General features: G+C 41.5%; 1 protein-coding gene and 1 pseudogene across 1 annotated transcript; both read left to right on the top strand.

Annotated features, from left to right (window-relative positions):
- The first annotated feature begins 28489 nt into the window (after window positions 1–28489).
- On the top strand, window positions 28490–44865 carry LOC146643113 (immunoglobulin kappa light chain-like). The gene is made up of 4 exons (XM_085396932.1): window positions 28490–28766; window positions 28874–29201; window positions 30283–30347; window positions 44320–44865. The coding sequence occupies exons 1-4, from the start codon at window positions 28715–28717 to the stop codon at window positions 44652–44654; spliced, it is 780 nt and encodes a 259-aa protein (XP_085253058.1). The 5' UTR covers window positions 28490–28714; the 3' UTR covers window positions 44655–44865.
- An 11616-nt stretch (window positions 44866–56481) lies between these two features.
- LOC146643112 (Ig kappa-b4 chain C region pseudogene) lies at window positions 56482–67019 on the top strand (annotated as a pseudogene).
- Window positions 67020–72089: the final 5070 nt, after the last annotated feature.

Genomic DNA, 72089 nt, shown 5'->3' with positions numbered 1-72089 from the left:
TGTGTTTCAATTTAACTGTTGTTCTGTCTGAAAACCATCCTGAGGTTTCAGTAAGCATGTTTCCACAGATCAGCACATCTGTCTCTGACACACATTTATGACACTCACATGTGCTGTTTCACTTTACATCAAATTCTTGTTAATTCGGTTATTTATAAAAAGTGACGAATAACAGAGAACAATGAATTGCATCCACCAGCTTCACCCAGGTATGAGTAGTTTCTTTGTTGTAGTTTCCATCATGTATGACTGTGACGGCTTCATCTGTTGGGTTTAACAGAAACAGTAAAAGATCAGAATGAGTTTCTGTAACATGTATTTGACTAGTGATGACACACTTCCTCGCTTTCTTCAGTCAAATAAAGACTTTGGAAAAGATGAAATAAAACAGGAGATATAAACAGGATCTTACAGAGTCACCAGTGAGTGGCTCTGAAAGGCCTGGACAGCCACTGATCAACACTGGCCTCTTAACAGCTGTGAGCAGAGAGGCAGGACACATATGCAAACACACAGAGTCAGTCAGCTGCAGCTGTTTACAGCTCAGAGCTGAGAACATCACAATATTTACATTATTTACAAGTTGATATTTTGATTAGATTAACCAATGAGCTCAAGGATTAAGATGAGAGATAAAGATAAAGTCGACTAATTCATCTAATTGTATTTTTTATGTGATTGACCTTTGACCTTTGAATTTGTGTATTTATTTTAAACAATGTCAAACGTGAAGTCAGTGTTTGTGTTTTTATCTTTAGTACTGAAACCTTCTGTTGCCATGGTTCAGCAGTGATGCCTGTCTGTTGCCATAGTTACTGGGCTCAGAGTGGGAAATGAAAGATCAGCAGAGTTGAAACTTCTACTGAAATCCACAGCTGGCCAGTCCTTCTCTGAGCAGTGGTTGGAGCTGCAGCAGGTGAATGACAACATTAACACAGTAAAACAGGTCTCTTTCTTAAACAGAAGCCTGTCATGCTTAACTTTTGAGAATATAAGTAAATCTTTCTTTAAAAGAACTCTGTCCTGCTTAACTTAAAATTATATAAATTAATAGAAAACAATAGAGTGAAAAACATTCTTGTAACAGTGCACATATAGTGCATTTAGTACAATTGGCTTCAGTTGAGGTATTATTTCAGCTTTTCTAATGCTAATCAGCTGCTCCTGTTTTTAAAACCCACTTGTTCCCATGATTACGCATCATAACTCATCATCATTATTCATCTATGTATTACTTTTATGTATTAGTGATCTATTTGTTGTAATCATCTATCCTTGCAGTTGTTTATTACACAAAATAAATTATATTATCACACTTCTGGCCACATAGCGCTGATATTCAGTGCACATGCCCATATTAACCTTAACCAGAGGGTTTAAAAAAAACAAACCAGTGTTTACATACCATATCTGCAGTGTTGGGGAGTAACGGAATACATGTACCGCCGTTACGTATTTAAAATACAAAATATGAGTAACTGTATTCCGTTAAAGTTACCGTTTAAAAGGTGGTATTCAGAATACAGTTACTTTGTTGAAATAAATGGATTACACTGCAGTACTTCCCTGTTTCATTTTGTCGCGGGTCAGGACTGTTTGGGTTTTGTTTGACAGCTACGTTCTGTTGTTCCAGGCGGCAGCGTTACGGTTGCCATGGTTACCGGGCGACGCTCTCTCTCTCTCTGCGACTGTGTGTTTCCTGGGTGAGAGAGCGCCTTTTCGTTGTTGTTGTGCTAAGCTAACAGGCAGAATGCTACAAGCATAGCTCTAAAGAATGTAGCATCATGGGCAGTGTAGTCCGTGCTGCAGGGAGAATGGACTGCCATACACGTTATGGGTCTGTGAGCGCGAGGGGGGAGAAAAAGGGGAGTGGAAAGGTACGAGTTGTCATCGAGCAAAAACGGGAGCTGGAAGCATGTAAATATAATAATAACCACTGCAGCCAAGAAGAGAGCCTGACGAGCCCAGTTGTAAGTAAGCTATTAAGACTCGACTGTACACCGTGTTCGTGTTTTCCTCCGAAAACAATAAGTTCTGTTGGAGCAGCCTTTCAACGCCTCTCTCTGTCTCTCGCAAGAAAAGTTGTCCCACACAACAAAGTAAAGCTATTTTTCAGCTACGAGCCGACAGGGACCCCGCCGTATTAGTCAGAGGTCCCTTTACTACAGTTCGGAGTCGCGGACCTTCAGTAATAGTAATAAATCACACAGCAATAGTACATTCACGTTGTTGTAAAAAGCACGATAATATATTAAGTAATCTAAAGTATTCAGAATACGTTACTGTCATTGAGTAACGTAACGGAATACGTTACAGAAAACATTTTGGGGCATGTATTCTGTATTCTGTAATGGAATACATTTTAAAAGTAACCTTCCCAACACTGCATATATGCTTCTGCCGTGGCCTGGTGGACAAAAAATTGGTTAAGGGTTCCCCGAGCTTTCACACCCCTCATGTTCTTCATGTGCCCACCACTAGAAGCATGCCTATGGAAAAAGTGCGCCGGCACACAGTGCAGTGCACTTTATAGGTGTTATCGTGCATTTTCCCAGCCAGGTGTTTTCCTTTTCCCATTCCTTCCTGTACTTTTGCAGCCTTTTTTTTCCTCTTTCTCTGAGGGGAACAAACATTGCTGCTCTAATGCTGGGCTCACACTGTGCGATTTTTGGCCCATTTTGAGACGATTTTTGAGTCGTGCGACCGATTTGGTGATCGGCCCGATTTTGGCCTTCATCGTGCATCGTTTAGTATACGTGGGGTAACGAGAAGCGGCTGTGTCGTGTCACCACAGCCGCTCACACTCCTCACGCGCAAACACGTAAACGTCGGTGAAAAAGATGGAGCAGCACGGCTGTGCGGCGTGTGATCTGGACACAAGCGATGGAGGCACAACTTGTGGAACTTTGGCAAGCTCATCCGAGCCTTTTCGATGTGGCATCACAAAATTATCACGACCACAACAACCGTGAAAATAGTTGGATTTACACTGCTGCTCAATCACAGCTGCCTGATCATGTTTTTCATTAGCAATTTAGCAAAGTTGATGGTGGTGGTGTGTCTGTGTGAGTGAAAGACAGAGAGAGGGAGAGCGACAGATTTTCTGTTATAACCTTCATTTTATGGAGGCACAGTGTGAGACCCTGATCGTGACCTACCAACTTCTAACCCCTGCGAGTCAATCGTGCAGTTTGAGCAGGAGCTGAATAACGTGACTGAAAAAATCGCACAGTGTCTGCCCAGCTTTAGGTGTACTGTCGTCCGAGACTTGCACCACAGTGTCGGCGTTTGTTTTGGCCATGCTTCTTGTTGTGGTCATCTGTTGTCTTCCGGTATTTTCTCCGTAAGCTACCTTTCCTCGACCAGTGAGATGAGCGGTAATCTGAATTGTCATACTCGAATTGTCATAAGTGTGCTGTCAGCTCATTGGTCACAAAGCAGGAGAGGGGCTGGCAATTATGATTTCAAACAAAGCGTTAATTCCATAAACATTTATAGACTACTTTTGATTCTCACTGTATTACGGGACAAAGTGCGTCCCTTATTAGCTCAATACGGGACGTGTGCTTTTGTTTCTAAATACGGGACATTCCGTTTTTTAAGGAACGGTTGGCAACCCTACCTGGAAGATAGCCGTAGCGTCAATGCTAACTTCTAAAGTGTTTCTGTTTGAGTGCAGCTGTTGGTCAGAGTGAAGTCAGTCTCACACTGATGCCCACTGAAATCATCAGAAACTCCAGACTGTTGGTTTGATACATGAAGAGATTAATATATTAATAATAATAAAAAAACAACTTCCACTGTAACCTCGTGTGGTCTAAGTCATCACTGAAGAGTAAAGCTAACCCTAACTCTTCATCTTAACCCTAACACTTTTTCAGAATCTGTGACTTTTAGCAGTCAGTGAACAAAAAGAATGAACACAAATGACAAACATTAAAATATAATCCTGAGACCATCAAACATCAACTCACATCTATAAATCATTTATATAAAGGTTATGAACAGAATTGGTGAAAAGGTTCAGCCTATCAGGAATCAGTCTTCAGTAATGTGAGGAAAACTCTGAACAGCCCATCAACAGGTCTGATAGCTCATACTTCCAGCTTCTTCCCCACAGGACACTCCAGGGGACGCAGTCAAATATCTGCAAGTCCACTGAACTGAACTGCTGGGCAAACTCTCCATTCACCTTCGAGTGTCTTCAAAAGTGTAAAGAGCTGATCCTGTGATCCACAAACAGGACTAAGCACCTATTCTTCCTCATGAATCCAAACTTTGACTAACTTTGTGAGAACTAGGGATGGGTATCGTTTAGGTTTTATCCGATACCGGTGCCAAACCGGTACTTTTGAAACGGTGCCGGTGCTTAAACGGTGCTCAAACCGGTGCTTAAAGAATGGAGAACACAAAATTGGTCCAAAAAGCTCTCATGTTCAGCTGTTTTTTTGTAAAAAGATAACAATGTTAGCCTTTTCTGCAGCTATGGGGCATATATGGTATCACTCTTGACTGGAAGCAGTGCTTAAACAATGGAAAAAACACAAACTTTGTCCAAAAACCTCTCATGTTTAGCTGTTTCCCTCTTTTTCTTTGGTCATTTTAGCCTTTTTGGCCAGGGTGAAGGGAGTATCTGCCATCAAACAAGAGGACAGCCGCATGTAGCTATGATGATGTTTGCTAGTTCACCTTACATGCATTAATGTAATAACGTGGTTAGCCTACTCAACGTAAATTACACACGAACAACATTAAGCTACTCACGCAGAGAAGAACGGCTGCTGCTGCATCATCATCCTCATCATTTCTGCTACACTGGCAGGGCTAGGGGCCAGGACTCTCCTCTTCGGGTCTTTGGGGGATGTTGCTCCGGGTCCGATAACAGGCAACCCACTCGCAGTAGATGTGCTTGGTGTGAGGTCTCGCAGCAAGCTATCAAATACGGCGCATTTCTCGGTTTTTAAAAAAACGCTATGCGTCGCCAGGTGTTTCATCGGATTTGAGGTGTTACCTCCTTTGACAGTATCACAGTATCAGCTTAAAGCACTTGTTGCTGCTGAGTTTGCATCTTTTGCTGTGAAGTACAGCCAGACTTTTGACCGCTTCGACTTGGGCATTTTTAATCTGTAGCTCTGCTCTAAAAGAACGTACGTACCTGGACCCGCCTACTATCCTCGGAAACGTAAAATGATTGGCTAGAATCTAAAGTGTATCACAGCTCAGGAAAAAAAAGCACCGAAATAAAGCACCGAAATGTGCGCTGCTTTTGGGTCTGGTTACTACCGTTTATGTCTGAACCGGTCATGGCACCGGACACCGGTACCCATCCCTAGTGAGAACCCTGGTGTAGATGTTTCTAGAGAGACTGAAGAGTGTGACCACCTTAAAAGATCCTTTGTCTGTATTTATTTGTATTTATATTTTATTAAAGGAGAAGTATGACTGATTCTAAGAAATTCTATTAATGAAGTCAAAATTACTAATGAACAGATGTTAGTAGTTTAATTTAAACCTTGTGTGTGTGTGTGTGTGTGTGTGTGTGTGTGTGTGTGTGTGTGTGTGTGTGTGTGTGTGTGTGTCCTCAGTGAACTGTATCAGTCTCTGCAGTATCTTCCAGCTGCAGCAGTCACTTCAGTTTCTGTTCAGTCTGACTGAGGGAGGTTTTTGTACGACTGTTTTTCACTGTGTGAACACATGCTGGCTGTTGATAACATGAAAACTCTGACAGTAATAAACTGCTGCATCTTCAGCCTGGACTCCACTGATGGTCAGAGTGAAGTCAGAGTTTGATCCACTGCCTGTAAAACGAGCTGGAATCCCTGATTCTCGAGTGCTAGCACGATAAATGAGCAGTTTAGGAACTCCTCCATCTTTCTGTTGGTACCAGGCTAAACGGTTGGAGTTATAAACATTCTGACTGGTCGTACACTTGATGCTCACAGTTCCTCCCACAGCAGAGCTCACTGCTCCAGGCTGAGTCACTGTGATCTGTCCTCTGGACTCTGAGGACACAGAGACAAAAACATAAAGCAGCTTCATGGTTTTGTGGGCTTCATTTCAGAGGGACAGATGTTGATAGAGGAGAGGAGTTTGATTCTCTGGACTTTACCTGTGAAGCAGCAGCAGAGGAGAGTCCAGATGAGGACGCAGATCATAGTCATGTTTTTGATGAGGAGGATTTCTGTGGCTTCTGTTGTGATGAAGGACAGCTGTCAGTCATCCAGTGTTCAACTCTCAGGACTATAAACTCTCCCAGAGCACTGGAGCATGGTGCTGCTGATGCAAAGTGCCTCTCTATGGAAATGACTTACAGAGAAAAACCCAACAATCATATGACCCCCTATGAGCAAGCACTTTGGCAACAGTGGGAAGGAAAAACTCCCTTTTAACAGGAAGAAACCTCCGGCAGAACCAGGCTCAGGGAGGGGCGGGGCCATCTGCTGCGACCGGTTGGTGTGAGAGAAGGAAGACAGAATAAAAGACATGCTGTGGAAGAGAGACAGAGGTTAATAACAGATATGATTCAATGCAGAGAGGTCTGTTAATACATAGTGAGCGAGAAAGGTGACTGGAAAGGAAAAACTCAATGCATCATGGGAATCCCCCAGCAGCCTATGTCTATTGCAGCATAACTAAGGGAGGATTCAGGGTCACCTGGTCCAGCCCTAACTATATGCTTTAGCAAAAAGGAAAGTTTTAAGCCTAATCTTGAAAGTAGAGATAGTGTCTGTCTCCTGAATCCAAACTGGAAGCTGGTTCCACAGAAGAGGGGCCTGAAAACTGAAGGCTCTGCCTCCCATTCTACTTTTAAATACTCTAGGAACAACAAGTAGGCCTGCAGAGCGAGAGCGAAGTGCTCTAATAGGGTGATATGGTACTACAAGGTCATTAAGATAAGATGGGGCCTGATTATTTAAGACCTTGTATGTGAGGAGCAGAATTTTGAATTCAATTCTGGATTTAACAGGAAGCCAATGAAGGGAAGCCAAAACAGGAGAAATATGCTCTCTCTTTCTAGTCCCTGTTAGGACTCTTGCTGCATCATTTTTTTTTATTTTTTATTTATTTATTTTTTTGGATTTTTTTGGATTTTTTTGGATTTTGGATTAGCTGAAGGCTTTTCAGTGAGTTTTTTGGACATCCCGATAATAATGAATTACAGTAGTCCAGCCTGGAAGTAATAAATGCATGAACTAGTTTTTCAGCGTCACTCTGAGACAGGATATTTCTAATTTTAGAGATGTTGCGCAAATGGAAGAACGCAGTCTTACATATTTGTTTAATATGTGCATTGAAGGACATGTCCTGGTCAAAAATGACTCCAAGGTTCTTCACAGCGTTACTGGAGGCCGAGGTAATGCCATCCAAAGGAAGAATCTGGTTAGATACCATATTTCTAGGCTTTTCAGGGCCGAGTACAATAACCTCAGTTTTATCTGAATTAAGAAGCAGAAAGTTAGCGGCCATCCAGGTCTTTATGTCTTTAAGACATTCCTGCAGTTTAACTAATTGGTGTGTGTTATCTGGCTCCATGGACAGATAGAGCTGGGTGTCATCTGCATAGCAGTGAAAATGTATGCTATGTCTTCTAATGATGCTGCCTAAGGGAAGCATGTATAATGTAAACAGAATTGGTCCTAGCACTGAACCCTGTGGAACTCCATAATTAATGTATATATCAGGAACCTTAATAAGGAGTAAAGTTCATCACAGTCACTTATCGTTCAGAGTCCTCCTGTTATCGAAAGTGCAGAACATAACAGGAGCTTATGGCACACCATGAACAGCAAGTGTTAATTAATATTGACATGATCTGTGCCACTTCATGGTGTATCACTGTGAGTAATGGGATCACATGTTTTTTTTTTCCTTTCTTAAAGGATGGCCCAGTGTAAGGAAGTACTGAAGCATCTTTCTTTACTATTTAGAAAATTGAGCTTACTATTCAGCTGCAGTTCATAGAAGTACACAAATGGAGAAACTGTTCATGAAACAGGAGGATGAAGATGACAGACTTTACACTATCTTCATATCAAAACCTTGGGAAAAATCTATATGACCAATAGTATAACTCTAGCTTGGTAGTCTATGATCTAAAACACAGTGATCATCAGTACCACTACTTTAGGTCTGACAAATAATTGTACACGTACATGTCCCAAAAAAGTATTAATCCAATTAAAAGTCTTAACATTTTACTGTGAGCTTTTGTCTCAGTTTCTTCGTCACAGGTGTGACACAGTATGAGAGAACTGTATATTTTTATATATTTTATTTTATTATTTTTTACTATTTAATTTGTAAAAATGTGTATACACACACACACACACACACGTAGAAAAACATTTAGTATACACATCCAGAAATGCATACACTATTATATATTGTACATATATTTATTAGTTTCAGGTTGGCCATTCTTGTATTTTGCTCGTTTGTGTTGTTGTGTTTTGCACATCTCTGTTGCTTGTGGGGCTCGCACACAAGAATTTCACTCGCATGTGCTGTGCCAGTGTGCCTGCACATGTGATGTGACAATAAAAGTGATTTGATTTGATTTGATTTGATTTGAGAAGAACAAAATGTCACTTCTAACATGTGAAGCACTGCATGGGCACCAGTTCCAAGGAAGTGCAGGATTTTGGGAATGACCTGTGTTTTGGGATAAAGTGTATTTTTAAAGAGCCGTTTGTTACTGTAACTGTTCATTTACCTGTTGCATTTGCAGTTTGACTCATAACTATTTTAATTTTAAAAATGAAATAAAAGAGTGGGAACGTTGAACAGCAAAGATGAACAGCAACAAGGAGCAGTAGCCTCCATGGAGAAGAAGAGAAGAGGCCGAGATCAGAGGAAAGTTAGCCCACTATCGGAACTGAAGAAAGGTATGATGGACAAAGGGGTTCCTAAGAAGTACAGCAAGCTGTCCAAACCTGAGGCCTTGAAACTGCCAAGTAAACACTTACAGCCTTGGACAGCCAGTGGAAGAGAAATATACCAGAGAGACAGAAGGTGGGAGAATAAACCAGATGTTCTCCACTAACCAGCTGCTGCCAATAACCTGCTTCAGATCTCTATGGAAATGCTCTGACTCCAACAAGGACTTTGATCAATCTGATGATGCTGTTAATCAGTGAATCCATCACTTTATCGTAATATTAACCCTCCTGCCATCCTTTAAAAAACTCACACCCATCCCTAGGGACCATTCTCAGCCACGCCATAAAAAGACCATATATCCATATTTTATTCCACTTTAAATTAGCCAACCTTGTAAAACTACTTCTCCCTGAAATATTCATGTGAAGTTTTAATTATATTTTCGTTGTTTTAACCCTTCAAATCCCAGTGTTATTACATGAGCGCCCTGTGTTATAAGCCCCAAAAACCAAAAAACGAAACTAAATATTTCCACAAAAAACCAGTTGAAGTAATATGTGATTGTCATTATAAGTAGGCCTTTAGATGGACCAAAGATTGGCACCAACATACATTTTGACCTGCCATTATTTTTTTTGCATTTTTTTTGCAATTTAAAAATTAAAACTTCAAGGCCCTGAGTCTTCATTGACATCCAAGAAAAGAAGAAAAAATAAAATCATATGATGATAATTTGGGGTTGAAAAATAGCGTTTATAATGGAAGTCAATGGGCAGAAAATGGTCCCCAGGGTGATGGGTGTGGGGATTTCTGCTGCTCAGCCATTTTAGGCTGATTTAAGGAATTCACACTGGAATATTAACATTGACAGGTAAAAACTATCCTGTGGCAAGTTTGGTTATATTCCACTGAACACAGTGGAAATGGCAGCCATTTAACACATAGCAGTGGCACAAAAAGGTCCCAAGAAGGCAGGAGGGTTAAGTAGGAAACTGACAAAAAAACAAAAACAAAAAACAAACAGCACGATAAACATTCAAGTCTTCAGTTTAATGTGAAACATGACATGGAAAAATTTACTTGGTAAAAATGTGAAATATTTGGACCATAATAGAGCCACTTTTTTTCACTTTGTGCGACTTTGGCAGCTTACCAAGTGTTTTTGAGTTTTACTGAGTTTACTAAGTTTGTGTTGTGGGTGAGTGTCGAATCAAGTCAGCTGGTTTATTTCTAATGAGTTTATTTGTGGTCTTTTATTTCACTTTTGATTTTGAGTAGCGGTGGTATCGATTCATTAATCGATATCACTTTAATGAATCAATTTTTAAATATAAATTTGTTTTGCCCGAAGTGCCCCAATTTTCTGAAGCTGAAGGTTTTTTCTCTCTCTAACTAAATTTGATTGAAGCAGCAGCAAAAGAAGATCCAAACTATGCTTCACATTTCGCGTCACATAAACATCGTCATGAATTTCCTCTGACTTTTGTTGTTTTGCTTCCACCACGATAAAATCACACTTCATGCAGAGCTCTCTCTCTCTCTCTCTTTCAGTGTATTTTCAGAACAGTTTCCCATCTAAAAATCTCAGTTTTCTGCATCATTTTCTTGCTTATTACCCACCAGTCTACCATTATGTCAGCTGCTGGGTTTTTTTTATTTAACTGACTTCCGACAAGAAAGTCTCATTTCTGCTGTTCAATACTGAAGAAATTTAAACTTTTTAAAATTATGCCAAATTGCAAACTGCTTAGTTGTGTCTCTAATTAAACCTCTGTAACTTTGCTCTGCTTCACTTCAGCAGCAGCATCAGGTAATGTTATAAGTTGGTTCATGGTTTTCTTCAGTTTTTGTTCTACTGCAAAATCTCCTTCATGTTTTTCTGTGTTTTATCCTCAGTTATTTTGACACAAAGGCATCTGCTGTGGTGCTTACACCTTTGATAAAGTCTCACAAGTGTCAGCTTTATTTTTATAGATATAAAAATATCTATAAGGGGCGACCATGGCTCAGGGGGTTGGGAAGCGTATCTGTAACCGGAAGGTCGCTGGTTCTATCCCCGAGCTCTCTGTCCTGGTCGTTGTGTCCTTGGGCAAGGCACTTTACCCTACCACCTACTGGTGTTGGCCAGAGGGGCCGATGGCGCGATGTGGCAGCCTCGCTTCTGTCAGTCTGCCCCAGGGCAGCTGTGGCTACAACTGTAGCATGCCTCCTCCATGTGTGTGAATGTGAATGAATAGTGGCATTGTAAAGTGCTTTGGGTGCCTTGAAAAGTGCTATATAAATCCAATCCATTATTAATATGGATATGAAATGATAAATGTTTAGAATTATAATATTTCTGGCTTTTTAAGGCAAAATTTTGATTTGAATCGAAGAAAGAATTGAATCGTGGATCCAATCAAATCAGGACCTTGTGAATCAGAATCGAATCAATTTTAGAAATCAGTGACGATACACAGCCCTAATTTTGAGCACTGTCATGAACTGGCAGAGGCAGTTCACACAAGAAGTTTACGGAAATATAAAGTTATTTATCAAACATAACAGAACCAAGATGATGTCATGGCTGGCTGTGTGGAAGGCCGAATAGGAATCCAATGCAGGACTTGAAACACAAAGGAAGTGACTAAAGGAGGCAGCTTTTATTCGCTGTGACAAAACCAAACACTGAATTCAAGAAAACAAAAACCTAATGCTGCTGAAAAAGCAGAAACTAGGAATTGGGGAAAAAACTAGGAGGCATGAGGGATACAAGGATTACAGGACACACAGCAACATCGAGGACATGACAACGAGCAGAAGGAGGCTGAGCAAGGAGGCAGGAGTTCAACAAACATGAAGACAAAGGTGAGGAAGCACGAACCACCGGGGAGGCACACTAACCAGAAATGAAACAAATGAAACAAACGATTAAACCAGGAAACTGAACAATGCCAAATAAAGCCTAAGACAGTGGTTAACAAACTTTGGTACACGTACCACTGGTGGTACTTGGTCTCTCTCTAGTGGTACACGGGAAGTCTCCAGATTAAATAATATACCATGTCCTGAGGGATTTCTGAAAAGTTAAAATGCACAGCTGTGCTATCACTTATGAGATAAATGAAATGGTCTGTATTTGTATAGCGCTTTTACTAGTCCCTAAGGACCCCAAAGCAATTTACACAACCAGTCATCCACCCATTCACACACTGGTGATGGCAGCTACATTGTAGCCACAGCCATCCTGGGGCACACTGACAGAGGCGAGGCTGCCGGACACTGGCGCCACCGGGGCCTCTGACCACCACCAGTAGGCAACGGGTGAAGTGTCTTGCCCAAGGACACAACGACCAAGACTGTCCAAGCCGGGGCTCGAACTGGCAACCTTCCGATTACAAGGTGAACTCCCAACTCTTGAGCCACGATCGCCCCTACATGAAGACAGAAAAGAAAAAAGCAGTGATGTTTGTAGGGTTAGTGAAATTGGACTAGCAGGTCTATAATGCTGTGCTATGTCGTGGCTAGCTACACAGCTATGGTTAGCATACTATAAACACAATGAAGCTGGAGGACGAATGTTAACTTTTTTTTTAAAGTTAACATGAGCGTTTCTGATGGTTAGGGACAAATGCAATCGCACGGCAAGATGCTGTAAACAGACCAAACTTCAGTCAGGAGATAATCCATCCACAATATGAGGTTAGTCATTAATATACTGCTGCATGGGCTGGGCTGCAGTTACATTGTAGGGTTTAAAAACTGAGCTTTAAAATGAACGGTGGTAATAAAAACCGAGAGAGGCCGACAGTGATCACTGACTTTTTTTAGGGGCTTGTTCAGATTAAACAGAACAAGATACAAAGCATTAAAACATGTTAAAAACACAACAGCCCTGATAAACGCAGAGTAGTTTGTTCATACATCATCACTTAAAGACTGATATTCCACCTGCTGTGAATGTTTTAATACAGTACAGCTGGTATTATTATCACTTGTCACATCCTGTTTATGACAGTTAAAATGAATAACATTCATATAAGATTTAAAATTGTCTTGTGTAAACTGCATGTGGTGTTAAATAGGCCTATACTACTGTACTTTAATGTTGGTCATAAGGGTGGTACTTTAAGAGCCATATATTTTATGAGGTGGTACTCATTGTGAAACGTTTGAGAACAACTTGCCTAAGGGACATCGAAACACTGGGTAGCAGAGCCAGGACCATGACAGACAAAAAGATCACCAATAGCTTGATGTCAGATGGAGTGGAAGACAGAGACGGAGCAGCTCATATGGAAAATCCTCAAGCAGGTGTTGAGGTTCACTTGTTGACCTCACCGATCCTTTGATATCACAGCTGGAGAAGAAGAGTCAGATTAGGCAGATTAGGCATCAAAGCTTTATTACCAATGCGCATTGGGAGATTCCACTGCATGGAGTCACAGCAAACACCAGTGGATCTGAGGAGCACTCCTCACACACACCTTCAGTTGCGGTTTTTGATATGGGCGACATGGGCGGTTGCCCAGGGCAGCATCATGGTGGGGGCCGGCATCATGGCATCGGCAAAAGAAAAAAAAAGGTAGCTCGCACCCATGCTGCCCCGACATAGTGCCAGGCACCAATTGGTTTTCTATTGCCCATTTGCGGGGAGTAAAGGCGCCCTGTATTTGCGAGGTGTGGCTGCTGCTTGCCAAACACAGCGAGGAGAGGGGCGGGGCTGCGGGGGAATTCTCTGACTTGCTGGAGCGGCATCTAATAACAAGCTCACGTATAAAACAAACCAACAAACTAGGGCTGTGAACGTAAACGCCCTCATCATGATTAACGCGATTAAAAATTTTGACGCGATTAATCCGTTTGGAGCGCAGAATGACTCAAAATCCCAGAAATGTCTCTGTCAACGCATTTCGATTTGTGTGTGTGATGATGGCAAAGATTCCTATGTTTACTTTTATTTATAAGTGAGGAAACTGGCAGTTATTGCTGGTCAGATCAACTTGAACACATGTGAGAGGCTTCTTTAGTTTGGTTTAGTGAAAACACCTTTGACTGCTGCTGTCGCTGACCTGAGGTTTGTCAAATGTGTCAAACAGCTAATGACAGCTGGAAGCAGGGAAATATTTGATCACAACAGAGCATCTCCTGTCTCTCTTCAGCAAGTCAAAGAGATAAATACGGCCAAAAGGAACTGCTTCCTTTTTACTGCCATGCACAAGGGCTCAGCTGGTGATGTAGGGTACACTGCACACGCTTTGAGAATTAAATTAGTTGATGCATTTATTACTTCTAGGCTGGACTACTGTAATTCATTATTATCAGGCTGTCCTAAAATCTCCCTAAAAAGGCTTCAATTGAGCCAAAATTCTGTGTGTCTTTGTTCTGTCTTCCTCTCCTTCCAACCAGTCGCGACAGATCACCACCACTCTGCTGCAGGAGGGAATTTTTCCTTCCCACTGTCGCTAAGTGGTCATCTGATGTTTTCTGTTTTCCTTTAAAAAAATATTATTATAAAGTCTTTCCTATACAACATATAATGCTTTCATGATTTTTCTTTGATCTGGCACTGTATAAGTACAATTTATTCAGAAATGAATGTATGAAAATCTACAGATTTATTTGAATATTTTCTTGAATATTTTTAGATAACCTTGTTAGAAGACCTTTTTGAGTTTGTTCTAGTTATATAAGTGTATTTGACAGTTAATCTGGCAGTATCATACAAACAATAAGTCATTTTCCTGAGTTTGTTTGCTTCAGAGTCAGAAAACCGTGTATGTGGAGGGAGGTTTTTGTACGACTGCTTTTCACTGTGTGAATGAATACTGACTGTTGATATTGTGTCTGCCCTTACAGTAATAAACTGCTGCATCTTCAGCCTGGACTCCACTGATGGTCAGAGTGAAGTCTTTGTCTGATCCACTGCCTGTAAAACGACTTGAAATACTTGATGCTCGCCGGTTTGACCAATAAATGAGTAGTTTAGGAGGTTCCCTTTGTTTATGTTGGTACCATTCAACAGAGTCAGAATTAATGACAGTATGACTGATTTTATAATCCATGCTCACAGATCCTCCCACAGCAGAGCTCACTGCTCCAGGCTGAGTCACTGTGATCTGTCCTCTGGACTCTGAGGACACAGAGACAAAAACATAAAGCAGCTTCATGGTTTTATGGGCTTCATTTCAGAGGGACAGATGTTGATAGAGGAGAGGAGTTTGATTCTCTGGACTTTACCTGTGAAGCAGCAGCAGAGGAGAGTCCAGATGAGGACGCAGATCAAAGTCATGTTTTTGATGAGGAGGATTTCTGTGGCTTCTGTTGTGATGAAGGACAGCTGTCAGTCATCCAGTGTTCAACTCTCAGGACTATAAACTCTCCCAGAGCACTGGAGCATGGTGCTGCTGATGCAAAGTGCCTCTCTATGGAAATGATCTGACTGAATACAACAGCTACTTGGCTCAAATAGTTGATGCTGTTTATCAGTTAATCAGTTTTTCACAATTTCCACTGTAATTTATTTCAAAAGAATGATTTTTTTCGAAAGGAGATTTCCTCACCCCAATCCAAGTGTTGGCCAATCAGGACTGTGCAGGGTGCCAGTTTAGCTCAGTGGGTGAGCAGGTGACCACATGCCACATGTGAGGGGGCAGCAGCCTGGATTTGAGTCTAACCTGTGGCCCTTATATATTAGCAATAATATAGATATGTGAGTATATTACAGAAATGGGTCTATTATGGTATGTTATAATGTACACGGTATGAAGTATGTTGTGAATATTCTATAACTATAAGTATGTACAGGCTATGAACAGGATATAAATATGAAAAACTATACAGAATATGAAATAAATAACTTTACAGAAATAATGGGAACTATGCATTATTATAATATATTACTTATTATAATATAGTGCTGCATGGGCTGGGCTGTAGTTACATTATAAGGTTTAAAAAACTGAGCTTTAAAATGAATTGTGATGATAAAAACCGAAAGAGGCCGACAGTGATCACTGACTTTTTTAGGGGCTTGTTTAGATTAAATGGAACAAAATAAAAAGCGTTAATGTTACGGCCGAGAGGGCCAGGCGGTGTGTGTGGACTCAAACGCAGACACAGAGGTAGGCAAAACAGTGCCTAGTTTAATTACAATGCAGGAACTATAAAGGCTACGAACTGTGAACTATGAAACATGAAACTCAGACAGTGTGCTATGACTAGATGCAAGAGTTTAAGTACAGATCCTGGGGAGGGGGAAAGGGGCAGCGGCCTGGGTGGAGTTACACAGAGTCACTATAATGAGAAGAGACAGCCAGTCAGTGGCAGTCTAGTGAATCACAGCCATTTGATTAAACTATGATGGTTATGGCTTATGCATTGCAGGGGCAGGCGTCGCGCAAGGAGAGTGTCTAGGGGGTCCGGGTGAGGAGTGGTGGGGAGAGAGTCCGGAATATACTTGGAGCAACGGCCCTGGCAGGGAGGCAGATGAAGAGCCACGATGAAGGGAGTGCAACCTGATAGCAGAAACCCAGTGTCCAGACAGAGATGCATCTCTCCTGTTTGTAAAGCGTGACAGCCAGGCAGGTACTAAGACAGGGAGAAAACACTGAGTAGAAATGCAGATGTTAGGGAAAGTCTCAAGAGCTTGGCGGCCTAGAACTAACGTGGGTTAGCTGAAGATCTGGCAGAGGTCTGTTGTGAGTGCTGGTCTTAAATGCTGGTGACTTGATTGCAGTCAGGTTTGAAGGCTGATGGGAGTCTCCGCCTGAAGGTGGAGCCCAGCAGAGTGGAAAAACCCCGCACTCACCCGGACCATGACAGTTAAAACGTAAGATAAGATAAGATACCTGTATTAGTCCCACAAGGTGAAATTTCATGTTAAGGCTGCCGACCTATTGCACGCAATGGCAGCGCCATCTTACCCTCCGACCATACATACATTACCCAAAAACATCACATGGGGAAGACAGGTCAGAGAGGTATAACATGGAAAAAGTACAACATGAGGAAAGATAAGGAGAAAAAAATAACTCCCCCCAGACTGAGCTCCAACAGGGAGATCAGTTTGAGAACAGAAAAAAACACCTCTGCACATGAAAAAACTCTTAATACACCAAAGAAACACAAGAAACAGGGGAGGGTAAAGGGTGAGAGACAGCCAGTGTAGACAGTACATCTGGGCCTGCAGCATAAGCGCTGGTCTCCTTGATCCACCGTCAGCATCGGAAGGGAATCAGCGTCAAAGGCGTTTGGAGGGGGGATGAGTGCACATCTGCATGTGTATATATGTCTGTGTCTGTATGTGTGTGCGTGTCCAGAGTTCAGCTGAGACAGTGTCCTTCGCCCTGCCAGGCTAAGTAAACAGTCTTCCAGCCAACCCAGGTGGCCTTGCATGGAATGGGAAGAACAGTCTAAACACAGTCGTTATCAGGGTGTTGTTGTTCAGCTCCAGCCTTGAGACCACAGCTGGTGCCAAAGGGGTCTCCGCATGAAGTGATGGTGGTTTTTACTTTAGTGCGAACAACTCATATGAATTTCAAAGCAGTTCTAACAGTCCAACACTGGTCTCTCAGTCTCCTGTTGGAGAGCTGCGAGCTTCTCCATGATGTTATCAAACTTACTCTCTGTGATGTTGTCATTCTTGTGCTCAAAGAGCCGATTCTGAGAACTCACGACCGCAGTGAGCTTCTCCAAGATGTGATCCAGTTTGTGCTCAGAGGTCTTATTCTGAGTATTCACGGCAGCCGTAAGCTTCTCCGAGATCTTATCCGTGCTGCACTCAATGAGCCCATTTTGAGAAACTCACGCCTCGTCCCATCGTTTCAATCCCAGCGGGCAGCCTTGTGGGGGTTTGAACAGCCGGTTCCGCTTTCTTAATTCTTCGATAAGTCAGGGCCAAGCCAGCTCCGATCAGCCAGAACCCTGTTATCATGGTTCTGAATACGTAGATATCTTCAGCACTCAGGCTCACCCGAGCCCAGACTTCTCATTGAGAAAAGGGTGTCAATTGCATTCAGGGACCAGATTGATCAAATCCATAATTCCTCTTTTAGGTTTTAGAGAACAGACATGTTAAAAACACAACAGCCTTAAAAAATGCAGAATAGTTTGGATCCAGAAGCAGGGTTCATACGTCATCACTTAAAGATTGGATATCCCACCTGCTGTGAATGTTTTAATGCAGTACAGTTGTTGTTATCATCATTTGTCACATCCTGTTTGTGACAGTTAAAATAAATAACATTCATATAAGAAATAAAATTGTCTCGTGTGTGGTGCTACAGTGGCTTTCCCACATTTTGTCACATTACAGCCACAAACATGAATCAGTTTTATTGGAATTCCACGTGAAAGACCAACACAAAGTGGTGCACACGTGAGAAGTGCAACGAAAATCATACATGATTCCAAACATTTTTTACAAATAAATAACTGCAAAGTGGGGTGTGCGTAATTATTCAGCCCCCTTTGGTCTGAGTGCAGTCAGTTGCACATAGACGTTGCCTGATGAGTGCTAATGACTAAATAGATGCACCTGTGTGCATCTAATGTCAGTACAAATACAGCTGCTCTGTGACGCCTCAGAGGTTGTCTAAGAGAATATTGGGAGCAACAACACCATGAAGTCCAAAGAACACACCAGACAGGTCAGGGATAAAGTTACTGAGAAATTTAAAGCAGGCTTAGGCTACAAAAAGATTTCCCAAGCCTTGAATATCCCACGGAGCACTGTTCAAGCCATCATTCAGAAATGGAAGGAGTATGGCACAACTGTAAACCTACCAAGACAAGGCCGTCCACCTAAACTCACAGGCCGAACAAGGAGAGCGCTGATCAGAAATGCAGCCAAGAGGCCCATGGTGACTCTGGACGAGCTGCAGAGATCTACAGCTCAGGTGGGGGAATCTGTCCATAGGACAACTATTAGTGGTGCACTGCACAAAGTTGGCCTTTATGGAAGAGTGGCAAGAAGAAAGCCATTGTTAACAGAAAACCATAAGAAGTCCCGTTTGCAGTTTGCCACAAGCCATGTGGGGGACACAGCAAACATGTGGAAGAAGCTGCTCTGGTCAGATGAGACCAAAATGGAACTTTTTGGCCAAAATGCAAAACTCTTTGTGTGGCGGAAAACTAACACTGCACATCACTCTGAACACACCATCCCCACTGTCAGATATGGTGGTGGCAGCATCATGCTCTGGGGAGGCTTCTCTTCAGCAGGGACAGGGAAGCTGGTCAGAGTTGATGGAGAGATGGATGGAGCCAAATACAGGGCAGTCTTGGAAGAAAACCTCTTGGAGTCTGCAAAAGACTTGAGACTGGGGCGGAGGTTCACCTTCCAGCAGGACAATGACCCTAAACATAAAGCCAGGGCAACAATGGGATGGTTTAAAACAAAACATATCCATGTGTTAGAATGGCCCAGTCAAAGTCCAGATCTAAATCCAATCGAGAATCTGTGGCAAGATCTGAAAACTGCTGTTCACAAACACTGTCCATCTAATCTGACTGAGCTGGAGCTGTTTTGCAAAGAAGAATAGGCAAAGATTTCAGTCTGTAGATGTGCAAAGCTGGTAGAGACAGACCCTAAAAGACTGGCAGCTGGAACTGCAGCAAAAGGTGGTTCTACAAAGTATTGACTCAGGGCGCTGAATAATTACGCACAACTCACTTTGCAGTTATTTATTCGTAAAAAATGTTTGGAATCATGTATGATTTTCGTTCCACTTCTCACGTGTGCACCACTTTGTGTTGGTCTTTCACCTGGAATTCCAATAAAATTGATTCATGTTTGTGGCTGTAATGTGACAAAATGTGGAAAAGTTCGAATACTTTTGCAAGCCACTGTAAATAGGCCTATAACTGTACTTTAATGTCGGTCATAAGGGTGGTACTTCAAGAGACATATGTTATGAGGTGGTCCTCACTGTGAAAAGTTTGAGAACCACTGATCTAAAGACTCTGAGTGTTTGTGAGAACACGTAAAACTGTTTTGATGTATTTGTGCAGTTTGAGGTTTTGTGAATGTAGATTGAAAATTCAATTTAATGTTTAGAGTTTTGAGGAAGAAGGTGGAAGTGTCGTGGTCCGGAGTCTGTGGACTCCATGTTTATGTTTTAGGTTAATTAATATTCTGTGGTTTTGTTTATTTTGGGTTATTTGTGATTGTTCAGAGTTTAATGTTCTCTGTTCCTCGATTGTGTTTTGCTTAGTATTTTTGGTTCTATGGTAATGTTTTCAGGTTACATCCTCCCAGTCTCGTCTAATTAGAATCAACTGTGTCTTCCTCCTGTCTGCCATTTCCTTGTTTCCTTGTGTGTGTATATTAGTGTGTGTTTGCCTCTTTGCTCTTTGTTGGAGCATCTGCGTCTCACTGGTGTTTCATCCGCATCTCGTTTCCTGCTGGCCATCCCCTGTGTTGTCTCAGTCTCCTCACGTTTCAGGTTTGTCTTACTTTTGTGGTGATGTCAATATTAAACTCTAAATAATGATTTCCAGGATTCTTATTGGAAACCAGTGTGCTATCTGTAGAAAGTCAAAATGAGTCAGTAGAATTAAGTCACTTTGAATACATGAAGTAAAGCAAAAGTTTATGTTAAAGAATAAGTGCGAAGGGGAATTGATAAGAACTTAGAGATTATGATTTTATTACTGAGAATATTGAGCGACACCGCCGTTATTCATGCAGAGTCATTGCATGCTGTTTAATGAATGTTTCAGCATGTTGTAGCTTGTTATATAAAGCAATTTGAGTTCTCAGGTGGAGTAGAAAAGCGCAATATAAGAATGAGTCAAATGATCAGTGTTGAGGTATCTTAAAGTATTCTATTAGGTTTTGTATTGTTGATTGTCATTTATGCTTAGAAATATTTACTCATATATGCTTAGAAGTATATAATCATTTGTAGATTGAAAGAATGTCTCATCCTAGGAGGTCTGTAACAACTCTGTGTAGCATGAAGAGGGGAGTGCGTTCACTCCTCTACAGAGTGTTCTGGCATAGATCACACACCTCCTAGGAGAGGTCGTATCTTCTCTTGCTGATATATGGTTTAGCAAACACACGTATATTTCTTTAAGTATAAGAGCCTTTTGTTCAGATGGAGCCCTAGACTCCTGGCACCAGCTTTGGGGAGTCTTCACAGGGTCACATCTTGACCACACACACACACACACAAAGCCAAGGTACTCTTTGTATGTATGTAGACGTCATATGTTAATGAACCTATGCATATTCATGTAACCTCAATAAAAGAGCAGTGTTACGGGAGAACGGACGAGAGAAACTGGGGTCAAGCGAAGGAACGGCGTTTGTCCGGTTCTCTCCCGTGCACGAGAAACATGAAGAACTTTGCCTATTTGTGTCTTGCTTGCTGTGTAATTATATTGTCTTCAACGTTCCAGCGAATAGGTTCAAGCTACAAACCTATCAATTCTATTATGCAGAGTACTTTTTTAAAGTAATGCAGTACATTATTTTGGTGTTTTTCTGTAAAATCACCTGAAACACACCATCTCATAACTATCATTTAACAATAAGAACTTATAGGCTACAGTCCCTCACGCCAATATAAATCCCTATCCTAATGAGGACACACATACAGTGGCTTGCAAAAGTATTCGGCCCCCTTGAACTTTCCCACATTTTGTCACATTACAGCCACAAACATGAATCAATTTTATTGGAATTGCAAGACAAAGTTATCAGACTAGTATTGAACAGCAAAAAAGAAAAAAATCTACAAACCTGAGAAAATTGGACTTAAAGTTTCTATTGGAAGTATTTTTATAAGTTATGCAGACAATTGTGACTCACTGATTTTGGTGATTTATTGTGTTTTTTTCTCTTTCTTTAAGAAATGTTTTCATAATGAACAATATTCAGGAATTGGTTCACATGTATTTGAGCTGCTCTGAAGCAGAGGTCAAAGGTCAAAATTTGATTGACTAAGATACAGATAGATTTCCAACTTCTTTTTTGTTTAGCAACAATAACATTTTCACTGTGTGTGTGTGTGTGTGTGTGTGTGTGTGTGTGTGTGTGTGTGTGTGTGTGTGTGTGTGTGTGTGTGTGTGTCCTCAGTGAACTGTATCAGTCTCTGCAGTATCTTCCAGCTGCAGCAGTCACTTCAGTTTCTGTTCAGTCTGACTGGGGGAGGTTTTTGTACGACTGTTTTTCACTGTGTGAACACATACTGACTGTTAGGATAGTGAAAACTCTGACAGTAATAAACTGCTGCATCTTCAGCCTGGACTCCACTGATGGTCAGAGTGAAGTCAGAGTTTGATCCACTGCCTGTAAAACGAGCTGGAATCCCTGATTGTCGAGTGCTAGCATAGGTAATGAGCAGTTTAGGAACTCCTCCATCTTTCTGTTGGTACCAGGCTAAACAGTGAGAGCTGCCAGAAACAAAAACATCCTGACTGGTCGTACACTTGATGCTCACAGATCCTCCCACAGCAGAGCTCACTGCTCCAGGCTGAGTCACTGTGATCTGTCCTCTGGACTCTGAGGACACAGAGACAAAAACATAAAGCAGCTTCATGGTTTTGTGGGCTTCATTTCAGAGGGACAGATGTTGATAGAGGAGAGGAGTTTGATTCTCTGGACTTTACCTGTGAAGCAGCAGCAGAGGAGAGTCCAGATGAGGACGCAGATCAAAGTCATGTTTTTGATGAGGAGGATTTCTGTGGCTTCTGTTGTGATGAAGGACAGCTGTCAGTCATCCAGTGTTCAACTCTCAGGACTATAAACTCTCCCAGAGCACTGGAGCATGGTGCTGCTGATGCAAAGTGCCTCTCTATGGAAATCATCTGACTGACTCCAGCAGGACTGCATAATTAGTCTTTGCAATGTGAATTCACAGGTTTTCAACATGTTTTGAGATGTAATTGGGTTGGTAGCTTTTTATTATTCTATTTATTACTTTATCCAGGACCTTTAAGCCTTCTCCTGATACACAATCTGGTAATGTGGATTAAAAGCAGAATTAAACATTCATTCAGCTACTGCTATAAAAGTGATCAATGACACCAATGAGGCAATGAACCTTTTGGTGTGACTTTTTTCCTAGACTGACTCCAACACAGACTTGGACCAGTCTCATAATGCTGTTTAATAATGGATCAATCAAATTAACATACCACTGAATAAAGGTCTCAAAGTCAGTTTTCTAAAATCTGGAATGTGTTTGAACAGACTGCCACAAGGATACGTCTTTGTTTTTTAAAGCCAGTTCATGGACAGATAAGACCTGTTAGTTAAACAGATGATTGATTGATTTTAAGTAAAATAATTGCATGTATTGTTAATTAATTACTATCCATATGAGGTCCAAAGAGATCATCACCACAGGAAATAACAAAATAAACATAAGAGCAGAAACTTTAGGACCGTCCGAATCAACCACCTGGTTCATTCGTAAAAGGAATAAATGCATTGGACAGCATGATACTAAAAAGGCCTGAAAAACCACAGAAGAAAACTAAAACTGATAATAACAGAATGCTTAGTTAAGAAAAAAAAACATTCCCTTGGAAAACTTGGATGCAGTTCGCCTTGGTCGCTCAGCACTCAGTGACGCTGACACTGCTTTGCACCTAACAGCTTCAAGGCCAGGGTCCTCAGTTCCCCCTTGGGACCTGGACCTTGTCCTTGGGGCCCTCCATTTGAGCCCCTGGAAAGTGCTGAGTTGAAGTGGCTATCGCTTAAGACTGCCTTCTTTCTGGCCCTAACTTCCACCAGATGAATTAGTGAGCTGGAGGCGCTGTCGGTCCACAGTGACTGTTGTAGGTGGCTGCCAGATGGGAAGGGGGTGGTCCTCCGGCCCAACCCTGCCTTCTTGAAGAAAGCCCTCTCGGACTTCCACCTCTCTCATTCAGTTGAGCTGCACTCAGCTCCCACTGAAGGTTTGGACTAAGAGGCTGCTGGCTCTGTGGCCCGTCCGAGCTGCGGCACTGTATGTTGCATGTACCCACTCGATTCGGACAACGGACCAGCTGTTAGTTTCATTCCATCCCGGGATTCTGGGAAGCCCCCAGTCCAAGTCATCAGCTGTGTCAGCCTGACTGTACTGAGAGTAATTAATAGTAATTAATACTGTTGGATTTGAAGGTAAAATCCACAGACTGAACTTGTGGGCTTCACGTTTCTACCCCTCTTATGATCGAAAATCATGTGGGTCATATGTGTGTGTGTTTATTTGGGTGACTCTGTCATGGTCCTGGGTCATGTGACCCAGTATTCTGAGTTTCTTGATGTTTTCTTTTTCCTTTCAGTCTAGTTTCATTTCAGTTTATCGAGTTACATTCTGTCATGCCTGGGTTACACTTTTAATTCATGATTTTTCAAGCTCCCCATTTGTCTCATCCCTGTGTGAAGTTTTCTGTGTTAAGTCTTCGTGTGTTTATCTGTCATGTTTCATGTCCAAGTTTTCTTTGTTTGTCTACTTCCAGTCATGTCTGGGTCTCGTTATGTTTCCCGTTTTATTTTGAAGGATCCTTGTGTTTTGTGTTTATTGTATTTAGCTTCACATCCCCTGTCCTGTCATTATGTTAAGTGCTGTCAGCTGTTTTCCCATGTGATTATGCTTCCCCTGATCATTCCTTATGTGTACTTAATCCGTGTGTTTCTGCTCAGTCGGTGTCAGATCGTCTGTTAACCTCACCACAGTATTCATGGGTTTACTTCATTGTTCCGCTGTGTGTCCTAGTTTACTCAGTGTTCATAGTTTTGTTGTAGTTCTTTCACTGAGTGTCACGGCCTTCTGTTAACACAGTGTTCATCGTCTCCTTAGTTTCCCTAGTTTGATGTTTTTTCTTCTGCAATAAAGGCTCGCTTTATTTTTGAAACTACGTTTTGTCTCCACCGTGTCTGCATCTGGGTCTACCTCATTCTTCACACCGGCGCACCCCGCCGTGACAGACTCTTCCCATCAGAGGATGTATGTGTGGGTGTTTCTCTCTCGTCCCTCACAGGTGCCTGCTGAGTGGTTGGGTTGACTGATTCCTGTTCCCAAACTGTGTACAGAAATCTGTACATTACAGAGAGTGCAAGCATGCACATTTTTTGTTTTCGTCAGCCAAAAGGTTTACTGATCTTTGAGAAAATTATGTAACTTTAATAACTATATGTTCTAACTAGGGACCGAAAGTGCTTAAAATCTCAGAGAAGCGGTGTAGGTGAGGTAGAAAGTCATTAGGATTACATGTTACATATCACACATTGACTCACTTTGTCTTAGATAAGTGTGTGTGTGTGTGTGTGTGTGTGTGTGTGTGTGTGTGTGTGTGTGTGTGTGTGTGTGTGTGTGTGTGTGTGTGTGTGTCCTCAGTGAACTGTATCAGTCTCTGCAGTATCTTCCAGCTGCAGCAGTCACTTCAGTTTCTGTTCAGTCTGACTGAGGGAGGTTTTTGTACGACTGTTTTTCACTGTGTGAACACAAGCTGACTGTTGATGTTGTGATAACTCTGACAGTAATAAACTGCTGCATCTTCAGTCTGGACTCCACTGATGGTCAGAGTGAAGTCAGAGTTTGATCCACTGCCTGTAAAACGAGCTGGAATCCCTGATATTCTCTCATGAGCACGCTTAATGAGCAGTTTGGGAACGTCTCCATCACCTTGTTGGTACCAGGCTAAATAGTGATAGTTGCTATAAACATGAACATCCTGACTGGTCGTACACTTGATGCTCACAGATCCTCCCACAGCAGAGCTCACTGCTCCAGGCTGAGTCACTGTGATCTGTCCTCTGGACTCTGAGGACACAGAGACAAAAACATAAAGCAGCTTCATGGTTTTGTGGGCTTCATTTCAGAGGGACAGATGTTGATAGAGGAGAGGAGTTTGATTCTCTGGACTTTACCTGTGAAGCAGCAGCAGAGGAGAGTCCAGATGAGGACGCAGATCAAAGTCATGTTTTTGATGAGGAGGATTTCTGTGGCTTCTGTTGTGATGAAGGACAGCTGTCAGTCATCCAGTGTTCAACTCTCAGGACTATAAACTCTCCCAGAGCACTGGAGCATGGTGCTGCTGATGCAAAGTGCCTCTCTATGGAAATGAACTGACTGAAAACAACAAGTAGTTGGATCAAATAGTCGATGCTGTTTATCAATTAATCAGTCAGTTTATGAAAATGTTTTCTTTCTTGTGTTTTAGGACACATCCAGACATTGATGGATGTGTGGGATTTTTAAATTTGGGTATTTTCTGCAATCTTTTACAAAAACATGTTCATTGACTGAGAGAGGCAAGAAAATGTTTCATGATCAAACCAGAGCAGTACTTTGTGATATAACCCCAAGTGTTGCCAAATGCCAACAAAACATGCAAACAATGTCTGAAGATAAAGGCTCAGACATTCGTCCTTGTAAGACAAAATCTGATTTCCTCTTGTTCACTTAAAAAAGAAGAAGAAAAGAAATGTTGTACTTGTCTACTCAAACACATGAACAGAGTTTCAGAGAATCTTCACCCTGAAAGAAGTTTTAGAAACTTACCTGTCAGCAAATCAAAGAACCGCGTAAGCAACAGGACAGAATAGAAAAGTTTTCCCCCAAAAAAGAACCTGCACATTTGAACATGGCGTCAAAAATGAAAGACATTAAAAAATCAGAGGAAAGGTACAATTTGCAAAACCTATTTTAGAGTTTTGAATAACTCAGTACAAAAAAACTTGCAGTGATTCACATTGATGCATGATGCTGACCACAGGATGCAAAAGTTAAACATGCCCACAGCGCAGAATCATTCATCTCTGTTTTAATTTGATATTTTTATAACAGGACAACCTGTGAGGCTGGAAAGACTTCGGTTTCATGCCCTGAACAGGTCACTTTCTGTTTGGTGATGTAGTGTCTGCAGTGTTGGGAAGGTTACTTTTAAAATGTATTCCACTACAGATTACAGATTACATGCCCCAAAATGTATTTTGTAACGTATTCTGAATACTTTGGATTACTTAATATATGATCATGCTTTTTACAACTACATGAATGCACTATTGCTGTGTGATTTATTACTGTTACTGAAGGCTACTTGCCGTACCAATAACAACTCGATTTTTACATCTTAATTTAAATGAGTAACAGTAGGTGGACATTAGGTAAGGCTGCACTTTTTGCAGTGATCTGCAAACGCGTATATAAAACAGGTCCGCGGCTCCAAACCGTAGTAAAGGGACCTCTGGCTAATCTGTTGGGTTAGTGTCGGGCTCGTAGCTGAAAACTAGCTTTACTTTGTTGTCTGGGTCAAGTTTGTAAGAGACAGAGAGAGGCGTTGAAAGGCTGCTCCAGCAGAACTTATTGTTTCGGAGGAAAACACGAACACAGTGTCCAGTCGAGTCTTAACAGCTTACTTACAACTGGGCTCGTCAGGCTCTCTGTTTGGATGCTGTGGTTATTAGTATATTTACATGCTTCCAGCTCCCGTTTCTGCTCGATGACAGCTCGTACTTTTTCTCCCTCTTCGCACTCACAGACACATAACAGGTACAGCAGTCCATTCTCCCTGCAGCACGGACTACACTGCCCATGAGGCTGCATTCTTTAGGGCGATGCCTGTAACACTCTGCCTGTTGCCTTCATATTAAATCATTTTTTGAATAATAATTTTTAAATATTTCTTCACGTCATAATGCTGGCAGCAAGTAGAGATGACATGGGCTGCAAGATTGAGACACAGACATTAGAGCCTCTTAATGTTTTCTTTGGGTTTCAACCAGCGTGGAATTACCATAGAGAGTGCACAGCCTAACATATGAAACGGGAAAAGACGTGTAATCCTTTTATTTCAACAAAGTAATTGTAATCTGAATTGATGTGATTAGCAGAGTAATCCAAAGAGTGGAAATGTGCTGGAAATTTCTTTTATTTTATGAATTTGTCACATGTTTTAGTAATATCACTTTTGGGTCACTTCAAGGTTCACATGTGGGGAAGATTCAGCTTTAACTCTATTGCACAAAGTCAGGCATCATGAGAAAGTTGGTGACACCCAGAGGGGGAGAATTCAACAGGTGGTGAAGTCTTTTGTTAATCAGGTCTTTGAGGATGTGGGGAAGAGGCAAGGAGCAGTCTCTATGTGACACTGGAAGAGGAGACAAGGTTGTAAACTCTCTCCCTCTCTTGGAGGGGTCAAGGGTGTGAACAACAACTGTGGAAATGCCTTCTGTTTGACTGTATTTAAAGAGGGCTGCTATTCATCTTTAGAGACACGCATCAGTGCCCCACTGAATGTCGTCTCTCCCTCAACTGCTTGGGAATTAAAAAGGTGTTGGCTCATCGTGTCTGCAGCCTTTGTTGATTATATTTCCATGACATTATTCTGCAGTGACAAAGTGAGATATGTCACAACAAAGGAGCGAAAACTGAAAAAGTGTTTGTTTACATTGTTGAGTTAACACCGAATACAAAAGCTTCAGTGCTCTTTGGTACAGATTCTCCAGTTTTTTTATTTAAAAGTTTTATAATTACGATTTTGATTATGTCCCCACATTCGGTGTCAATGATGGTGATGATACTGGAGGATAAACGTGAGCTCTAACACATCTGCTCAAATTTACACAGCTTTCCCATCACTTCATTGTAGAGGTCGAGTTTTTCTTTATTTGTTACCTGTCTATGAATCTACAGTGTTCAGTTGAGTCACATTCCAAATATGCTGTGAAAAACTCTTTTTAAACGAGTCGTGCTGGAGTCAGTCAGATGATTTCCATAGAGAGGCACTTTGCATCAGCAGCACCATGCTCCAGTGCTCTGGGAGAGTTTATAGTCCTGAGAGTTGAACACTGGATGACTGACAGCTGTCCTTCATCACAACAGAAGCCACAGAAATCCTCCTCATCAAAAACATGACTTTGATCTGCGTCCTCATCTGGACTCTCCTCTGCTGCTGCTTCACAGGTAAAGTCCAGAGAATCAAACTCCTCTCCTCTATCAACATCTGTCCCTCTGAAATGAAGCCCACAAAACCATGAAGCTGCTTTATGTTTTTGTCTCTGTGTCCTCAGAGTCCAGAGGACAGATCACAGTGACTCAGCCTGGAGCAGTGAGCTCTGCTGTGGGAGGATCTGTGAGCATCAAGTGTAGGACCAGTCACAATGTTTATGTTTCTGGCAACAACCACTATTTATCCTGGTACCAACAGAAAGATGGAGGAGTTCCTAAACTGCTCATTTACTATGTTAACAATCGAGTATCAGGGATTCCAGCTCGTTTTACAGGCAGTGGATCAAACTCTGACTTCACTCTGACCATCAGTGGAGTCCAGGCTGAAGATGCAGCAGTTTATTACTGTATGTGTTGGCACTATCCTAACAGTCAGTGGGTGAGCACACAGTGAAAAACAGTCGTACAAAAACCTCCCTCAGTCAGACTGAACAGAAACTGAAGTGACTGCTGCAGCTGGAAGATACTGCAGAGACTGATACAGTTCACTGAGGACACACACACACACACACACACACACACACACACACACACACACACACACACACACACACACACACACACACACACACACACACACACTAGTACAGGTCCTCCATCTTTCTTTCACCCAAAAAGGGTTTAATTTGTGAGAGTAAACTTGTGCAGTGTAAATAGTCAAACAGTAAAATGTAAACCTTGCAGCAGTTAAGGAGTGAAAGGCCATTTTTGTTGAAACACTTGTTTCCTGGTTAAGAGCATTGCTTAGAAACTCGTGTTTGGTTTACTTTTCATTTTCTGTTTGGGAAGATTGGGGAACATAAGGACCTGTTTTCTTGTTTTGGCATTGCTCACATCCAAAACAAATAAACTCCTCTATACCAAAACGAACCTTCTTATCAACTCACATTGTTGTGCAAATAAAGTCATCCTGTTTTTATTAAGCTGTATATTTTCAAACATGAACATTGTTAAAATGATTTGGTCGATGTTTCATCTTTCACTTTGTTATTCTCCTGGTCTTTCATTTGTTCAACTGTGATGCTAAAGTTCAAAAAACAAATCCCAGAATTGTTTTCAGTTAAGCTAAGCAGTGGCTTCATGTTCTAATTATCTTTAACATTACAGGGCTCTAGAATAACTTTTTGCCTTGGTTGCACTGGTGCGCCACTTTTTCAACCGCATCGCTTAACACCGCAGTTTTACATGTGCCCTTTTTTGGGGGGAAATTGCTGTCCATACAGACAATATTGATTTGTAAATGATTAACTAACAATTTCGTTCTTGTGCTTAAAGTGCTTTGGCACTCTTTGGCCATAAGAATGCAGAGATGGAACCGAGTGTTATGGCACGCCGTCTTTCTCTCGGTTCTGCAATGTTTGTATGTTGTGTTCTTAGTGGTGTCCCTGCTAGCTTGGAAAACCCACTCCCTGTTGGTGTATGAGCGACAGACGCTTTTTAACATCCGTGACTCACTGCTGATGCTCCACAGTGTTAGCGAGCGACCTGGAGGAATCCCGCCGCCTCTGGCATCGGTGCCGGAGGAGCAGCTTCGCCGTGATCGCTGCTCTGCGCTTCCACAGGCCCCGCTGGTTTAGAAACTTACTCCCGTTAACGACAAGGAAGCAAGATGAACAGCAATTTTACTTGCTAGCAAGGGAGGCTGGTTGGAACCAGGCTCTTGGAGCTAAACGCTCCTCACCTGTCTGCTAGCCAGCATCAAATAAACAGCCTTCCTTGCAGCTTTTTATTCTGAGAACACAAACACCACTCGTTGTAAAACCCCCCTATGGTCACAAAAGGTTAAAACACTGCGTGTGTGTCTGTGTGTGTGTGCGAGTATGTGTGTTTGTGTGTATGTGAGTGTGTATGTTTGTTTGGTGGTGCGTTTGTGTGACCTCCTGCTTATCAAAAGGGTCATAAAAGCAGGAAGCTTACTAACCAAGAAAACAGAACCCTCACATAGGATGTCCCTATAATGAAACACTACAGCCTCCCCCACCAACAAACAGGCTGGAGAGGTGGTCAGAGACAAAGGAATGTCTTTGACCATGCTGCTTGAACTAAGTCTTACACATTTAAGTAACACAATGACAACATTTAACAATTTGACTCCAACAGTCCCCCCTTTTTGTCAACTTTGTACATAAATTTCCACTTATGCACCCTTGTGTTTGACAGTTCAGTATAGGCTTCATTCACACACAGCTCCTCACATCATTCACTTCCTACTGCTGCAAAAGTTCACAGTTAATACATGTACGAAACGTGCTTAGCAATTATCCTACTTCTCATTCATCTCACACACAGTAAACTACATCCTGCAAGGAAACAAATGAATGTCAACAGTCAAAAACAAGAATCAACGTTCTCAAAAGAATATGCACTACAATCCAAATGTATGCAGACATAGGCATTCAAACACATCAGTTGGTTTTTGGTTTGTCCATGTGGCTTCCAGCTATCTTCAAAGCTGTAGCCTGGTCAACACTCCTCTTTATGACCCCTTTCAAACCCCCAAATCTTCTCACTGTACACATCCTGTGGGGTGATCGAGTCACCTGGTGAATCATCTGCATTTACAACTCCTCTCCTTTCCTGTTGTCACTGCAGAAAAAGTATTTTAAAGGAAATTGGATCAAGTTGTTTATGATCTTCTCCCCCCTTTTTGAGTCATGTCCACCCATGGCTCAAAACTCCAACCAACTTATATAAGTGTACGTGATGTAAATGTAAACAAAAGAAAGCCCCTTTGACTGTCTGGCTTTTTCTTCATAATGATAGCCATATTAGGACACATAAAGGCAATGGTTATATATCTATATATTTTAGCACAAATGACAATATAAAAAATATCAATCCTAACAATGCCCATGTGTCAAAGTAACTGAGAATAAAAAACAGAAAACATGAAGGAGATATTCCTGGCCTGGCTTTTTATAGCAGATAATCTTAAAAAATATTCTGCAATTTTGCATAATTTTAAAAAGTTTACATTTCTTCAGTATTGAACAGCAGAAAATAGGCTTTCTTGTCCGAGGTCATTGAAGTAAAAGAAAAAAAGAAAAAAAAAAGACAGAGGCTGACAGCGCTGCAAACAACGGTAGACTGGTGGGTAATAAGCGAAGGAATAATGCAGAAAACAGAGATTTGAGACGGGAAACTGTTCTTGAAGTACAGAGAGAGAGAGAGAGAGAGAGCTGTGCATGAAGTGTGATTTTTATCTTGGTGTAAACAAAACAGTAAAGTAAGAGGGAATTCATGACGATGTTTATCAGATGTGAATAGTTTGTTGCTTCTTTTGCTGCTGGTTCAGTCAATTTTGCTTGGAGAGAGACAAAACCTGCAGCTCAGAATCAGCACAAAAAAAGACGTAAACAGCGCGGACCCGACGCATCAGAATCAGTGAGCTGTCGGCTTTCAGCCCGATGGCGTGTCCGTCTACGTGCCGTCGTGTGAGAAAGCAGAGAAAGCTGATTCTGATGCGTCGGGTCCGCTCTGTGTGTTTACACTGTGTGTCTTTGTGTGGAATCCGTTTACCTGCTCTCATTTACTGTTTGGTGGTTGATAAAACCTGAGATTCCGGCGTTTCTGGGAAAATATATTTATGTTTAAAACTCGATTTAGGATTTAATGAATCAATGTCGCTTTATTCAAGCTACTCACCTCTCTCTATCTGCCTGTACTTTCAAACATACAGACGGACTACATGAATATCTGAACTACGACCAATCAGAGAGGTCCCACCCCTGATTATCTCTGATTGGTTTAGACCACGATAGGAGCATAATGTGTGTCGGTTGTTGACCACAGGGAGAGTTTCAGAGTCGCAGAGAGTATTTTATTTATTTATTTTTTACTCGAATAGTTGGTCGTACCGCAGCGACCTGAGATTATTTTTAATCGCACTTGCGACCAAATTGGTTGCACTCTACAGCCCTGCATTACATTTAAATTTTCTACCTTACCTTTGCTCCAGTGGTAATTAGAGTGAAAGGACTTGAAACTCAAAGTTTTACTCGTCTCTGTAAAACAAATTATTCATACCACCTTTACTTAACAGGAGCTTTACTGTGATAGTTTTAATACATTCTTCTATATTTAGTATGGTTTTAATATTTTCGTATTTTAAATTACGCAGGATATATGATAAAACAATAATTTACTTGCAAAGAGTTTTAATTTCTACACAAATACTTTCATTATGTGGAAAAAAAGTATTTGAGATGGAATTGTTTTATTTGATCTGAGAACAAAAAGAAATTGTTCATTGTTAATATATTTAGATCATATAAACAATATACAGGTACATTTATCAAAGAAAGTAAGAGAGAAAAAATACTACAGACGGGCATCTGAGGGTGAGGGGAGCGTGCCAAGCTCCAATCGACAGCACAGTCGAGTTCAATGATGGCATCATGATTCTGTGAGCAGCACATAAACCAGAAGCTAGGGTGGTGATGGGGAATGACCGACGGCAATTTCCTATGAACATCACCTAATGCTGTGTCACTGTGCTAAGCATACTTTGACAATCTGAAGAGGGTCTTCCTTTGTGTCATTGTTGTTGTCATTTGCATCATGACCACTTCTACAAGACTGCTAAAGTGATTCAACAGGTGGGATCATAACAGCAGTAAAACAACTGGATCCAATACCCTTTCCGAGAAAGGTTTTCTGCAGAGATAAAAAGGACAATAGAGGAGTCCTAAGTATTCCCCCCACAGGAAGCATGCCTGAAGTGAGGCGATGAGGGTTGATAGAGGCCATAAAAAAGGGCTCTATCATATAATCATATATGCTTAGAGGTATCAATTGTATAATGATAGAGGTCTGATCCTTGGTAGTCTGCAAAGACTCTTCCAGAGTGTTCTGGCATGCACACACATCCTAAGGTCATGAGTGAGGTCGTACCTTCTTTATATAGTATGGGAGGACACCTACTCTGTATCTGTTTAAGTATAAGAGCCTTTTGTTTAGGTGGACCGCTGGACTCCTGGCACCAGCTTACACACACACACACACACACACACACACACACACACACACACACACACACACACACACACACACACACACACACACACATACATACAGTGCCTTGTCTTTGTAACCAAGGGGGTTTACGAGGGGAGGTACTATTGTATTGTGTGAACTGTTTTCCCAATAGCAAGCGGAGGCCGTCGTTGGGGTCATTTTGTGGTAGACACCGACGAGGCCTCCATTGCAAATAAATCGATCGATCACTGACTGTCTCATTTTCTTCATGATGAATACGTCTCTAAACCAGCGGGGCTTGTGGAAACACAGACCCAACAACACCCAGATAGAAGACTAGTATTAATAACTGACTGCACACTTATTTCCACACTGTCATCCTCGAGTAGGTGAGAGGGAACGAAGTCTTGCCCCAAAGACATTTTGTAGGTTTGGTGGCTCCTTAGAGTACGAGCACCTGGATGACTGAGAACCTTCACAGATCTATTTTCAAGCTGAGCTCAAAGGTCAAAGCCAAGCTTTTTTCAATACACTGCTCAGCTTTCTTTATCATAATCGTACACATCATGGTTTTGTCAGCTTCGTTTCAGAGAAATGATTTTTGCAATGATTGTTTCTCGAGACTTTCTCCAACTTTTCCTTGCTGTGCAAAAAATGATGGTATTTGTTTAAGAGATCTACAGTGTGTGTGTGTGTGTGTGTGTGTGTGTGTGTGTGTGTGTGTGTGTGTGTGTGTGTGTGTGTGTCCTCAGTGAACTGTATCAGTCTCTGCAGTATCTTCCAGCTGCAGCAGTCACTTCAGTTTCTGTTCAGTCTGACTGAGGGAGGTTTTTGTACGACTGTTTTTCACTGTGTGAACACCCACTGACTGTTTAGATAGTGAAGACTCTGACAGTAATAAACTGCTGCATCTTCAGCCTGGACTCCACTGATGGTCAGAGTGAAGTCAGAGTTTGATCCACTGCCTGTAAAACGAGCTGGAATCCCTGATTCTCGAGTGGTAGCAGAGTAAATGAGCAGTTTAGGAACTCCTCCATCTTTCTGTTGGTACCAGGATAAATAGTTGCCATTAACATTGTGACTGGTCCTACACTTGATGCTCACAGATCCTCCCACAGCAGAGCTCACTGCTCCAGGCTGAGTCACTGTGATCTGTCCTCTGGACTCTGAGGACACAGAGACAAAAACATAAAGCAGCTTCATGGTTTTGTGGGCTTCATTTCAGAGGGACAGATGTTGATAGAGGAGAGGAGTTTGATTCTCTGGACTTTACCTGTGAAGCAGCAGCAGAGGAGAGTCCAGATGAGGACGCAGATCAAAGTCATGTTTTTGACGAGGAGGATTTCTGTGGCTTCTGTTGTGATGAAGGACAGCTGTCAGTCATCCAGTGTTCAACTCTCAGGACTATAAACTCTCCCAGAGCACTGGAGCATGGTGCTGCTGATGCAAAGTGCCTCTCTATGGAAATCATCTGACCAAGTTTAGAGGCACAATGTGAAAAAGTAAAGGTCTGGACTTCACTACATGTTTTTACAACATTCTGTACGCCACGCAGATCCTGATGGGTTCTGAAGAACTACTAACTGATTATATTTGAAATAAGTTCATTTAACAGTTGCTCTTTGCTAAGATGTAGAGAAGTAAGAAATTCATATCTTTTCTGAATTCCTTCATTCATGTTTGAAGTATTAAATATTTCATGGAAAGCATTTAGTCAGTGACTTTATGTACAGTGGTGGGTCACACTTACATTTGTACAGTTACATTGATTCAAATAACTTTTTGGAGTAAATTCTACTTGCTGGTGAAGATCATGTGACCTAACTGAAAGCTTCACAATGGGAATACAAGAGACTTTGTGGAGAAAGTGTTTTCTAAACCACTTGTAAATGTAATATCCATCCATATTATTAGTATGAATGCAGTTATACTCACTGTATGTAAAGTACTATTGAGTGAGACATGCTGTTTGACTTATTGGAAACACATTTTTTAGTTAAGCGTAACATTTTATTGGTTTTGTTTGCGATGTTGTTGGTTATTAAAGTTTCTGATGACAATGTCAATTTCAAAATGTTGCTATAGGAGACCATTCAGATGGCTGTGATCCAAAATTAAATATGGTTCAAACATCATGATACAACATGATTTCCTCCAGTACCATCCACCTCCAACAAATGTTACAGTTTCTGTCAGTTTGCTGCAGTTCTCAAATCAGTGATGCTTTTCCCCAATCAAATTAGCCTTTCTCATTGTTTTATACACACATACACACTGCTGTTGTTTCTACACTAATAAAGGGATTTGTTACTTCATTGATCCACAACTCACAGCTCACAACTGTCGTGATCGGGCTGTGTCCAGGCAGGAATTGGACCCAAACGCAAACTCACTGGAAACAGGACTGAACTCAAAATGGCAGCTTTTATTGCTGAACAGAAAACTCCACAAAACCTAAACTGGGAAGAATCTAACAAAACACACACAGCATGAGGAAGATCACGGCACTGTAGTAATCAATCAATCAATCAATCAATCAATCAATCAATCTTTACATGAGCCGGGTGAGGAAACACTATCACAGGGAGCCGTCTGCACCGGGAGCCTCCAGGCTGGGCAAAGAAGCCCCCCAGCCAGGCTGAGAATGTGTCGATGATGTGAACAGAACACACAATGAGTATTAATGAGTATTATTTTGCTTTTCTCCATTTCATCAGTTTTGTAAATTAAGAAAAAAAAAAAAAAATATATATATATATATATATATATATACACCCAGCACGCCCCTGCGGGCGGTTTATCCTTCAAGCTCGGGTCCTCTACCAGAGGCCTGGGAGCTTGAGGGTCCTGCGCAGTATCTTAGCTGTTCCCAGGACTGCGCTCTTCTGGACAGAGATCTCCGATGTTGTTCCCGGGATCTGCTGGAGCCACTCGCCTAGCTTGGGAGTCACCGCACCTAGTGCTCCGATTACCACGGGGACCACCGTTACCTTCACCCTTCACATCCTCTCGAGCTCTTCTCTGAGCCCTTGGTATTTCTCCAGCTTCTCATGTTCCTTCTTCCTGATATTGCTGTCATTCGGAACCGCTACATCAATCACTACGGCCGTCTTCTTCTGTTTGTCTACCACCACTATGTCCGGTTGGTTAGCCACCACCATTTTGTCCGTCTGTATCTGGAAGTCCCACAGGATCTTAGCTCGGTCATTCTCCACCACCCTTGGGGGCATCTCCCATTTTGACCTCGGGACTTCCAGGTTGTACTCAGCACAGATGTTCCTGTACACTATGCCGGCCACTTGGTTATGGCGTTCCATGTATGCCTTGCCTGCTAGCATCTTGCACCCTGCTGTTATGTGCTGGATTGTCTCTGGGGCATCTTTACACAGCCTGCACCTGGGGTCTTGCCTGGTGTGATAGACCCCAGCCTCTATGGATCTTGTGCTCAGAGCTTGTTCTTGTGCTGCCATGATTAGTGCCTCTGTGCTGTCTTTCAGTCCAGCTTTGTCCAGCCACTGGTAGGATTTCTGGATATCAGCCACCTCCTCTATCTGCCGGTGGTACATACCGTGCAGGGGCCTGTCCTTCCATGATGGTTCCTCGTCTCCATCCTCTTTCTTGGGTTTCTGCTGCCTGAGGTATTCACTGAGCACTCGGTCAGTTGGGGCCATCCATCCTGGACTGTGGTGCTGACACTCACCAGTCCCCGGCGTACAGCCTCAGGGTGCTGGACTTGGGGTGAAACCCTCCATGCATGGTAAGGAGCTTTCTTGTCTTTATGTCAGTGGCTTCTATCTCCTCCTTTGGCCAGCTTATTACCCCAGCAGGGTACCTGATCACGGGCAGGGCGTATGTGTTGATGGCCCGGATCTTGTTCTTACCATTCAGCTGACTCCTCAGGACTTGCCTGACCCTCTGCAGGTACTTGGTGGTTGCAGCTTTTCTAGCGGCCTCTTCATGGTTCCCATTTGCCTGCGGGATCCCCAAGTACTTGTAACTGTCCTCTATGTCTGCAATGTTGCCTTCTGGTAGTTCAATCCCCTCAGTTCTGACTACCTTCCCTCTCTTTGTTACCATCCGACTACACTTCTCCAGTCCAAACGACATTCCAATGTCATTGCTGTATAGCCTGGTAGTGTGGATCAGTGAATCGATGTCTCGTTCACTCTTGGCATACAGCTTGATGTCATCCATGTACAGGAGGTGGCTGACAACTGCTCCGTTCCGTAGTCGGTATCCGTAGCCAGTCTTGTTAATGATCTCACTGAGGGGGTTCAGGCCTATGCAGAACAGCAGTGGGGACAGAGCATCTCCTTGGTAGATCCCGCACTTGATGGTAACTTGTGCTATGGGCTTGGAGTTGGCCTCTAGTGTTGTACGCCACATCCCCATTGAGTTCCTGATGAAGGCTCTTAGGGTCCCATTGATCTTGTACAATTCTAGGCATTCCAGTATCCAGCTGTGGGGCATTGAGTCATAGGCCTTCTTGTAATCAATCCAGGCAGTGCACAGGTTGGTCAGTCTGGTCTTGCAGTCTCGGCTGATTGTTCTGTCTACCAGTAGCTGGTGTTTTGCACCTCTGGTATTCTTGCCAATTCCTTTCTGTGTCCCGCTCATGTATTGACCCATGTGCCTGTTCATCTTAGCCGATATGATGCCTGACAGGAGCTTCCATGTAGTACTGAGGCAGGTTATTGGTCGGTAGTTGGAGGGGACCGGTCCCTTCTTGGGGTCCTTGGGGATCAGGACCGTCCGGCCTTCAGTTAGCCATTCCGGGTGTCTCTCATTAACTAGCAGCTGGTTCATTTGTGCTGCCAGACGCTCGTGGAGTGCAGTCAGCTTCTTCAGCCAGTAGGCGTGAACCATGTCGGGCCCTGGTGCTGTCCAACTCTTCATACTGGAGACCCTTTCTTGGATATCTGCCACTGTGATGGTTACTGGACCCTGTTCAGGGAGGTCGCTGTGGTCTGCCCTCAGATCCACTAAGCATTGCCGTTATGGGTTGCATCCTTCTCCCATATGCTCTTCCAGTATTGCTCCGTCTCCAGCCTTGGTGGTGCTGTTCCCTTGCCACTGAGAGTACACCTTTGCTGGTTCTGTGGAGAACAGCTGGTTTATTCTCCTGCCTTCTATCTCTCTGGTGTACCTCCTCAAGTGGCTGGCCAAGGCTGTGAGTCTTTGCTTGGCAGTTTCCAAGGCCTCAGGTATGGACAGCTTGCTGTATTTCTTAGGCACCTTATTTGTCGCACCTTTCTGCAACTCTGTTAGTTGGCTAACCTCCCTCCGTGCTACTTTGATCTTGCCCTCTAGCCTCCTTCTCCATGGAGGGTACTGCCCCTTGTGGCTGTTCAACTTGTAGCCAAACATCTCACTGATCACTGCTGCCGTATTGTAGATCAGCTTGTTAGTGTCGGTAATCGTGGTTGTAGGTATTGCCCGTAGTGCTGCATTAACATCATCTAGCAGACCTTCTGAGGGTACTTCACGTAATCTTGGTAACCGGCTACGGGGGATCCAGGTTTCAAGCTTGGCCATGATCCTATTTTTCAGGTCAGTTCCTCTCGCACTCAACAAGCATTTGTGTTGTACCTCGTCAATCTCTAGCTGTGAGAGCAGTCCCTTCTTTCGAATGTTGGAACACTGAGCTACTAGTTGTTTCGCCGTCATTGTGGATGTTGGGTATCGAAGAATCCATAGGTCCCTCATCCTATTCATGTAGCCCCTTCCGCCGGGGTTACTTGCGTAGTAGCATTCCAACAACGCCCTGTTTTCGTCCCTTGCCCACCGATGCCTTCTTGTTCCAGTAGCCCACTTTTCGTCAGGGTGCCCTGGTTCCTCAACACCTGACGCGGACCTTGTTGATCCGGGCGACGTCCGAGCCGGCATGCCTTCATATTTATCTGTCTCGCTCATGTCTGCGGTAGGCTTGCTTAGCATAGGGGGTCTAGCCTTAGGACCCTTACTGGATACAGACGCCCCAGGCAGGAATCGAACTTGCGATCCTCTGTTCCAAAGGCGTGTAGTTTAACCACTACGCTATCCAGCTGCTTTTATATATATATATATATATATATATATCAGATTAGATTTTTGTTTCTGAAAAACAGTTTTAAACTTCTCATTAGCTGTCACAGTCCGGGTGAGCTGCTGGTAAATTTCCACCATGTTCTCCTGTGTCTGCCCCTGGGCAGAGCCATCATCTCCTCACATGGAGCCAATCTGGAGCAACCTACTCAGGATATTTAAGACCAGCGTTGCCGTCTCTTCACTGCTAGTTTGCCAACTTACCCTCGGTGGTAACAGGCTACCATGCTTCATGCTCCTTGCCCAAGTCTATGCACTCGGCCATACTCACTGCAGTTTCATGCTCCGTCTCCTGGGAAGGATTTCAATATCACACCTGCTGCCCTCTTCCCACTGCTTCTCACAGGATTCCTTGGAGCTCAGGTCAGCTCATCTTAACTTTGTTCAGCTCACCTGGACTGTTAGGTTTTGTATTGTTGATTGTCATTTATGCTTAGAAATATTTACTCATATATGCTTAGAAGTATATAATCATTTGTAGATTGAAAGAATGTCTCATCCTAGGAGGTCTGTAACAACTCTGTGTAGCATGAAGAGGGGAGTGCGTTCACTCCTCTACAGAGTGTTCTGGCATAGATCACACACCTCCTAGGAGAGGTCGTATCTTCTCTTGCTGATATATGATATAGCAAACACACGTATATCTGTTTGAGTGTAAGAGCCTTTTGTTTAGATGGACCCGCTAGACGTCCTGGCACCAGCTTTGGGGAGTCTTCACAGGGTCACATCTTGACCTCACACAGATCTCTCACACACACAGATCTCTCTCTCTCTCACACACACACACACACACACACACACACACACACACACACACACACACACACACACACACACACACATATACATACACAGGCAAGGTACTCTTTGTGTGTATGTAGACGTCATATGTTAATGAACCTATGCATATTCATGTAACCTCAATAACAGAACAGTGGTACGGGAGAACGGAGAGAGCAACTGGGGTCAAGCGAAGGAACGGCGTTTGTCCGGTCTCTCCCGTGCGCGAGAAACATGAAGAACTTTGCCTACTTGTGTCTTGCTTTGCTGTGTAATTATATTGTCTTCAACATTCCAGCGGATGGGTTCAAGCTACAAACCTATCATGGACCTTCACCTACTCCCCTCAAAGTACCGCCAACTCCACCTGCAACATAAGCCATACTCCTCTTTAAAATTCAATCACACCTGGAGAAGTCTGAGAACCCACTAACCCCCTTTTCCTCTCTCCCTCTTGATCACCACGCCACCTTAGGCCAAGGCTGGACTGGGACAAAAAAATCGGCCCGGGCATTTTGACTAGAGACCGGCCCACCAGGATAAAGATTGAAAATGTGACGTCATTCAGGGGTAAAACCGCAAAGGATTCTGGGAACTTGTGGCAATCGGTACTAGCGCACGCAGGCTTTCAATTGAACTCAGTTACACAGCGATAAAAAGAAACACAAAAAAATGCCAAGAAGCTGTTGTATTATTAACTGCAATAGCCGGTCGCATGACAGCCACGGGAAGCCGACGGGTAAAGAGATCGTTTTTTTAATCGGATTATGTCGTTGAAGAGAAATTTTTTAAGCCATGTTTCCGAAGTAAGAGCCGACGGATGGTCTGGATACACCAAATATAACATCCCAGAACACTCCAGCTCACATGTTAGTCTGCTCCAAGCATTCCCACAAAGGTCAGAGTTTTGTAGTAGTTAATGCGTCATTTTTCTTAACATAATTGGTGATATAGGTTACAAGCAAATCTGGCGCTGAACAGAAATTGTCGCGCTATGCTCCTTTGTTTATTGTGCATAAATAGTGAATTATCCTGACACAATATTGCGTTTCGCTTCTGTTATTATGGTACACTGACAAAAACATATACTTTTATTCACAGGATAAAACAGTTGTTTTGTATCACTAATTGTCCAGTGCGATTACAGCATACAATATTATTGTCACTGCTACATTTCTGTGATGCTACCAGAGATTATTTCCACTACTAATTAATTACCGTTGAGCTCAAAGCTTATATTAATAAACGGTTAACGAATGTGTATTTATGACGACGATTTGTGAGACTGGTAAACTTACCTTTGTTCAGACGATGGTCTTTCGTTCTACACGGTGCATTTCAAGGTCCTGTACCCATCCGTCGGTAAACTGTACCTGGGCTTGTTGCAGTGACCTGAAGTTACTAAACTTCATGAGTGTATGCACTCACTCCAAGAACCGTATAATTATAAATCTGAGCGTGGTGAAAGTTGGGCAGCACGCTAAAGTCTTTTGTCCACTCTGTGTGCTCGTAAGGGTCTGACCCTTTCAGTCCTTTGATTTTTTCCTCGTATCTTTTCTTTGGCTTTTCATCAAGTCTGTCTTTGTACGGACCGGCATTGTTCCCCTTTTGTTTTTGTACATTCCTTTTTTTGGGAATACAAGAAGGTATTGGAACCGGAGAATGAACGTTTTGCGGTGCTGCAAATGCTTGCATTTGATGCGGTACTTGGATTGTTTTGCCACGAGTTCCCGGCATGCAATGCGCGAAAATCACATGATTGCCAAACAAGGGGGAGGGTGCATCCGGCCTCCTCGGCTGTAATTGGTCCAGCCCAGAGTCGATCATGACCAACTGGCCAATCCAACACCTTTCATTATATATATACCCTTCCTAAAAAAAAAAAAAAAAATCCATCGGCCCATAAAAACAAAAAATCACCAGCAGCCCACCGGGCAAATGCCCGGTATGCCCGATGGCCAGTCCAGCTATGCCTTAGGCCACCATGCTACGTTTTCTTGTCAGGAATCCCACGTCAAGTATAACTCTGTGTTTTTGTGCCAAATAAAGATTTGTGTAAAGCAAACTCAACCGTCTCCACATGTGGTCCAGCACTTGAGTCCAGTTTCGTACAGGCCTTTGGCCCCTTGTGACATTAGGCCTACATTTTTTACAGTACTCTTTCCAAAGTAGGTGAGGTTTTGAGAAAAATAACAAAACAAAAAAAAACTGTTTTGATGTCTTAAAACGACGGTGAAAGTGTTTTATGAAGTGTCTTTTGCATAGATGAGTCTGTGTGGTGAAAAAGGCCTTACATATTTTGAGAGCTGCATTAAGAGTGGTGAGAATGACGTTCCTGATGTAAGACTTTCACCAAAGCAACTGAGAAAAGCAGTGATGGGGAAACATTTACTGAAGTTCATTTAAGTGTTCACGAATAAATGTCAGTGAAGTCGTTTGAAAACGTGTGTGTGTGTGTGTGTGTGAAACATGTCAAAAGTAAACCAAAGCAACACATGGTGATAAAACCCGAATTGAATGGTAATGTTTACCAGTTAGAAGCCTTCACAGTGAGAACAGCACAGAGCACAGTCTTCTCTACCTGGAAGGAATTTTCAAAACTTCCTAAAACACCATTATTTGTAGACAGAATTCCAAAATAGAAATAAAAACTCATTAAAAAAAACCCTGTATGTGTAGGCAGCGTCTTAACAATGGACATGTTCATTCAGAAATTAAAAAAAAATTATAGAAAAAAATGCTGGTACACTTTCCAGAACTTAATATTTTTGTGAAATTCAAAACATAACTACATGAATCTGAAGTGTTTTTGAAGCGTTTTAGGCTGAGAATTAGTTTCAGTGTTTAGAGTTTAGAGTTTGTTTGTCTCAGAGTCAGAGAGCCGTGTCTCTCTACAGTCAGAGGTTTTTGTACGGCGCCTCAATGAGTTTGTATCACTGTGGTGGCCTTTTGGTGGAGGAACCAGACTGGATGTTGGAAGTAAGTTAATTAAACTGTGTTTATTATTAAATATTGTATCATTTTATGTTATAACTACTTGTTAGGCTGCTTAGATGAGACAAAAGTATTTTTTTTATTTAAAATAATTGAGTTTTTGATGTTTGTCCTTTTTACTGGACTAATTCAGATGAGCTCTGCGAGTTTCTCTTGTTTAATCTACATTTCTGTCACAGTAAAATGTAGACAAGAGTAAACTTCATCATCTTATGATTAGTTTGTAAATTTCCACCACATCAGCTGCTGTTTGGATGAGTTAAAGTTTGCTTTCTGATGTTTTTATCGTGTCAGATGTTTCAGATTTAGTTTGAAATCATGTGAGCTGTTCAATAACATTTCAAATCTACATGAATGAGTAGCTGCTCTGTGCTTGTGTCCACTAATGTCTTCAGTCGTCCATGATTTAGACTTCTAATCATTTTAAAGCCAAACTTCTGCTGTAAATGTTTCCACATCTGCTTCTTTTATTTCCAGTGTAGTTTGAACATATTTCAGCTCAAACTGTGTGATGATTCTCTCTGTGCTGATATGCATGAGAGGTTTCTTAAAGGGAAGTGAAACAATGTGTGAGTGAATGACTGGTGGAGCAGAAAAAACACCTGACAGAAACTTCTTAACGGAGAAATTCAAATTGTGGTTCCTGTCCTCTAAGCTGATTGGTGTTTCCTAGGTGATACCCGCCCCGCCCTGAAGGTGCTGGGTCCCTCCAACAAGGAGCTGGAGCAGGGGAAGGCCACGCTCATGTGTGTGGCCAACAAGGGCTTCCCCTCAGACTGGAGTCTGTCCTGGAAGACGAGCGACAGCAGTGGCAGCAGCAGCATCAGAGGGGAGGAGAGCAGGACTCCTGGAGTGCTGCAGAATGACGGCCTCTACAGCTGGAGCAGCACCCTGACGCTCACTGCAGACCAGTGGGGGAAGGTGGGCTCTGTGACCTGTGAGGCCACCCAGGGCTCCCACACTCCGGTCTCAGAGATACTGAGGAGAGACCAGTGTTCCCAGTCCTGATGGCAATCACTGAGTCTTTCATGCTGTTTTTCTTCTGCGTCTTTGAGTCTTCTTCTTTGCAGATTTTTAAAAAAGCATCAAACAGTCATGTTTCCATCTCATAATGACAACAATCAGAGCAACAATCTCCTCTAGTTTCATCCTTTTGTGTCTGTTGTAAAGCTGATATTTCAAACTCTTAAAAGAATAAAAATGTACCAAGAAAACATGTTCTTTGACTCTGTGAGTTTAATAAATGCACATTAAAAAAATAAGATTTTGTAATATTTGTAAAACAGACCAAAAGAAAAATGTAAACAGACACATCAAGTGTAATGTGCAGTGAAAATGGTTAAATATATTTTTTAATCCACATATTAAATATTTCTCTATAAGATGTTGAGGTCATGTCAACCATAGATTATCTGTGTGCTCTTCATAATTTCTACTCTCAAAGCTGTTTTATGATCTACATTTTAATCTGATCTAAAACCTAATAAGTAAATTAAAGAGCAGGGTGTCATCTGTATGATTAAACAGAGATCATTTAAATCAAGTTCAAGTGAAGATTTACTGAAGTTTGATTAATGAACTATTTGACAGTGAAACTCTGATGAAGCACCAAAGCAGAGAAGAGTCTAGAAGCTGGTGGTGGCAGAGGTGAAGCAGGTGGAGACTTAGCTGAGGATCTCTAATTGTCAGGATGAGGTGGAGATCAGGAGTCTGAGAGTTAAAGCACACAAAACAGAGGCTGAGTAACTCACAGAAGGCAGCGAGACAATAACTGGACTCAAATAATGACGACAGAATTGAGCTCGACAGTGGACATGATGTTAAGAACAGACTAACAGAACAAACACAGGAATGCAGGCAGATGAGAGACTACAGGTCTGCTTTAATCAGCTTATATAGAAGTTAATCTCTTCTAGTGTTCACAGCAAAATGAGAGAAACTCACTTCACTAAACCTCTTAACACAAGAAAAAGACCACGGTCTGTCAGGAGGATGATCACATCTTATTTTCAGTGGTTTCAGATTTAGGTAGGACTTTATATTAATGTCACACTTTTAAGCATTAGTAAGATATTATTTTAAAGAGAAACTTTTTAGTTCTTTGTTCTGTCTACATTAATACTTTGGAAACTGACTAAATAACTTTAGGTTTTTACAACAGTAACAGTGATTCGTTTGTGCTGGAAATATCCAAATGAGGCTAAATCTTCACTGAACACATCCCCTACAAACACTGTTATAACAGCCTGCTTGATTTGTTAATCAGCAGAATATCAGAATATTATAGACACTAGTTGTGATGTGACTACAATGATTTTCTGGATTTGTGTGATAACAAGGACTGCAGCTGAGCTCCACAGAAGCATCAGTTTAATATTTAACAGCTTACAAATAGAAAAGAGCTGCTCATCAGTGCAGAAACACTGACAACAGTATTTGTATTTCTAATGACAGCTTGTTATATTTTACAACTTGGATTAATATAAAAATCTTTAATGAGCAAAAACAACATTTTTTTTCTTTGTGGACCTTCCAGCTACGTCTTTTCATCTGAACTTATTGTTATAAATGTAGAAACTAAGAATGAGTCAGACTGATGGGCTGCAGAGAACATCAGTCATCTAAAAATAATGTTAATGTGTTAAACATCTGGAGCCAGTGTTGTGTCCGTATTCTGTGACTCATTAAACATTTATCTTTTTATTCAGGGACACCACTTCATTTCTTTTTTCATGTTACTAACAACGTATTCAATAAGTTTATGAATGTTAAACTGTGAGTGCACACAAATGAAATTCCACAGTAAATATTAAAGTAATCGTTCCTCCCAGTCTTTTAGTTTGTTCTGCAGCTGTTGCTTCAGATCAGTTCCTCTTCAGCTGAGAGGTTTTTGTACGACAGATTTTCACTGTGTAAACAGAGTGTTTGTTTTTGAGCCTCAAATTTATGTTTAGATTATTTGAATTAAACTTTATTTTTTTATCTTGAGCTGTATGATATTTATTGATTTTATTTTCATATATTTTAACATAAAGGTCTTATTTTACTGATAACTGTTAAAATTTAACAAATCATAGATGATATTATGGTGGTTCTAGTATGGAATGGAGGTCAAAGGTCACAATGAGTTTTCTCTATAACTATTCGACTTGTTGAACATGTTGACTGATTTTTACTTAATTTTTAGGGAAAAGAGAAAAAGAAACGATTTTTAGATTGGAAGAAAATGTGTGTGTGTGTGTGTGTGTGTGTGTGTGTGTGTGTGTGTGTGTGTGTGTGTGTGTGTGTGTGTGTGTGTGTGTCCTCAGTGAACTGTATCAGTCTCTGCAGTATCTTCCAGCTGCAGCAGTCACTTCAGTTTCTGTTCAGTCTGACTGAGGGAGGTTTTTGTACGACTGTTTTTCACTGTGTGAACACACGCTGACTGTTAGGATAGTGAAAACTCTGACAGTGATAAACTGCTGCATCTTCAGCCTGGACTCCACTGATGGTCAGAGTGAAGTCAGAGTTTGATCCACTGCCTGTAAAACGATCTGGAATCCCTGATTCTCGATTGCTAGTGTAGTAAATGAGACGTTTAGGAACTCCTCCATCTTTCTGTTGGTACCAGGATAAATAGTTGCCATGAACATTCTGACTGGTCGTACACTTGATGCTCACAGTTGCTCCCACAGCAGAGCTCACTGCTCCAGGCTGAGTCACTGTGATCTGTCCTCTGGACTCTGAGGACACAGAGACAAAAACATAAAGCAGCTTCATGGTTTTGTGGGCTTCATTTCAGAGGGACAGATGTTGATAGAGGAGAGGAGTTTGATTCTCTGGACTTTACCTGTGAAGCAGCAGCAGAGGAGAGTCCAGATGAGGACGCAGATCAAAGTCATGTTTTTGATGAGGAGGATTTCTGTGGCTTCTGTTGTGATGAAGGACAGCTGTCAGTCATCCAGTGTTCAACTCTCAGGACTATAAACTCTCCCAGAGCACTGGAGCATGGTGCTGCTGATGCAAAGTGCCTCTCTATGGAAATGAACTGACTGACTCCAACAGGGAGTTTGGTTGATCTGATGATGATTGTTCAAAACACATTTAAAGACTTTTAGTGAATCCATTGTTAGATTATAATATTATTTTATGCCATGTTAGACCCCTAATTAAAGATTGGGAATTATTATGTAGTTTTAGTTTGCATTATTCTCCTGAATTAGAAGAAGCTGATAACTATTGCATTAGTTAAACTGATTTGCATTACATTAGACTGCTGATTTATTGTGGATGAATGATATTGTTTTATGATGCATTATACTGCTGAGTTATGAGAAATACTGTTTGCAGAAAGTCATCGCCTTATTTGTCTGATTAGAAGAGAACAGAATATACTGGAGTTTTCTGCCCCATCTCAGCAGGAGCAGATAGACGGGGAGCCAAGGTCGTAGCTTAGGCGCTGTGTGAGAGAAAGCATGTGAATGTTTAGGTTTTATGATAAGGTGGAGGCACCAGAGGCTATAAGAGTTTGAGCAATGCTCCACCATTTTGAGATCCGAGGCTGTCTGCATACAGTGTCCATCTCCCACGCGTGTGTTCATTAAAATCATCGTTTGACTCAACCCGGCCGGACCAGTGTTGTTATTGTGGTTTTTTCTCTTGTCTCCATCCCCAATATTTGAATCCGTAACAGTTTGGGGGCTCGTCCTGTGGTATTGGGGTGGAAGTTAGAGGTTTGGACGGTCCGAGGTTGTCGAACGGACAGGCACAAGCCAGTGGTCTGACGTGAGTGGGCATAAGCCGGCTTATCTAAAGGTAAGGCACTACCTGTTGAATTATTTCCAAAGTGTGCCAAATTGGATATGACTAAATTAAAGTCTACTCACTGAAATTACTGGTAGAGGGTCTGTTTTGATTTTGATGAGAATCACCGTGTGTGTTATGCAGTTAAAGTCGGTTAATGGTTAATTAATGGTTTAATGAGTGTTTAATGCAGTCGGAAACTGCTAGGAAGAAATATTGGGTTTTAGTCCCAGGATATTGAGTTAAAGTCTCAAGTAGTTTGGTAGGGAATTGGCTATGTGTTGTTCTAGAAATTAGGCCATAGGCTGTTCTGGAGGAAACAGATATTGGTTAATTGATTACAAAAAAGTTAACTTTCTTCGGTCGGACCCGTTATGATAAATTTGTCAAAATCGGTTAGGTGAAAATTATTATAGGACGGCAGTCGGAAACTGCTAAGAAGCGCATAGCCCGGGGGTTACGCCCCCTCCTGGCCGTGGACGCGCGGCTTTGACCTGTCGTCGAACAGGGTTAGTTCAGTTTGGCTTATCTGTGGGGTACAGGGCATCCTGAAATAAGCTAGGAGTTACCGAGTCTCCTCATCGTTGGAAACGGTGTCATGTGCTTTTTTGGTCAAAGTTAAATTGAGTTAGGGACTTTAGAATTTAGGCCAGAGACTGTGGAAACAGATACTGGTTAATTGATTACAAAAAAGTTACCTTTCTTCGGTTGGACCCGTTATGATAAAGTTGTCGAAATTGTTTAGGTTCTTTAGAGATTAGGCCAGAGGCTGTTCTGGAAGAAACAGATACTGGTTGATTGATTACAAAAAAGTTACCTTTCTTCGGTTGGACCCGTTATGGTTAAATCTGTCGAAATTTGTTAGGCGCTGAATCTGTCAGGCCTGTCAGTGGTTGTAAATATAAGACGTCTTTGTAATATAAAATAATAGAGTTTTGTCTGAGCTTTGTGTGACCCTGTGTGTGACGACAGCGCACTGCAGCGCTGCGAGCTATTTTTAGACTGTGTGAGCATGCAAATGAGCTATGACGTGCACAGAGGACTTTTGTTGCTGTTTAGCGTGTTTTTGAGTTTTATAATTATGATTTGCAAATAATGATACATGCCTGTAATTAAAACGCTGATTTTGCTGATTATAATATTACCAATAAGGTTATGAATGACTAGGGTGAATGTTTGATGTTTGGCTGGGTTTTGATATAGAAGAGATAAATCGAGCATGATTAAGACCGGCACTTCAGCCGGCAGAGTAAGATTGTGATAAAAATGATATTAAATAAATCTCTCAGTGTGTTGATACAGGTGGCTACGGGCCTGGACCAACTGTCCCCACAAGCACAGCAGCCGAAGCAAATTATAGTAATGGAAACCACACTCAGCAAGAATCAGCAGCTGTGGAAAAGACAGCAGCTAGCAGAGAATTAAAGGAGAAATTAAGAGAAGCTTTTAAACATAAAATTGGGGCCAACAGACTTGTGGAGGTTGGGAAAGGCGTCCGGAGCATCACAACAAAAGGTGAAACAAAACACACAAGCAGAGAAATGTGAGAGAGAGGCACGTGTTAGAGAAATGCCTTGTTTGAGAAAAAAAACGTTAAATTAGCCAAGAAACAGCTTACATTCATGAACACGTGAAGATTTTCCAGCAAGTTTCAAGCAGTGAAACTTAACATACACCCGCCGTTAAAGAATAAAGTTTATCCACTACTAACAAATAAACTCTCTGGGTTTCAGGACAACAACTTAACTTGAAAAAAAGGCACTGGTCTGACCAACCAGTGATAACACGACAAATTTAGTGGTTAGAAAAGTCAAATTGTGACGTGTTTTCTGCTGATTGATTAATACAAGTGATTACCAGATGAAAGAAAATTCCAATTTTTGTGCTTTTAAACACGATCTTAAGAATTTTAACATGTACCTGTGATGTCCTGTCAGCTTGGTGGGTCATGAGTGGATTATATGGTGAGAAAAAACAAAAAAAGGGGGAGAGAAGGCTGACACAGGGCCTGGTCCCATTGTTTCTCCCCTCTCTGAATAACGCAGCCAAAATAACATCATTTTCCTGTTCGTTTGTTTTTGTTTTGTTTTTTCTCTTTATGCTTGATTACAGGCTGCTTTGCCGGAAAGCCGAGGCTGACCCTGGACTCCTGCTCTCCCCTACCATCTTTGCTCTCTCCTCTACCATCTTTGATGTGACCCTGACCAAATGCTAAAGCAGCTGGACCCACAACAACAACTTGAAAATGTCAACAGTGCTGCAGGAAAATGATCTCATGCAGCAGAGACGGAGAGAGTTAAATCCAAGGCCCATTTCACTACACGGGGAGATTTCCATCAGCGTCTCTTCTTTCTGAGAAGACTGAGAAAGGCTTCGGGAACAGCACCATGCCGGACAGACGAGCTCTACAGAGGGTTGTGCGATCAGCTGAGCGCACCATCCGCTCCGAGCACCTTGAACTGCACTCAATCTACAGCAGGCGGTGCTGGACCAAGGCCAGGAAGATCGTGAAGGACCTCAGCCATCCCAACAACAGACTGTTCCCTCTGTTGCTGTGTACGTGACAAATAAACATCTGGATTTGGAAAACGAGGCACTCGCAAAGCCACCAGCATTGTGCCTGATCGGACACACCCCTCTCACACACTCTTCACACTCTTGCCATATGAAAAAAGACAGCTTCAGCTGACAGAGCTGTGACGAGACGCCCATTAAGCCCAGATGAAAAGTGAGGCCGAGCAAAACAATGCTGACCTTAACCACTCTGCATCAAAGCTGTGCAGGACAGTGATGGACCAACAATGATCATCGGGCAGCAAAAAGGGCGTGCCAGAGACAGGAGGAGTAACTGAGGTCAGGAGGCACCTCAGAATGGACAAAACACCAGGAGAAAATAAGCTGAAGGCACAGGTGTCGGGGCTCGGCCAGGAGCTGAACTCTGAGAAGAGCCGAACAGCAGAGCCGTAAAAGGCCGTGGAGCAAAGCAAGGGAAACATCTATGGACTTCAATCTGACCTGTACGGAAAAGACTGAGGTTTCTGCCCTCAGTAAGAGCTCAAGGCATCAGAGCAGAAACTGACCATGGCTCAGGAGGAGCTGGCTGATAATCGAACCCATCAGGCTTGGAGTCCCAGACACAGGACTTGAAATCAGGCCGGAGCTTGCAGGAGCAGGAGGCCGCCAAACCTGACGAAAAAGCTCCAACAGCAGGAGCAAGCCCTGAAGGAGCTACAGAAGCAAAAGGGTCAAGTTAAGGAGGAGCAGAACAAGGAGAAGATGCAGGACACTGGAGAAAAGGACTGCCTCAACTGGGGCCAGAACCAGTATGGACAGAACTTTGAGCAGCAGCACCAACGGATGCAAACGGACTGAAAAGGAGGAGGGCAGGACCCAGGGCACGCTTCAGGCCGTGGTTTACCCAGAACACCAGAACAGGAAAGTGATGAACACAAACACCCACACAAACACACACATCTACATGAATTGACTCAGAATGAAGAGAAACACACATATGAACCTATACATTCGTTGATTGAGTGAGAAATGACACACACACGTGCAAAAAAATCGAAATGCTGATTCAATTCACTGAGAAGTGATACACACACACGCTGATGCAATGAAGAATGCTTTACTAACAAATGCTGCACACAAACATCCAAATACGGAGTCGGTTACAACAATAAGAAGCCATTGATTGTTTATTGGTTAAATGCATTTCATGCCACACAGAGGGCATTTGTGTAGATTTAGGAGACAGGGTCTAAAGCAGTTTGGTTGTGAAAACAATGTCTGTGCGTGATGTCTGTGTATGGCTCAAGGCCTCCACTGAATTGTTTATTGTGCTTCACACAGCCTGATAAGGAGCAGTGGTACAGAGTGAAAATGATGAGTGAATGATGTGAGTTTTATTTCGGAGAGAATATGAAAAGGTTGTGTTGATTTGACTCAGTTGTTTAAGTTTCTGCCAAAGCAAAACATTTGTGTGCAACCAGTGTCTACTATTGAATCAAGTCAATCCAACATGTCTTTGTCAGTGAAAAAAAAAAGGAGTTACGGTGCCTGTAGGCCTACACAATACAGTGTGTGAAGTTTTGGTTGATTTTTGGGTTTTGTTTGACACTAGGTTGATTCTATCAGTGAGGTTTGGATTGTTCTCTTTCTCTAAGAGAGAGAAAGAGGGTTTGATCTTTGGACATGTTTGCAATGGGCCCCAGTATCTGTTATTATATGAGTGTTTTATTGGTTACGTTTGTTTGTGCTTTTGTTACAGTGCACTGAGATAAGAACATCTGAGAGGTGTGATCCACCGGTGGTGATATTTTGGTATTTTGTGAGTTCCTGATTTAACAAATCAGCTCTTTAATCCAGGCCTGAGAGATTGAACTTTAAAGCGCTATAAAATATTCTTATTGAAAACAGTCGCAAAGTATTTTTTCTCCATGATTATAATGAGCTTGGGAGAAATTCACTTATATGGGACACTGATCGGATGAGAAGTCCTGAGCCTAAAAGGATTGCAGCGAGTCAATCCAGTCCTAAAAAAAGGAATTGTTTCCTTTAAAATGATGACGTCATCTTGCTGGTGAGGGAGGCTCGAATAGGTTGCGCGTGAGACTCCATTATCAGCAATATCTGGTATGAATGTGTGTGGAGGTATGCATGACTGGACTGTCACGGACTGACGACTAAAAGTTTTAACTGACTTGATACTGAGACAAAAACGGTGCCGACTTTAGGATTATTGAATGTCCACAGACAATTCACCCAGCCTGTAAAAGAAGGGTGAATGTTTTGTCTTGCTTTGTTTTGTTTGCAAGAACAGAAGAATGACAGAGACCAAAGGGGGAGGCTGTAGCTTCACAGAAGCGTGAACTGCAGACTTAACCCTTTGGTTGCTAATTTTGAGTTACTGATGTTTGCATTAAGAAAATTGTGTTTAATAACTGTGTTTCGATTAATGTATCATATTATATGGTTGGGAATGTTAAATGCTAAAGTGAAGAAAAGGTTGGATTCCACTCATGACTGAACATGTTGTTATTATTAACCATAGTGGGTCACTGTAAAGAGTCAATTAATTTTTATAGAGGTAAAAAAAAAAAACAAAAAAAAAAACCCTCCACCGAGGTCTATGAATAACAGGGGAATGATAGACAGCCACACTCAAAATGGAGATATGTAATGATAAACACTGGTCCCCGTCTTTTGGGCGCTTTCTTGAAGTAGTCAACAATTTAAAAGTAAGATAGAATAACAGGGGCATGTGCTGCGGGGTGGTGCTGCACAAGAACAAGAGTAAAATAAAGAAAATATTGTTTTTAGTTTTGAGAAGTGCAAATTAAAATGTACCATTACACTCAGAGGATCAATATGAAGTTCAATATATGTTAATTTTGAATGAAGTACATGATTGGTGACTGTTCTGTCCTGAGCTTTTGTTTTTACAGGACCCGCTTGACCACACCAACAGTTTCTCGCCACCGAAGAGGGGTACTTGCAAAAAATAGAGAATGGGGAGGAATATCATCAAAACTGGAAAAAGGTAATCCCCAAAGGGGGTGATAACGCCATAACTTTCACTTATGGTCAAATTCTCAAAATTTGACCCCGAACTTGAAAAATTCTTCAAACATTTAGAGACGAAGTGGAGATTTAGATAAACATAATGTCACAAACCACGTAAGGATGGAGCACTTGAATCGATAAGATGGTGAATTGACACGCAGCAAAATGTTGATCAAGTTGATTATGTTTATTCCAGGGTGCAGAGCAAGGTTATTATTATCAAAGACAACAAATGAAATAACGAAAATTAGAAGTTGAAAATTTGCGTTAACGGAAATAAAATCAAGACAAAAAGGAAAACTAACCAAAACTGTAATGAATGTTCACAAAACTAACTAAAATTAACTAGATTTATAGCAAAATGTGTTTAGTTGCATTGATAAGTATTTTCATTTTTTCTTTTTCTTTTTTCTTTTTTCTTTTTAAGATAAATCAAGAGTGTTGGGACGGTAAAATAAACACATTACAAAAACAAAATTGTTTTTAATTAATTTTATTTAAATTTTACAACATGTGCACTACAGTGCACAAGGGGAGTTCATTGATCACGAATGTGAAACTAACAACATTCAAGAGCTATTTAAGAAGATTACATGTTCCTCTGAAATTTTTGTAAGCAGGATATTAAAACTTATTTATATAACATTATCATAAAAATGTAGATCAGGGATCAACTTAGAAGTCACTGACACTTCACTAGCTGTAAGCCATTGGTTCAGGAACAAGTGATTGCACTGGGCTTTCTATTTCACAAAAGTCAATTCATTTATGATATCTGAGGAAGTACTGTGATTTTTATTTGGAGACACAAAGGAACATTTGGCACTTCCCACATCTCACATATGTTTTACTGTTGCACCCAACCATTCTACAACTGAAATGCCTTGGACTGTTAACCATGTCAGGCAAGTGGAGTGAACCATATTTTGCTACACTCTTATCTGATTGGGGCTTCCTTTTCTTGATTTTCGGAGAGAACTTTTCATTATTGGTATTATTCAGGTCTTGTTCACATGTTTGTCCCTGGTTTCTCAGCCAAGAGGAGCTTGAACTCCAGATACTGGGAGTTCTGTTCGCACATTGAGATCACTGATAACTTTTAGCAACAACGTGATCTTGTAGAAACAATTAGGTGTCATGGAGTCAGCTATAATTGCGACTCTTATTTTTACTTTACTGGAAAACATTTCTGCATTTTACCCATATTTTATTTTTAACTCAAAATCAAAAATTCCAGATTCTCCTACATGTTGGTTTTGGACCAGATAGGACGACAGTTTTCAGGTGGCCCTGTGTTTTTCTCTATTACATCTGCCACTGCATCTCGATAATCTTTGTGTGGTTCTTATTGGGTTGTGACCCTCTCGTATCTGGCTCACATGACTCGCATCCTCAGAAGAATCTATGTTTGAATCTCGCTCAATTATTCTGCTATGAATTCCCCCTGAATTATGAATTCTCTCTGCCTTTGTCAAAGAGTTGTCTATTAGGAAAAAGTGAAATAAATATAAGTACAAAGTCCCAATGTGTAGAGCACACATTAATAAATTAGTCATGTTCTCCGTGAAACAAAATAAGCTTAATCCTTAAAGACCCCTCGAATTATTTACTAGATGTTTATTTTTAAAAATTAATCAAAACCTGAGTTAAAAAAAAAAGAAAAACAATTGGCAAGGCCACACCCCCACACATGTGATATAATTTTAAAGATACTGTTGTCCTCTCTAAGAAACATCAGGACTTAGAGGAGTGGCAAGTAGAGTATGAGAGCTACAAGCAAAAACTAAATGTGTACTACAGTGTGCAAAAATGAAATATTGGGTGATTAGGGGGTTATGAGGGACATGTATAAAACTAAAAATCCCACAAACCTCGAAGTGCACTTGAAAAGCTCACACAAGAAGGTTAACCTAGCTTACCTTGAAGAGCTCATCAGGGGGAGCACACTCCCCCTCCTTGAGGAGCTCCCCCACTCAACCCGCATCCCCAGAAAACAGCTAACCCCAGATAAGGCAGCGTGATGTATCCCGAGACAACAGGACTGGGACATCTAAATAAATGTGTGAATCAATCGCCTTCAAAAGGGTTATCAATTCACTTCAACCAAAATTAGGAACACTCTGTGCGGCAAGAGTTAATAGTTATTAGTCTCAACACCCAAGGATAACCAGAAGAGCATGATTGATATGATGGAACTGAGATTTTGTTACACTTAATTTTTGCAAAACACAACTAAAACTAAACTGAAACTAAGGATTTTCAGAGAATAAAAACTAGACTAAACTAGCAAAGAATTGGTAAAAACTAATTACAACTGGTAAACATTGAAAATCTGGAGTCGAAACTAAATAAAAATAACAACTAATGAAAATGGCAAAACGATTAAAACCCTGGTGCAGAGATTGGCAAATCTGACCAGGAAACGTTATAAAATGGATTGTCAGAACAGTCAGCGTTAAAGTCACCTTTGACAGTCCAGACTAAGATGGCGTTGGACATCTTCGGGGCGGAAAAGGGTTGGTGTGACCAAGGTGTGGTTTGGCTTGTTGTATGTATATTTTGAGATCATATGGCTCTGGATGGACCAGTTACCGGGGCATGGAAGGAGGACAGACTCATTAAATGAGGAGAAGGAATTTCCTGGGATTGGAGATCCTCTGGGTGAGTGGTTGATTGAACGCATGCATAAAATAGAAGTTATCTGTTGTTATTGATTGGTAATAGATTGATAATTGGCCACATTTACAGCTGTATTGACTTGTTGTGGACGTAGTCGACTTCAGGTTTAAGCACTCTAATTAACAGGTTGAAAATAGTGACATTACAGGAAGAGTATGCAGCACCACCCTGTCAGACACCAGTGATGGTGGAGCTCACTGATGAATCAGGTGAGCTGGATTCATGGCTGAGTCAAAACTAAGATCCCCCTGCTGTGGTCAGTGAGGGAGAAATCAGGGGGAAATAAAATTTAAAAGAGGCATCTATACACGTTTATGGGTCAAGTGAAACGGGATAAAAGGGGGTGTTTTACTGTTATTTTAATATCAGCAGTATTATTGTATGAGAATCATGTAACAAGCATTGCATCGATGATCATTTATTGAAGCTTTTGACCTTATACTAACATTTGTGTTCCTGTGATTGTTATAACCTCTGATGAATCTTCTATTTACAGGTGTTAGGATAATGATATAATTTTTCATTGCAGGTGTAACCATGATCATTTTTATACATATCGCGATTTGTTGCTCATTGTAGAGTTGTGCTCAAGTTAATAAGGGTTAAAAGCTACAGTCAGCGTGAATGTCTGACTGATCTATTGAGGGAAAAGGCTTCGAGCATAGAGGGCTGCAAGCGCTTACAAAACACTGATATCATATTATTGTTTGTGATCTTTTCTTCAATTATGTCTTTTGCTAAGTTTAAGTAGTGGCAGTTAATTAAACGACATTTATTAAAATATTAAATACCTGAGTCAGAACATTACACGCAGATCACCATAACAATCTGGGAAACCTTGTAGCTGCCTAACCTTTTCTTTTTTGAATGTTCTAGCTCCGTTGATTTGACACATTGGGATGTGTCAAAAAAGGGGGGGGAAGTTGAGTTTTAACATAACTTTTTATAACTTTATTTGTGTCTTTAATACCTTAGGTATGGTAAAGCTTAAGCTAATAGCGGTCCGAGAAGTTTCTGGTCCTTTGTAGAGAATCAGTGAGAAGCATAGATCATCACGTCCATGTTTAAGCATTAATCATTGAAATGAACTGAATAGCGTTTAGAAGATTTGTTAATTTGTTTGTCTTTTGTTAAAAAGAGTGGTTTCAATAATTTTCAGACACACCTTGCAAATGTGCTTATAATGAGTTGGCACTTGGTCTTTTGAAGGTCATGAGCTTCGTTCGGCGTGATGGTCCGGACTGATATATTGTAGGTATTGACTTTGAGTGCAGAGGGCTAAATGCAAACACGCTTACACACACATAGGATATGATTAGAATAAGTCCCTGGGACATTCTGAATGTTTTTAAACCAATTCTGAATCACTAGAAGGTCAGTAGATAACAACATTAGATTATAATAATAATAATAATGGATTGGATTTATATAGCGCTTTTCAAGGCACCCAAAGCGCTTTACAATGCCACTATTCATTCACTCTCACATTCACACACTGGTGGAGGCAGCTACAGTTGTAGCCACAGCTGCCCTGGGGCAGACTGACAGAGGCGAGGCTGCCATATCGCGCCATCGGCCCCTCTGGCCAACACCAGTAGGCGGTAGAGTAAAGTGTCTTGCCCAAGGACACAACGACCAGGACAGAGAGCCCGGGGATCGAACCGGCAACCTTCCGGTTACAGATACGCTTCCCAACCCCCTGAGCCACGGTCGCCCGATTATTAGGGTTAGGAAGAGAGGTGTTTTGGTTTTCTGTCTCTTACAGAGAAAGGAACAGACACCAGACGAGGTCACAGATATGCGAGGATCCTCCGCAGCAGAGACAGACACAGTGACTGCCGAGACATCAACTGGGTCCAAGGGTCATGGCGTTTGGGCTCCAGCTAGTCACCACAAAAGGATGGATCCCATAAACACAGCAATAACCATGAAGGGGTTGGCGGAAATCCAGGAACACCAGACCAACGAGGTTCGAGAGGCTCTTGGGCAAAAAGGGGGACACCTTCCTGTTCCTTTTTCTGGAGGATACACAGATCGTTGTTTGAAATCGGGGCAGAATAATCCCCTGATCTGTGCCACGACTGAAGGGTTGTCTAACCCCTAAGGTTGAAGAATGAAGAGCAGAGGATCACCCAACTGGACGACACTGGTAGCTGCAGCAATAAAATAAAGGCTAAAAGCTCCTTGGACAGAGGTTCTAGTCTGAGTACGTCTGAAGGGTATAAGGTAGCACCAAAATAAAGCTGTGGGAGAACTGGGGAGTGTCATCTGTACCTGCTATTGTTGTAATAATAGTTTTTATTACATCTGAACTGCGCAAACACAGAGGTCATCTCACATATGGTTCGCCCATCAGGGGGACAAAGGACCTCAGGAGTGAGAAGAGATGAACCCGGCCACACTGAATTGAAGGGTGTTGGTGAGGTCATTATTCTAATGACCTCATCAGGGGGAATTGTTAGATTATAATATTATTTTATGCCATGTTAGACCCCTAATTAAAGATTGGGAATTATTATGTAGTTTTAGCTGGCATTATTCTCCTGAATTAGAAGAAGCCGATAACTATTGCATTAGTTAAACTGATTTGCATTACATTAGACTGCTGATTTATTGTGGATGAATGATATTGTTTTATGATGCATTATACTGCTGAGTTATGAGAAATACTGTTTGCAGAAAGTCATCGCCTTATTTGTCTGATTAGAAGAGAACAGAATATACTGGAGTTTTCTGCCCCATCTCAGCAGGAGCAGATAGACGGGGAGCCAAGGTCGTAGCTTAGGCGCCGTGTGAGAGAAAGCATGTGAATGTTTAGGCTTTTTATGATAAGGTGGGGGCACCAGAGGCTATAAGAGTTTGATCAATGCTCCACCATTTTGAGATCCGAGGCTATCTGCATACAGTGTCCATCTCCCACGCGTGTGTTCATTAAAATCATCGTTTGACTCAACCCGGCCGGACCAGTGTTGTTATTGTGGTTTTTTCTCTTGTCTCCATCCCCAATATTTGAATCCGTAACACCATATACACACAAAAAAAAAAGCTGAACCCTCAGGCCATCTGCTGCGACCGGTTCGGGTGAGAGAGGGAAAACAGGATGAAAGACATGCTGTGGAAGAGAGACAGAGATTAATAACAGATATGATTCAATGCAGAGAGGTCTATTAACACATACTGAGTGAGAAAGGTGACTGGAAAGGAAAACCTCAATGCATCATGGGAATCCCCGGCAGCCTACGTCTATTGCAGCATAACTAAGGGTCAGCTGGTCCAGCACTAACTATATGCTTAAGGAAAAAGGAAAGTTTGAAGCCTAATCTTGAAAGTAGAGATAGTGTCTGTCTCCTGAATCCAAACTGGAAGCTGGTTCCACAGAAGAGGGGCCTGAAAACTGAAGGCTCTGCCTCCCATTCTACTTTTAAATACTCTAGGAACAACAAGTAGGCCTGTAGTGTGAGAACGAAGTGCCATCGGCTAACCGGGTAAATGCTCGGTATGCGCTTTGGGATCTTTTAAACATCATTAGACGCGTTGCTGCGCGCTGTCAGTCCCGTCTGTGAGCGCAGAACAAGCCCTCACAAAACAGCAGTTCGGGGATGACGTCTCACACATGGGTCCTCTGTCGGACTACAGGAAAACCCGGACATATTCATCAATCTCGAAAATCCCCTCGGACGCCCCGGACAGAACGTGAAAAGTGGACATGTCCGAGGAAAAGAGGACGGTTGGTCACCCTACATAAAATGCTTCTGTTCGGTCAGATGAGCGACTGCATCATTTTGCAGCAGAGCAGCTAATCTCCAAATTTTAACTTTAAAACACCAAACCAACCTCTGGCTCCTTTTTCCATTATAAACTCAGATTTGCGTGAACAACAGTCCCATAATGCATTGTGTCGGTCACGTCAAAATCCAGATCGACGCAGCAGTTTACATGTGGTGGTGTGGCTGCTAAAATTAGAAGTGTTAGCGCTTGATCCTTCATGTGTTTAAAGATTGGGATACAAACTTCTCAGTGAATCTGGACAAAAGCTATTTTTAGCACATACATGTCAATAATAAATGGACGCTTCTATCTGATCGTGTGTTGTCACTGAAAGCTCCTCAACAGGTACTGACTGTAACTCGAGGTGAGGTTGTTTCATCTGAAAGTCTAAAGTGCAGGATGAACTTTGAATCTCAGAGTAAGGGTTGTATACATGTGACAAACATGTCACTGCATATGATTTGGATGTTATGTATATGTAGTTATGGTCACATGTGATTTAATCATGAAAGCAACTCATGACTTCTGCTTTTGAGCCGCAAATTTATGTTTAGATTATTTAAAATAAAATGTAGTTTTTATGTCGAGCTGTATGATATTTAATGATTGTATTTTGTATATGTTAACAGGAAGATCTTATTTTACTGATAATTGTTCAAATTTAACAAATCATAGATTATATTACAGCGTCTGTAGTGTGAAACTGAGGGCAAAGGTCATGATGAAGCGTTTTTTCAATAACTGTTCGACTTTGGAACATCTGACTTATTTTTAGTTAAATGTAAAGGAAAACGAGAAAGAAACTATTTTTAGATTGAAATCAAATGTGTGCACGTGTGTGTGTGTGTGTGTGTGTGTGTGTGTGTGTGTGTGTGTGTGTGTGTGTGTGTGTGTCCTCAGTGAACTGTATCAGTCTCTGCAGTATCTTCCAGCTGCAGCACTCAGTTCAGTTTCTGTTCAGTCTGACTGAGGGAGGTTTTTGTACGACTGTTTTTCACTGTGTGAACACATACTGACTGTTAGGATAGTGAAAACTCTGACAGTAATAAACTGCTGCATCTTCAGCCTGGACTCCACTGATGGTCAGAGTGAAGTCAGAGTTTGATCCACTGCCTGTAAAATGAGCTGGAATCCCTGATTGTCGAGTGCTAGCGTAGTAAATGAGCAGTTTAGGAACTCCTCCATCTTTCTGTTGGTACCAGGCTAAACAGTTGGAGCTATAAACATTCTGACTGGTCGTACACTTGATGCTCACAGATCCTCCCACAGCAGAGCTCACTGCTCCAGGCTGAGTCACTGTATATTGTCCTCTGGACTCTGAGGACACAGAGACAAAAACATAAAGCAGCTTCATGGTTTTGTGGGCTTCATTTCAGAGGGACAGATGTTGATAGAGGAGAGGAGTTTGATTCTCTGGACTTTACCTGTGAAGCAGCAGCAGAGGAGAGTCCAGATGAGGACGCAGATCAAAGTCATGTTTTTGATGAGGAGGATTTCTGTGGCTTCTGTTGTGATGAAGGACAGCTGTCAGTCATCCAGTGTTCAACTCTCAGGACTATAAACTCTCCCAGAGCACTGGAGCATGGTGCTGCTGATGCAAAGTGCCTCTCTATGGAAATCATCTGACCAAGTTTAAAGGCACAATGTGAAAAAGTAAAGGTCTGGACTTCACTACATGTTTTTACAACATTCTGTACGCCACGCAGATCCTGATGGGTTCTGAAGAACTACTAACTGATTATATTTGAAATAAGTTCATTTAACAGTTGCTCTTTGCTAAGATGTAGAGAAGTAAGAAATTCATATTTTTTCTGAATTCTTTCGTTCATGTTTGTAGCATTAAATATTTCATGGAAAGCATTTAGTCAGTGACTTTATGATGGTGTACAGTGGTGGGTCACACTTACATTTGTACAGTTACATTGAATCAAGTAACTTTTTGGAGTAAATTCTACTTGCTGGTGAAGATCATGTGACCTAACTGAAAGCTTCACAGTGGGAATACAATAGACTTTGTGGAGAAAGTGTTTTCTAAACCACTTGTGCCACTGTGCTGGTATTTGGAAAGAATGTAATATCACATATTATTTGTATGAATGCAGTTATACTCACTGTATGTAAAGTACTATTGAGTGAGACATGCTGTTTGACTTATTGGAAACACATTTTTTAGTTAAGCGTAACATTTCATTGGTTTTGTTTGCAATGTTGTTGATTATTAAAGTTTCTGATGACAATGTAAATTTTAAAATGTTGCTATAGGAGACCATTAAGATGGCTGTTATCCAAAATTAAATATGGTTCAAACAACATGATACAACATGATTTCCTCCAGTACCATCCACCTCCAACATATGTTACAGTTTCTGTCAGTTTGCTGCAGTTTCAAATCAGTGATGCTTTTCCCCAATCAAATTAGCCTTTCTCGTTGTTTTCATACACACATACACACTGCTGTTGTTTCTACACTAATAAAGGGATTTGTTACTTTGTTGATCCACTTGAATCTCACAACTCTTCGAAACAGTTTTGTCAGACAGAACTCCAGATCTGTCACTTTGCTGAATACTGTCCAACACTGCATTAGTGTTTCCACTCAAATGACTTCAAAGCAGTGAAATTGCTCTTCAATTATAATCACATATGGACACATGTTCTCAGAAGACGTTTAAGTTGAAACATTTGGAAATGCATAATCTCAGTCTTGTCTCACACGTCCATGCCATGGCACTGCTACTGTAATTACACAGAAACATATACTATATGCACTCACAGACCACTTTATTAGGTACACCTTGCTAGTACCGGGCTGGACCCCCTTTTGCTTTCTGAGCTGCCTGAATGCTTTGTAGCATAGATTCAACAAGTATAACATATAGTTGCTGCAGATTTGCCAGCTGGACACCCCTTTCAAGCACATCCCAAAAATGCTGTCTTTAACTGAGATCTGGTGACTGTGGAGGCCATTGGAGCACCGTGTTTTTGTTTTTTTGTTCTTACAAGTTTGGTCAGCTCATGTGAATTATAACCTCAGTTTCCTGTTCTTAGGTGACAGGCCCTGCAGTGCAGTCTTCTCCTGCTGTAGCCCATCTGCTTCAAGGTCGCATGTTGTGCTTGCAGAGATGCTCTTCTGCGTCTTGTTTGTATCGAGTGGTTGATTGAGTTACTGTTGCCGTCCTTTAAACTCAAAACTTTCAGGCCGTTCTCCTCTGGCCTTTGACATCAACATTTTTCAGACCGTTCCCATCAACCCTACAAATGGCTGTGTAAAGAAATCCCAGCAGATCAGCCTGTCTGGCATCAACAACCATGACACTGTTAATTATCTTTCTTAATGATGTTTGAATTAATCCTCAGCAGGCTGTGTCCAACATGTCTACATGTGTAAATGCTATGAGGTGCTGACATGTGATTGGCTGATATTTGGATTAACAAGCAGTTTAACAGGTGTACTTAATAACCTAATAAACATGTGCAGTATGACTTTACTGGACTATACAGTAGTTGGTGCTGTGGTCTCAGATTGTATACATTTTCTTTTCCTGACACATGACACAATAATAATGAGTATTATTTTGCTTTTCTCCATTTCATCAGTTTTGTAAGGTTAAAAAAATACAAAAAACATCAGATTTGATTTTTGTTTCTGAAAACAGTTTTAAACTTCTCATTAGCTGTCACAGTCCGGGTGAGCTGCTGGTAAATTTCCACTAAGTCCATGTTCTCCTGTGTCTGCCCCTGGGCAGAGCCGTCATCTCCTCACATGGAGCCAATCTGGAGCAACCTACTCAGGATATTTAAGACCAGCGTTGCCGTCTCTTCACTGCTAGTTTGCCAACTTACCCACAGTAGTAACAGGCTACCATGCTTCGTGCTCCTTTGCCCAAGTCTATGTACTTACCTCGTTCTTCATGTGCTACAGCTCTCCTCTTTAAAATTCAAGCACACCTGGAGAAGTCTGTGAACCCACTAACCCCCTTTTCCTCTCTCCCTCTTGATCACCACGCCACCTTAGGCCACCACGCTACGTTTTCTTGTCAGGAATCCCACGTCAAGTATAACTCTGTGTTTTTGTGCCAAATAAAGATTTGTGTGAAGCAAACTCAACCGTCTCCACATGTGGTCCAGCACTTGAGTCCAGTTTCGTACAGGCCTTTGGCCCCTTGTGACATTAGGCCTACATTTTTTGCAGTACTCTTTCCAAAGTAGGTGAGGTTTTGAGAAAAATGACAAAACAAAAAAACCTGTTTTGATGTCTTAAAACGACGGTGAAAGTGTTTTATGAAGTGTCTTTTGCATAGATGAGTCTGTGTGGTGAAAAAGGCCTTACATATTTGGAGAGCTGCATTAAGAGTGGTGAGAATGACGTTCCTGATGTAAGACTTTCACCAAAGCAACTGAGAAAAGCAGTGAAGGGGAAACATTTACTGGAGTTCATTTAAGTGTTTACGAATAAATGTCAGTGAAGTCGTTTGAAAACGTGTGTGTGTGTGTGAAACATGTCAAAAGTGAACCAAAGCAACACATGGTGATAAAACCCGAATTGAATGGTAATGTTTACCAGTTAGAAGCCTTCACAGTGAGAACAGCACAGAGCACAGTCTTCTCTACCTGGAAGGAATTTTCAAAGCTTCCTAAAACACCATTATTTGTAGACAGAATTCCAAAATAGAAATAAAAACTCATTAAATAAACCCTGTATGTGTAGGCAGCGTCTTAACAATGGACATGTTCCTTCAGAAATTAAAAAAACATTATAGAAAAAAATGCTGGTACTTAATATTTTTGTGAAATTCAAAACATAACTACATGAATCTGAAGTGTTTTTGAAGCGTTTTAGGCTGAGAATTAGTTTCAGTGTTTAGAGCTGTGAAAAAATAAGTGTCAGGTTTCAAGAGATGTTTTCACATGTGAAAGCTGTAAAATCTACATTTTGAAATCAGATTCTTTAAATATTGTTGTAATGGGCTTTATTTGTTTTAATTACACTATTATAATATTATTAAATGATACAAACAGTGAATGATTTTGTTGAGTTTGTTTGTCTCAGAGTCAGAGAGCCGTGTCTCTCTACAGTCAGAGGTTTTTGTACGGCGCCTCAATGAGTTTGTATCACTGTGGTACACGTTCGGTGGAGGAACCAGACTGGATGTTGGAAGTAAGTCAAAAACAAAGTTACTTCTATGTCCTTTTTCTCTTTAATTTAATTTTCTTTTCTTTAATTTCATTTAATATGAAAGGCTAGGAATCTTTTTGTGTAACTGATTAATTATTTTATTCATAAATTTTGTCCTAAGAAACAAAGTCAGCTTTGGAAATGAATATTCAGACACTCAGGACAATTTCCAATGAAAATCTGGGATGTTTCATATTATTAATTATTATTTCTGGTTCTGATGATAAAGTTGTATTTTGAGGGCTTGTAGGTTTAGTTCAGTCTGACAGAGTCAGAGAGCCGTGTCTCTCTACAGTCAGAGGTTTTTGTACGGCGCCTCAATGAGTTTGTATCACTGTGGTGGACTTTTGGTGGAGGAACCAGACTGGATGTTGGAAGTAAGTTAATTAAACTGTGTTTATTATGAAATATTGTATAATTTTATTTAATAACTACTTGTTAGGCTGCTTAGATGAGAGAAAAGTATTTTTTTTATTTAAAATAATTGAGTTTTTGATGTTTGTCCTTTTTACTGGACTAATTCAGATGAGCTCTGCGAGTTTCTCTTGTTTAATCTACATTTCTGTCACAGTAAAATGTAGACAAGAGTAAACTTCATCATCTTATGATTAGTTTGTAAATTTCCACCACATCAGCTGCTGTTTGGATGAGTCAAAGTTTGCTTTCTGATGTTTTTATCGTGTCAGATGTTTCAGATTTAGTTTGAAATCATGTGAGCTGTTCAATAACATTTCAAATCTGTATGAATGAGTAGCTGCTCTGTGCTTGTGTCCACTAATGTCTTCAATCGTCCATGATTTAGACTTCTAATCATTTTAAAGCCAAACTTCTGCTGTAAATGTTTCCACATCTGCTTCTTTTATTTCCAGTGTAGTTTGAACATATTTCAGCTCAAACTGTGTGATGATTCTCTCTGTGCTGATATGCATGAGAGGTTTCTTAAAGGGAAGTGAAACAATGTGTGAGTGAATGACTGGTGGAGCAGAAAAAACACCTGACAGAAACTTCTTAACGGAGAAATTCAAATTGTGGTTCCTGTCCTCTAAGCTGATTGGTGTTTCCTAGGTGATACCCGCCCCGCCCTGAAGGTGCTGGGTCCCTCCAACAAGGAGCTGGAGCAGGGGAAGGCCACGCTCATGTGTGTGGCCAACAAGGGCTTCCCCTCAGACTGGAGTCTGTCCTGGAAGACGAGCGACAGCAGTGGCAGCAGCAGCATCAGAGGGGAGGAGAGCAGGACTCCTGGAGTGCTGCAGAATGACGGCCTCTACAGCTGGAGCAGCACCCTGACGCTCACTGCAGACCAGTGGGGGAAGGTGGGCTCTGTGACCTGTGAGGCCACCCAGGGCTCCCACACTCCGGTCTCAGAGATACTGAGGAGAGACCAGTGTTCCCAGTCCTGATGTCAATCACTGAGTCTTTGACGTTGATTTTCTTCTGTCTCTTTGTTTCTTTGTGTTTGCAGATTTAAAAAATAAACTCATCAAACAGTCATGTTTCCATCTCATAATGACAACAATCAGAGCAACAATCTCCTCTAGTTTCATCCTTTTGTGTCTGTTGTAAAGCTGATATTTCAAACTCTTAAACGAATAAAAATGTACCAAGAAAACATGTTCTTTGACTCTGTGAGTTTAATAAATGCACATTAAAAAATTAAGATTTTGTAATATTTGTAAAACCAGACCAAAATAAAAATGTAAACAGACACATCAAGTGTAATGTGCAGTGAAAATGGTTAAATATACTTTTTAATCCACATATTAAATATTTCTCTATAAGATGTTGAGGTCATGTCAACCATAGATTATCTGTGTGCTCTTCATAATTTCTAGTCTCAAAGCTGCTTTATGATCTACATTTTAATCTGATCTAAAACCTAATAAGTAAAATTAAAGAGCAGGGTGTCATCTGTATGTTTAAACAGAGATCATTTAAATCAAGTTTAAGTGAAGATTTACTGACGTTTGATTAATGAACTATTTGGCAGTGAAACTGTGATGAAGCACCAAAGCAGAGAAGAGTCTACAAGCTGGTGGTGGCAGAGGTGAAGCAGGTGGAGACTTAGCTGAGGATCTCTAATTGTCAGGATGAGGTGGAGATCAGGAGTCTGAGAGTTAAAGCACACAAAACAGAGGCTGAGTAACTCACAGAAGGCAGCGAGACAATAACTGGACTCAAATAATGACGACAGAATTGAGCTTGAAGTGGACATGATGTTAAGAACAGACTAACAGAGCAAACACAGGAATGCAGGCAGATGAGAGACTACAGGTCTGCTTTAATCAACTTATATAGAAGTTAATCTCTTCTAGTGTTCACAGCAAAATGAGAGAAACTCACTTCACTAAACCTCTTAACACAAGACAAAGACCACAGTCTGTCAGGAGGATGATCACATCTTATTTTCAGTGGTTTCAGATTTAGGTAGGACTTTATATTAATGTCACACTTTTAAGCATTAGTAAGATATTATTTTAAAGAGAAACTTTTTACTTCTTTGTTCTGTCTACATTAATACTTTGGAAACTGACTAAATAACTTTAGGTTTTTACAACAGTAACAGTGATTCGTTTGTGCTGGAAATATCCAAATGAGGCTAAATCTTCACTGAACACATCCCCTACAAACACTGTTATAACAGCCTGCTTGATTTGTTAATCAGCAGAATATCAGAATATTATAGACACTAGTTGTGATGTGACTACAATGATTTTCTGGATTTGTGTGATAACAAGGACTGCAGCTGAGCTCCACAGAAGCATCAGTTTAATATTTAACAGCTTACAAATAGAAAAGAGCTGCTCATCAGTGCAGAAACACTGACAACAGTATTTGTATTTCTAATGACAGCTTGTTATATTTTACAACTTGGATTAATATAAAAATCTTTAATGAGCAAAAACAACATTTTTTTTCTTTGTGGACCTTCCAGCTACGTCTTTTCATCTGAACTTATTGTTATAAATGTAGAAACTAAGAATGAGTCAGACTGATGGGCTGCAGAGAACATCAGTCATCTAAAAATAATGTTAATGTGTTAAACATCTGGAGCCAGTGTTGTGTCCGTATTCTGTGACTCATTAAACATTTATCTTTTTATTCGGGGACACCACTTCATTTTCTTTTTCATGTTACTAACAACGTATTCAATAAATTTATGAATGTTAAACTGTGAGTGCACACAAATGAACTTCCACAGTAAATATTAAAGTAATCGTTCCTCCCAGTCTTTTAGTTTGTTCTGCAGCTGTTGCTTCAGATCAGTTCCTCTTCAGCTGAGAGGTTTTTGTACGACAGTTTTTCACTGTGTAAACAGAGTGTTTGTTTTTGAGCCTCAAATTTATGTTTAGATTATTTAAATTAAACTTTATTTTTTATGTTGAGCTGTATGATATTTATTGATTTTATTTTCATATATTTTAACATAAAGGTCTTATTTTACTGATAACTGTTAAAATTTAACAAATCATAGATGTTATTATGGTGGTTCTAGTATGGAATGGAGGTCAAAGGTCACAATAAGTTTTCTCTATAACTCTTTGACTTGTTGAACATGTTGACTGATTTTTACTTAATTTTTAGGGAAAAGAAAAAAAGAAACTATTTTTAGATTAGAAGGAAATGTGTGTGTGTGTGTGTGTGTGTGTGTGTGTGTGTGTGTGTGTGTGTGTGTGTGTGTGTGTCCTCAGTGAACTGTATCAGTCTCTGCAATATCTTCCAGCTGCAGCAGTCACTTCAGTTTCTGTTCAGTCTGACTGAGGGAGGTTTTTGTACGACTGTTTTTCACTGTGTGAACACCCACTGACTGTTAACATTGAATTCACCCTGACAGTAATAAACTGCTGCATCTTCAGCCTGGACTCCACTGATGGTCAGAGTGAAGTCAGTGTTTGATCCACTGTCTGTAAAACGAGCTGGAATCCCTGATACTCGATTGTTAACATAGTAAAAGAGCAGTTTAGGCACTCCTCCATCTTTCTGTTGGTACCATGACAGGTCAACACCACTATCTACTCTATGACTCGTTTTGCAGTTGATGCTCACAGATCCTCCCACAGCAGAGCTCACTGCTCCAGGCTGAGTCACTGTGATCTGTCCTCTGGACTCTGAGGATACAGAGACAAAAACATAAAGCAGCTTCATGGTTTTGTGGGCTTCATTTCAGAGGGACAGATGTTGATAGAGGAGAGGAGTTTGATTCTCTGGACTTTACCTGTGAAGCAGCAGCAGAGGAGAGTCCAGATGAGGACGCAGATCAAAGTCATGTTTTGGATGAGGAGGATTTCTGTGGCTTCTGTTGTGATGAAGGACAGCTGTCAGTCATCCAGTGTTCAACTCTCAGGACTATAAACTCTCCCAGAGCACTGGAGCATGGTGCTGCTGATGCAAAGTGCCTCTCTATGGAAATCATCTGACTCTTTTGTTGTGAGTCAATTTGCTGCATTGACTTGGAACCAGTTGTCCTCTTAGAGTGAAGGGTCACTGAAAATGTATTAAAGTTGCTCTAGTTTTGAACTCCAGCTGTTTGAGTTACACCTGAATTCTGCTGCACCTTTGCTGTGTGCCCTCATATATCGCCCTCCCAAGCTTAACAAGGATTTTATCAAAGAGTTTTAAGGTTTTCTGGCTGGAATCGTTCTTAAATTTGACAGTTTTTTAATCCTTGGTGATTTTAACATCCATGTCTGCTGTGACTCTAAACTGTTGGTCAAGGACTTTTTAAATATTATTGACTCTTTTAACTTGACCCAGTGGGTTACTGGTCCCACGCATGAAAAAGGTCACACACTGGACTTGGTGCTCTCCCACGGGTTGGATGTGTGCATCACGGAAATATCCGAGTTGCGCATCTCCGATCATCTTCCTGTGTTGTTCACTCTAACACTGCGCTGCTCGATGGATAAGCCGTACGTCCCAGCGCACAAAAAGCGAGCGCTTAATGTACTAACAGCGCCGCTTTTTCTGCTGCCTTTATGGACTCTGGAATAATGAACTCCAACTGTAAGAGTGTTGAGGACCTTTCGGACATTCGTCATTCTACCTGCACTGATATCTTGGACTCTATTGCTCCGCTCAGGACTGCGCGCTAAGCATTTATCAGAGCCGTGGTTGAATGAACATACGCGCTCCCTCAGACGTGACTACAGACGCGCTGAAAGGAGATGGAAAAAGGACAGATTGTATGTTTCCCTACAGATTTTAAGGACTCGTCTTTCTGCTCACCAAGAAGCTGTAAAAACTGCAAAGACACAGTTTGTCTCAAACTTAGTGTCAGTAAACAGTCACAGGCCTCAGGTACTTTTTAATATTCTTAATCGCTTTCTTAGTTTATGTGCTAATTCTGGAGTCACTTCTTCAACAAGTATGTGTGATGATTTTTTAGCATTTTTTAATGACAAGATCCTATCGATCAGGGCCCTTGTCTCGTTGTCTGCTGCCTCAGATCAGAGTCCTTCTCCTGTGTGCTCAGCTGTCTTAGAGCAGTGTGATCCCGTCTCCCTTAAGGACTTGACCGCGGTAGTTAGTAACCTAAGATCATCACACTGCCCCTCTGATTGTCTCCCCCGAGCTTGTTTAAAAGCACTTTTAATACTGTTGGGCCTTTCATCCTGAGATTAATTAATACGTCCCTTGCTACAGGCTGCGTCCCATCATGCTTTAAACAAGCTGTAGTTCAGCCTCTTCTTCAAAAACAAAACCTGGACCCAACTGTTCTGTCCAACTACAGGCCTATCTCAAAGCTTCCTTTCCTATCTAAAGTCTTGGAGAAAGTGGTCTACCTACAGTTGCAGGCACACCTTGATTTTAATATGATCTCTGAAAAATTTCAATCTGGTTTTAAATCACTACATAGCACTGAGACGGCACTTTTAAGGATTTTTAACGATATTCTTTTAACTCTGGACTCTGGCAGCCCTGCTGCCCTTTTATTGTTGGACTTGTCAGCAGCTTTTGACACGGTCGACCATGACATCCTGTTATCACGGCTAGAATTTCATGCTGGCCTAAAAGGATCTGCCCTACAGTGGTTTCGGTCCTATTAGTCAGAAAGGTTTTTTCATGTCAATATGGGCCCCCACAACTCCAAAATAGCCCCTCTTAAATATGGTGTACCTCAAGGCTCTATTTTGGGTCCTGCCCTGTTCGCACTCTATTTGTTGCCATTGGGCTCCATCTTCTCGCGGTACAGCATTTCATTTCATTGTTTTGCTGATGATTTGCAGATTTATCTACCTTTAAAAGCAGGGTCAGACCATCCGCAGCTCTTATTACGCTGCCTTGACGATGACAAACAGTGGTTGTCATTACATTTTTTTAAAGCTAAATGAAAATAAAACTGAGGTTGTTATTTTTGGCAACTTTAATCATATCGACAGCACTCTGGGCGCCCTTTCCTCGTATTGTAAAACATGTAAAAAACCTCAGTGTCTACATTGATGGTTCTTTTAAATTGAATAAGCAGGTGAGTG

The sequence above is a fragment of the Rhamphochromis longiceps genome, linkage group LG22, assembly GCF_057381845.1.
Source record: "Rhamphochromis longiceps isolate RC_006_pf linkage group LG22, R_longiceps_female_GT1.1, whole genome shotgun sequence".
Classification (NCBI taxonomy): domain Eukaryota; kingdom Metazoa; phylum Chordata; class Actinopteri; order Cichliformes; family Cichlidae; genus Rhamphochromis; species Rhamphochromis longiceps.
The sequence above is the reverse complement of the archived record's forward strand: the minus strand, read 5'-3'. Positions and strand labels throughout refer to the sequence as shown.

Excerpts from the sequence above, each read along its gene's own strand:
- LOC146643113 (XM_085396932.1), top strand. The coding sequence starts at position 28,715 with ATGACTTTGATCTGCGTCCTCATCTGGACTCTCCTCTGCTGCTGCTTC. Across the intron at positions 28,767-28,873 it reads CCTCTGCTGCTGCTTCACAG|AGTCCAGAGGACAGATCACA; the intron begins GTAAAGTCCAGA and ends CTGTGTCCTCAG. Across the intron at positions 30,348-44,319 it reads GCCGGAGGAGCAGCTTCGCC|GTGATACCCGCCCCGCCCTG; the intron begins GTGATCGCTGCT and ends GGTGTTTCCTAG.